Source organism: Solanum dulcamara, chromosome 3 (genome assembly GCF_947179165.1).
Source record: "Solanum dulcamara chromosome 3, daSolDulc1.2, whole genome shotgun sequence".
Classification (NCBI taxonomy): Eukaryota; Viridiplantae; Streptophyta; class Magnoliopsida; order Solanales; family Solanaceae; genus Solanum; species Solanum dulcamara.
The window spans coordinates 5,374,689-5,433,362 of NC_077239.1; the positions used below are offsets into that span (position 1 = coordinate 5,374,689).

Genomic DNA, 58,674 nt, shown 5'->3' on the forward strand with positions numbered 1-58,674 from the left:
AATTGATCCTAACTCATATATACAATTAAAAGTCATTCAGTTCGAGTCTATACGCATATGAAGAATGGTTTGAGTCTTGGCGAAGAAAAAATTTGGGGTGTTACATTATCTCTCCCTTGGGATCATTCATCCTTGAATAAAGATCAACTAGAGCTATACTCGAGGCATGAATACCAATACAGACTCAATAAAATTAACCAATCAACCAAATCAAGAAATCTAGACAATCAACTATTTAGAGTCAAGAATAGGCAAATCAGTTCAAGTCAAGAGTAAGGACATTACCTTCTACATTCTCATTATTAGGAACGAATAAAATATCAAAACTCTATCAATCGAATCATTCAAACATCTAGATCATCAACCATCGAACTCAAGAAAGAAGACATCAACTCAAATTAAGAATATGAAGTTACTTTCAACATCATAGTTGATGGCACGAATAGGAGTGGATATTTGGTCTTCATATCATCCTTATATGAAAGACTATCATTGATTTGAGCACTTTCAATGGGAACTAACAACAAAGGATCTCCCAAGCACTTCTTTGATCATCGAGACATGAAGCACCGGATGAAAGATGGCTAACTCAGAAAATAACTCCAATTCATGAGTGACATTCCCAATCCTCTTCACAATTTCGTAAGGCCAATATATTGGTGCCCAAGCTTTCCCTTCTTTCCAAGCCTCATAACACCCTTCACGTACATCCAATCATTCCCCCAAAATTTATCAATAGCCTACTATCATCACTCTCATAGTGACAACCACACACTCAAGCCTATCACTCTAACCACTTCAACCACATCTAAGAACTTTTAGGCCTACTTTAATACTTCTACCTCTATTATTGCATGAGCTCTTATCTAGAGACATACTTACATACTCTTACCTATCTATTGTACATCACAGGGTCTCATTTTGCTCCTGTTCCACACCTCTATCCTTAACTAGACAAGTACAACACAACTATCACAATGAGGAAACACTCACTCTCCCCCATCTGCTCTCACTCAACTCAGTCTATTATCATTAACATAGCTATCAGAACTGGAAAGGAAGAAGCATTAAAAATGTTTAGAGAAAAAAGTCATAAGCACGATTCATTCAGAAAGTCTGATCTGAGAATACCCATAACTAATATGATATCTCTAGCCTTTTAGGGCTTTTAATGAGTTTATGGAACTATACATATTGTGAAACTCAAGTCATGTCTCGTTTAACATAGGATCAAAAACTCTTAGATTCATGAGATAAAATCAGGATTGCTGAATGAATTCATCAATTCTCATCCTCGAAATCATCATGGATATGCATCAACATGGGGGATCCATGGTTCTAGGCCATGGGAATGGTTTTTATGCACACGAAAAGAATAGAGTATCACCTCGACTGAAGTGTTAGGAATATGGGAGATGGAAAAATATCGATGTCTCATCCTGATCAACTCATCATTATCGAAAGATCAAGACTTACTTAGGTCCATTACCTTATCATCTCCTTTTTAGCTCAAAGGTCACCTCCTTATGTCTGCAAACTGATTCTCTACACTTAGTTATAAGCACATTACTCTACACAACAGAGTATCACTATTCACAAGAACACTTAAACTCTCCAATTATAGTATACCCGAAGATACCAAACCGCAATTAGGGCCTCATTCTAAGATACTTCCCTTAACTTCCTTCTATCTTTTATGCATTTTTATATACTTGCTGCTCTTATTGGTGTACACATCCACTTTCTCTTACTCTTATGATCTAACCTTTTCTTCTTTAGCCTGCTAACACTCATCTTGTAGGTTCACATATTCCTAACTTAGTTGAAGAAAACTCGAACTATAAAAAAGAGACTCACCATTATCTATATACAACTCCCTTCAACCCAATTCTTATGGATACTAAATAAAAGAAAACCGACATCCAGCCTTTTCACATCAGCAACTAAAGGATACTAACTAGTGACCAAAAGCAACTCATAAAATTAGAGCCTTATACAACTCTATACTATCTCATATACACATCTTAAGCCTCTTCTTACCAAATGAATTAGCCTCAATTCACTATTTACATTTGAGGGTCACATACCTCTCCATTCATAACACACACTCCTCGCAAGTTAATATATTAATCTCTCGCATACGTCATGTCAAACCTACTAAATCAAATCTTAAAACTAGCACTATCATAATAATTCATTACACCTCATTACTCACCTTATAGATACTTCACTCTAGTTACAGGCCTCAATCAACCACCATTTTTACTATTTGAGTTCTACTCCTCTAACTCTTTCTTTCTAACTCTAAGATCATTCTAAGAATCATAGCTCACCATGCCTCAAATCACATTTCATCGGATGGTGACACTAATCATTTAGAGACATAAGTTCCCTCTCGAAGATAACATTCGAATCAAGATTTAGAGATGAGATTATGGGATACATCTTGTTATGGCTCAACGCACGATCTATATAAATAAGAGTGTATTCTTTCAAATCAATAGACTTAAGCACACTAATTGGCTCCTTACAAGCCTTGTGTAGTCTATTTACTTTCTCAAGACATTATCTTAACTCATCAACAAGAATCTGAGGTTTACTATTCCAACCACCTTGAGTATAAGGGTTAATTAGATGGATTTGAGCAATGCATGAATTAGAAGGGAACTTTCATAGAGTTAAACTCTATCGCACAAATTCGGAATATGAAAGAAGTGAAATAATTCCTAATGTCCTATAGCCTCCTGATTATAAGTGTGGTGCACAACACACCCATAAGCAAGACTCTACTAGACACGGATTTATAGACTCCCTAGGACTTTTGAACTATGTGCTCCGATACCAAGTTTGTCATGCCCGGGAGGGTACCCTAGACGTAACCAGCACTCAGAAACCATTATTGGCTCTCAAGCAAACCACTTGGCCTGATCATACATCCATCAATTTATTCAATCAGCGAAAGACTTAAAATAAAGAGATAATTAGGGGGCAAGTCTAGTCAACAATGTAGCTCAAGGAAGAAAGGTCATGGGTCAACAAATCAAACTTCAATCTATGTCATTAAATAGTATGACAAAAACAATTCAAGAAAATAAAATACTTAATCGATCCATCACTATCTAGTCTATGAAGTCTCTATCACTACTATCTAATTAGTGTCAATGACAGGTTCGTTGCTACCTCAAATCAGAATGAAAAGACTAAACTCAATGCAAGAATAACATAAGTGGTATCCTTCGATTGTAGGGGAGGACTCACCAATAAGCTGAGTGTAAACGAATCCTCAATGGTGTGCCTATTGATGATATCTTAAACCTGTCTCTACATCATGAAATGATGCAGGTCCAAATGGATGTTAGTAAGTGGAATGTACGAGTATGTAATATGGCAGAATAAAACACGCATCAAGGTAGAATAATATTAGTTCAGATATCTCAAATCGGAAGGTGAGAGACTCAATCAAGGTGTCATAAATCTAAAGTAAGAATACGGTTTAGACAGAGACCAATCATATATAATCCAAACCAATCACGTATAATCTTATTCAATCATATACAATCTGATTCAATCCAATCATATACAATTTGATCCAATCCAATCATATATAATTCGATCCAATCTAATCACATATAATTTGATCCAATCCAATCCGATTCAATTCAATCACATACTATCCAATCTAATCATATACAATTTGATCCAATCCAATTATTTACAATCTCATCCAATCCAATCATATACAATCAACTCAACAATAAAGTCAAAAGACTCAACTCAATAGATATGTAAATTAGAATTTAGCAATATTTTATAATTTGACTCAATCATCTACAATCTCAACCAAACCAATCATATCATGCAAAAATCACTTAATTTGGGAGTTTTTCTAACTGAAAATGATCACCTATGAGCCAGTGATGCACAATAAACGGACGTTGTTTCACGTTCGTTCATACCTTGCCAGGGTAGGAGCTAATAAAAAATCATGGATCCATAACCAATCAAGTCCTATCACGTCAGGATAGTAATTTGGGAAACATCTAACTTTAACAGATCAATCCTCTCCTACGTTTGGCGTGTAGTTATTGAGTTTGAGTTATTACTTACTCTTACCTAATTCGGTGCTCAATACTCCTCCTAAGACTCAATATGTTCATATCTATCAGGTAAAATATTCAAATCATCTCATCTGGTCTCATTGGACCCTTTTCAAAACTCAATCTCATCTGGTCTCATTGGACCCTTTTCCAAAACTCAATCTATCTCAATCATCACTTCTTTCAATCAAACAATCCTTTCAAGACTCATTTATAACTCATCAGGACTCCGAGTCAACAATCATTAATGTTTTCATTTAATGCATGCTTTCAACTCAATCAATGCAATAGATATTAAATGCATTTAAAACATAATTTTAACTCATCAACTCATTCGCAAAATAGATATTTTAATGTAAAAATGTTCAACTTATTTATACTCAATATACTCATGCTTAAATTAAGAAACTTCTCAAACTCAAATCATACCTTTCCAAAACTCCAACTCAAACAATCATTTATACTCAAAATGATCATAAGACTCCAATCAAATCGAATTATGCAAATCGTATCATGTAGTCACGTTAGACTCCAATCCATTACATCTCAAAACATCATCATCAACATTACCTCTTCATCAATCATTTCATCTTTTAAAAATGAACATCATTTACATCATCATCAAATATGTTGCTCCAAAATCCTTATTTAATTCTATGTTCATTTTCATCAAACTCATTAAAATATATACTATCTCACTTTGAGAGAAATACTTTATTTATACATGAAAACCATCAATCTCAACCTCAAGGCAATTTATGACAAAAATGAAATCTTATATTGAGTTCATGTGAATGAATACATGAATGTATACCTCAAATACTCAACTCAAAGACATCCTCAATACATATGAATTCATATACAAAAACTCAATAAAAATTTTAAATAACTCAAGAACTCAATTCATGGAACCTCAAAACTCAACTCAAACAATCATTTATACTCAAAATGCTCATAAGACTCCAATCAAATTGAATTATGCAAATCATATCATGTAGTCACATTAGACTCCAATTCATTACATCTCAAAACATCATCATCAACATTACCTCTTCATCAACCATTTCACCTTCTAAAAAAACATCATTTACATCATCATCAAATATCTTACTCCAAAATCCTTATTTAATTCTATATTTAATTTCATCAAACTCATTAAAATATGCATTATCTCACTTTGAGAGCAATACTTTATTTATACATGAAAACCATCTATCTCTACCTCAAGGCAAATTATGACAAAAATAAACTCTTATCTTAGGTTCATATGAATGAATACATGAATATATACCTCAAATACTCAACTCAAAGACATTATCAATACACATGGATTTATATACAAAAACTCAATAGAAATTTTAGATAACTAAAGGACTTAACTCATGGAACCTCAAACTTCAACTCAACTCGAATCAATGAAGACGTAGAGCACGAGGACGGACTTAGTCCAACGTTGTGAATAGCCTTACATACCTGGAATGAAGATTATCTCGCCAAAAATCAAAGACATGGATTGAAGATCTTGAATCTTAACTCTTCTTCTCCTTTCTAGTCTCTTCTCTCAAATCTTTTAAGCTGAAGGAGAGGAAAACCTTTTTGGATATTATGAGGGAATTGATTGTTTTGTCCCAAAATGGCTAGGGTTATACTTGGGAAAGGTGGATAAAAGTATGGAATGCCATTCATCATGAAAAATATGGAAAAAATGGGTTTAGAACCTTCCAGGCGCTATAGTGGCGCCCAGCTCCAGAGCCAAAACTACTGCAGCTAATTTTGGGCGGTATAGTAGCGCTTGACGCCAGGCCTAGAATCGTTGTAGTGATAGTCTCTAGTAAAAAGGTCATATCATTTTAATCCGAACTCGAAATTAGGCAAACTCGGTAGAGTTGGAAAAAGAATTCAAAGACCTTTAATTTGATACTTAATGGGCCACACAAATCTTAATATTCTAAAAGTTAAGGTCGTTTGAAGTTGACACTTATAAGATCTTATATGAGAACTTAATCGGTAAAGGATCTTTCAACTCGACTTAGTACTAGAGGTTTCTTATGACTATAATTCACTTATAATACACTTCAAATACATAGAAATTGATCTTAACTCATATATACAATTAGAAGTCATTCAGTTTGAGTCTATACGTATATGAACAATGGTTCAAGTCATGGCAAAAATTATTAATGTTTTCATTTAAGACATGCTTTCAACTCAATCATGCAGTCCCATCACTCTTCTTCAAAATAATTATTTATGTCGAGAAAATATTCATGTTTCAAAGTAGAAAAATGCTTAAAGACATCAACTTGACTCGTGTTTAATGCATCCTCTTTCAAGACATTCAAAATCATGCTTTCAAACTCAATCAATACAGTAGATATTAAATGTATTTAAAACACAATTTTAACTCATCAACTCATTCGCAAAATAGATGTTTTAATATAAAAATGCTCAACTCGTTTGTACTCATGCTTAAAATAAAAATAAAGAAACTTCTCTAACTCAAATCATACTTTTCCAAAACTCCAACTCAAACAATCATTTATACTCAAAATGCTCATAAGACTCCAATCAAATTGAATTATGCAAATCATATCATGATGTAGTCACATTAGACTCCAATCCATTACATTTCAAAACATCATCATCAATATTACCTCTTCATCAACCATTTTACTTTTTAAAAATGAACATCATTTACATCATCATCAAATATCTTGCTCCAAAATCCTGATTTAATTCTATGATCAATTTCATCAAATTCATTAAAATATGCATCATCTCACTTTTAGAGGAATACTTTATTTATACATGAAAACCATCAATCTCAACCTTAAGGCAAATTATGACAAAAATGAAATCTCATCTTGGGTTCATGTGAATGAATACATGAATTTATACCTCAAATACTCAACTCAAAGACATCATCAATACACATGAATTCATATACAAATATTCAATAGAAATTTTAGATAACTCAAGAACTCAATTCATGGAACCTTAAAACTCAACTCAACTCGAATCAATAAAGATGTAGAGCACGAGGATGGAGTTGGTCCAACGTTGTGAATAACCTTACATACCCGAATTTTAGGAATTATTGGATAAAAGTGTTGGTTTTGGAACCTTGTAGCTTGAAGTTGAGAAACCAATCTATGGATTTGTGAAGGAGATCTTGAACTTGGAGTCTTTAGATCTTTCAATGTTGGAGAAATCCCTTTCTTGAAGTTCTTGATCTTTGGGAGAAGGAGAATTTTGGATTTTGAGAGTATCTCTAAGTATAAGAATGTTATTATGTTGAAAGATTGAGAAAAATCACCTTTTAATAAATTTCATTGGCAGTTTCGGCGAGCTGGAGGTCTCCTCGCCGAACCATTCGGCGAGTCACCAAAGGGTGTTTTAGCTCGCCTAAAATAACTGTTTTTGGAGGATTTCGGATCCATTCGGCGAGCTAAATCGTCTTGTTGCTGAACCATTCTGCAAGTCGTCAATTGGCTGGTGAGCTCGCCGAATTGTCCTATCTGAACATGTTTTAGTAAAATGACCATAAATTTCTGCTCCAAACTCCGAATGAGACAAAGTTGGTGGAGTTGGAAAGAGTACACAGAGATATTTAATTTGATAGTTCATGAGACACATAACTCTTAATATTCTGAGAGATATGGTCATTTGAAGTTGACCCTCATACTGTCTCATACGAAAACTTAGCCGATAGAAATTCTTTGGACTTGACTTGGTGTTAGAGATCCCTTATGACCATGATTCCCCTCTAATACACTTAAAATACTTAGGAATTGATCCTAGCTCATATATACAATTTGAAGTATTCCAATTCAAGCCTATACGCATACGAAGAATGGTTCGAATCTTGGCGAAAATAATTTGGAGCGTTACAAAAATGATCTTCTTCAGCTTCAAATTAGTGGTGTCTCTTTTGGAACCACCAAAGTGTCCAACACCATCTTGTAATTGTTCAGTCCATTATCTTTGCATAGCTGGGAGCCAAATTTTGAATCTAATTCATTTTTAGAAATTAATTTAACCATATTGCTTCCCAAACTCAAAATATTAAGATGGTAAAGTGGACTTTAGTCCAAATGAAAATAATAACTAAAAAAGAAAAGTGCATAATATAAAGAGTATTCTAATATGTTCCTAATATGGCATTGACAATTAGAATTATGATTTATCTAAATAGTAACGTCTAAGTCAGTCACTGTTATATATATATAGAGAGAGACAGTGTTTCAACTCTCAAATAAAACACAATAGGAACCATTTCAAGAGTCAAACATGACTAATTTCAATACCAAAACCCTTTTTATCTCAATCATCTTTCTAATAAACCTTATTCTTGCAAGAAGTTTTGGTTTTACCTCTAGATATGAGGTTCACATCAATAGTACCCTACCTAATAATTCTGAACCTTTGACCGTTCATTGTCAATCTGGTGATGATGATTTAGGATATAAAGTCCTTAATACAAATGATGAGTTTTCTTTTAGCTTTCGTAGGAAAATCTTTTTTGGGTCTACATTTTATTTTTGTCATTTTTGGTGGAATTCGAAAGATATCATTTTCGATATATTCAATAATCATATAGCTGAAAAAGATTGTGGAAAGGTAAATCCTGATTTAAATGAATGTTATTGGAGAGTTCAAGAAGATGGCTTCTATTTTGGTGCCCACCGTTATCCTCCACCTGATTATTGGAAGAAAGAGTCTTGGTAAATATGTTCTATTGCAATATTAATTAAAGGCGTTGCGAGTTATATTTTAATATTGTTATAACTCTGTCATGTTTCTTAGATTATAAATCATAACAAAATATAGGATTGTTTCTTTGATCGACTAGAGCACTGATATCATGATAGAATTTTGATAATTCTTGTTTATTGAATAATATTCTAGCAACTAAAGAGGTAGTAAGACTGGCTGCAATTTCAGAAATAGGTTGACTTTCTTTTATTTTTATTATGAAAAGTTAAAGTCGGAGAAATAGATAATACATTCATATAACTCGTGGTTACTCAACTCTAGCAAATTATGCCTAGAATCATGCAACATAATATCTATAAGTTAATCATACAGTACAAAAATTATTACAACGTGGAATTTGACTACGTCCATAAGTTAACACAGACTTCTCGGTAAAACAGGCAAGTCTAGATGAAGACAGAATATACCTATCCTTTCAACTTCCCTGTTTTAAGTTTTTTTTTTTTTTGAGAGATTGACTACAATCAATGTGTTATGACGAAAAATAATTAGGTGTCATGCGGAAAGCAACATAAACCTTAAAAGATCATGAATAAGTTGATAACCGAGAAATATATCAAAAGAGATACAAACATTTAACATGGTTCGATCAACCGACCTATATCCACAATAGGAGATGAGCAATCCACTATAAATATAAGAGTACAAAATATAGAGAGGAATAACCTCACACAATTCACTCGGAATATAAAGAGGTTCACACAAGTGTTAACATAACACTTATGTCTCACCGTTTATCCCCCTACCCTAAACTCTCAAACCTTCTAGGACTACATTGTGAATGCTACCATGCTAGAAGGAATGAACCTCTATTTATAAAGTCATAAACGTTTTCCTATTAGAAAAAGAACTAGCCAAATATGAAAACTTTGTGTTTTCCTTTTAGGAAAAGAAAAACTCAATTATACTAGGAAAGTCAGGGCAAACACCCAACAAATCTCCCCCTTGGCCTGAATTTTTGACAAAATAAATTTGCTCCACCTTCTTCACATAATCTTCAACAGGTTGAATCTCCTCTACAAAATCTATGTCTCATGCAGAGAAACTCTCTTACAAAATTTCTCAATCAAAATATTCTTCATTACTGTCAAACACGTTGCGGCTATAATTGAACCCGCCAAGATGAACATCCATTTTTAACTTGGTTCATCCACTGGATCATTGAACCATTGCACCTGGTTCTGATACCACTTGTTGGGACCGAAATAATCAGGAGTTATGTGGAAGCTAACAAAGAAAACCTCGAAAGACCAAGATGTTAGAAACACTCAGCACAAATTTCACCCCGATCCAACGGTTAACGAATCGAAAAACGCAATTTTAAGGTTACTGGTCAGAGAGGAAAAACTATTGCGGAAAATACCCTTTTCTTCTCTCTTCTCTCTTGTTGAAAGCTCTCTCAAAAACTTCTCTTATGTGCCTAATGTCTCTCAAAGACACAACCAATGAGCAATTGCATAATTCTCTCAAATCATTCTATTTATAGAGTGGTACTTTTTCCTATTTGGAGTTGGTTTTGGTTGTAGGAAATAGTACCACTCTATAAATAGAATGATTTGAGAGAATTATGCAATTGCTCATTGGTAGTGTCTTCGAGAGACCTTGGACATATAAGAGAGGTTTTTGAGAGAGCTTTCAACAAGAGAGAAGAGAGAAGTAAAGGGTGTTTTAGGCAACAGTTTTTCCACTCCACCAGCAACCTTCAAATTGTGTTTCCCAATTCATTAGCCATTGGATCGGGCTGAAATTTGTACTGAGTGTTCCTAACATCTTGATCTTTCGAGGTTTGCTTTTCTGGCTTCTGCATAATACCTGATTATTTATGTCCTAACACAATCTTGTGATCAATGTATTTTAGAGGTAAGGTTCGGAATTCCAAAAGTCTACCAAGTCTACCAAGCATTTCTTTTGATATTTAATTTGCTAGCTGAGTTTATGGAACTCAGTCTTATTTTATTTTTTATTCATGCTTCTGCAAGTCTTTAACTGTTTATCTTGTAAGTTTGATAAGTTGGTCCGAAGGAAATGGTTTTCTCTCTAGAGGGTTATTTTTGGTGCCAGTCACGGCGGTTCGGGATCGTGACAGTCGAACCCCCTTCAACTAGTTCGTGTATCTACTTCTTCGGATTTTGAACCCTCTTAATCAAAATCTTGACTCCCCCACTAATTGTGCATGTCATTCCTTGAATATACTTAGTATAATTATGTAGTTGTAAATTTAAACTTAATGGAATTAATTAACAGAATTAACATAGAGCCTAATTTTACCAACCTTTGAACTTGCTACATTGATCAGATGAGAAAATTTCCAAGTCATGGATTGAAATTGGTCCTTCAATGAGTTTTTGTAACCATGATTACCCAATTAAGGAAAGAGTTTGGAGGTGCAAATTCATTACGGTTCTCCTTTATCCTTTTAAGTAAATTCCAGAACTCCCCACCCCCCACCCCCTTTTTTTTTACGAAAAATGTACTTCTGCCCAAAGATGATTTTCAAACACAATAACAAACACAGTACAATTTTATAAGTGTGATCTGAAAAGAGTGAAGTATATGCAGGCTTAACACTAGGGCTGTACAGGGCAAACCGATAAACCGCACCAAACCGACAAACCGAACCAAACCGGAAAAAAAACCCGACTAGTGGTTTGGTTTGATTTGGTTTGGTGTTCGGAAAAAAAACCCGACCATTATAGGGTTGGTTTGGTTTGAACTAAAAAAAGTCAAACCGAACCCAAACCAACCCGAGTATAGATATATTATTTTTAAATTATATTATACATAAAAATATTTATTAAAATATAATTTATAAATATTATTTTTAAGTTTCTTTCATAATTTCTGATTTTCTGTCTAGATTTGGATTTGAGCCCAACTAATTAATATGTAAAATAGGCCTAAACAAATGAAGATGAAGCCCAACATCTTTTCAAAAGAGGTCCAAAAGACCAAAACAATCAGATAAAGAGGAGAGCATATGCTCCTCTTTCACAACCCTAGTTTCCTTTCCATTTTTCATTCGCCGACCCCCTCTGTTGCTTTCCTCTCGAAAATTATGAGTCCGGATAGTGAAATTGTGTAGTCAATTGAGATTGCTCTTCGATAATTGGGAACATAAAGGAGGTTGGTTTGCTCATGAATCGATAATTGGAGGGTGGTTTAGAGTACATCTTTGAGTTCTAGCCTCGAGAGCTTGTCGCGCCTTTTAGTGCTCGTTACTGTCATTGAATTTTTCATAATTGTAAATGCTTATCATCGATGTGAAGTTCAGAGGATTGGTGGGATGAAGAAGGCTCTATGCAGCCGTCTATGTACAGAGCTCGTCACTCACAGTCTAATCGTAGTGGTTTTTTTCTTGGTGATGCTAAAGTTGTTATCCCCTTTTTTTGTGAGTGCTCTCATATAGCTTCGCAGAGTCAACGTTAAGGTATGTAATGGACATCCCTTTACTCTTTTTGGCATGAATTCATTTTTATGTTGTTGTCTTCCAAAAGAATCTTAAAAGAAACATCCTAACAAAAATACTACATTCATGGTATATATTTGAAGGTCTAGTGATATCATTTGATAATGTCTTGGTTGAGTTGAGTCTCTTAATTCAAGTTGTGGAGGTATGTGTCGGAAGTAGCATCAATAATGTAAAATACTATTGTGTCATTCCTACTCTCTCCTTATAATCACTTAGGTTCACAGTCCTACTTGTAGTACTATTTCGTTTACGGTCACTTGCTTCTTATATAAACATATAGAGTCTTGATTCATTCTGATGAAAAAGTATCGAAAGAACTGTCCATAATGTAACTAGGAAGCTAATGACCTTATGTCCTTCTGATAAAGTAAAGAGTTGTTAACAGTTGAGTTCCAAATAGCAATTTTCTCTCTCTTTAGGCTTAAGACAGCTGATTGTTTCAAGGTCGCTCGCCTAACGTCTCCAATTATCCGTTTGAGCTGAAACTTCTTAGGCCTTGTCAAAATAATATATACTGCAATCCTGCAAAGTTTGGATGCCTTGGTGTAGGTCCTCAGGTTGCAAAACACCCTGCATCTCTGACCCTGTTGTAGTTTGGTCATAGTCTGCTGTAGTTTGGTCATAGTCTGTTGTAAGTTTGGATGCCTTGGTGATGCCTTGTTTGAAATCTGGCATGATGAAACCTGCAGCATTCCTTATATACTAAGTTGTTATTGTGCTGTTACTCTATTTGCTGTGCTGCCTTATTATCTGTTGTAATATCTTAGAAATAGTTCCATTCATCTATGTTAGTTCTTAGTTGTATCTTAAACATCTATTACAAATTATAACCTTTTTTTTGTTATATACAGAAATTGTCTTTCTCGATGGAAGGTACAACTTCTGGAACTAAATCAGTAGTGATTGACAACCACCATCCTATTGTGCCAACAAAATCTCAACAGCAAGAAGGTAAGAACATTCCTCATCTACGCACTCCTAAAAAGCAAAAAAGAATCACTCCTGAAGAACCTTCTAAATCTGGGAATAGTGGTAGAGAGACTTCCGAGATTTGGGATCACTTCCGAGATTTGGGATCACTTAACTTTTTATTTTGCAGATAAGAAAATAGAACCAGATATGCAGATTGCTTCCAATATTATGTTTATTGAGTTTAATTGGGAGATGAAGCAACTTCAGTTGTAATAGTTTAGATGATTTAGAGTATACTCAAACTCTAAGGTGATTTTTTGTTTTTGTGACATCTAACATATCATTTTGTCTAAAGCTGTAGTTGCTTAATTTTATGGAAGAAACTATATTAATTTTTATTTATGTGTGATTAAGTTAATTGGCAGAAGTGGTGAACATTTGGGTTCATTATGGCTATTTGACATTTTAGTTATATTATAAAGTTAAAATTTTGTTTTGCCTCCGTCTATAAAAAACCCGAAAAACCCGAAAAACCCGAAAAACCCGAAAAATCCGAGAAAAATTAATATTGAAAAACCCGACTTGTATTGGTTTGGTTTGGTTTATAGATTTAATAATCCGACACAAATGGTTTGGTTTGGTTTGTAACAAATCCGAACCAACCCGGTATATGTACACCCCTACTTAACACTATAGATACTAAGACAAGTAAAACATATCAAAATCAGAAAAAAAAAAAAATACAACAGTATAGTAAAAAAATCATATAGAAAATAATGGAGAATTGGAGGTGATTTTGGGACATAATGTTTCTTTTTAAAAGAAAAAAAAGAAGCAAATAAAAAGCATGCACCAATTTTTTTTAAAAAAAGGATATTGTAGTTGTTAAACCTAAACTTAAATAGAAGAACATAATTTTTTTTAATTTTTTTGGGGGGGCGGGGGCGGGGGGGCTCATGGTTTAAAGTACCAAAACTAACATGCGTATTTGGCTCAGATTCATAATGAAGAAATAAGAGAAGAAATCTCGTTAAATATAGATAATAAAAGTTGGAAGAAGAATTAATTGAAAATAGTCGTCCATTCAACCACTTAAACTAGAGATAGCTGATAGATATGATATATGTATAATCTATGTATAATATGGATATAATTTATATATATATCGACTAAAAACGTATATAGTGAATTCGGTCAGCTATTTGTAACTCGATGCTAGAAGAATTATTACATTTTAAAAAAATGAAGAAAAAAATACCATATAAGAAAAATAAATAGAAGTACCTCTATTTTGATCAATTTATTAAAACCAATCACTATGGTTCCGGCCCTAATCGAAGCTCAAGGTCCAATTTTGAATCATCAACACTCAATTGCATGCCCTTATTACTTCCTTCTTGTGTTTCTACACAATTAGTTTCTTCTTTTGATGGAGAATCCACAAACAAAGGTAATTGTAAAAGATCACCTCCTATAATCAATTCATGATTTTCATCTCTTTCTTTGGAAATAGGATGATGTTGTTCCCCTTCAAGTGTAACACATGGCCTTTTCGAGGGGCTACTTGTGTCATCGCTAGATATATCTTGTTGTAATATTAATTCATCAGTATTGAATGGTACCTGAATATGATCAGGAGGAGTAGAAGGACTGACAGACTTCTTGATTATATCTGAAGTCTCGATCGATACTTCTCTAAGCTTGGCTCTATCTTTTCTATGAATGTTCATATGTCCACCTAGAGCTTGTGCATTAGAGAAACCTCTTTTACAAAAACTACATCTATAACACTTAACTTGGCTTATTATGCCTCCATCTGAGCCCCATGTTATTTGGTATTTTTCGGAGTTGGAAGAATTAGGAATATCATTCTCCATAGCATTGAATAGCCAAATATTAAGAAGAAAAGAAGGGAAATTAATAGAGGGATTTTGGAGAGAGAGGAAGAGAGAGATGTTTTAATTGACAAGAACTAGCTAGAGAGCTAGCTAGAGAGCTAGCAAGCATGCTTGATTTCGTATTAAACATGATAAATAAAATATTGTAACCATACTTCTATATTGTATAATACGCAATCAAGTTTATCTTATTCAAGATGACTATATTGTCCTTTTCAAAAATTTAGTATCCTTATCTTTGAAAAAGTTGGATGTCAAATTTGTTATTATTATACCTAGGGAGAGAGGAGGGAAAATGGAGAAGGAAAATAGTCGAACCTTACCAATAAAATAAAAATTTAAATAATTCAATAATTAACTAGGGTAAGTATTACCACACTATTCCCCTATTTGATTTTAATAAGATTTAAAAGCAATGATGAAATTAAAAATTTTATTAAGGGTATCCAAAATTTACTATACATATATGAAAAATAATTTTTAACTGATATATTTTATATATTTTTTTATATACATAATATAATTTTTCGACAAAGGGTATCCGATTAGCCACCCTGAGCTATGTGTGGCTACGCCCCTGTTTAAAAGTATCCTCCTCTTATATGTCTTTGTATTATTATTTGTGGAAATGAGATTAACTTTTATACACTAATCACCCGTGATGAAATAGCTAAAAGGAAAAAAAGGTGTTAATGTTTATATTTTTTCTGTTTTAATTATGTGATTTTTTTGATGTATGAGGGTCAAACTGATTAATGTTTGATGCAAATTGATCAAATATAGAATTTTTAATATTTTAAAAATAAAATTTACATATTTAAAAACTATATAAAAACTACTATAGTATAATCACAATAGTTAACTATTCAAAATATTTGGAAAAAAAAATATGTTCTTTAATTATACAAATAGTAATTAAGATAAACAAATAAAAATAAAGAAAGTATACGTTACTCTTTTGTTAATTTTTTTAATTTTGGAACTCTATAAGTTTGGAGGAAGCTACCGTTAACTTGTCATAACATCCACTAACTTTATTTTATTCTTAAAAAATGAAAAGCATTGATAATAGGTACGGTTAACAAAGGTTTTGTTACTTGAAAAACGTTTTATAATAAGCTTAATTAAGTAAAGAATTTGGTTAGAGAGGAAGTTGTTACATTACTAAAGAGAAAAGTATTGAAAATATTTTGAACTTGACTCAAATTATTAGTTTTGTTCCAAAATTATTGACAGATTTAAAAATACTTCTCTATTTGACTAACTAAACTTATATACACCCCGACCTGTCACATAACATAGCAAGTAGTCTCAAACTCTTGGAGGAGCATGAAGCTTTTAATAAAAAGCCGAGAGAAGTATTGAAAATGCCCCTAAACTTGGCGAGAATTTAAGAGTATATTTCATTCAGGTTGCAAGATCAGAGGTGTATTAGAGTTCGATTAGCCAAATAAAGATGTATTTTTAAGACTGTCAATAATTCAAAAATAAAACTAATAATTTGCGCTAAATTTGAATATATTTTCAATAATTCTCTCTATTACTAAACGAGATCTAATAAAAGTATAAAACAACACCAAGCGTGAAATGCTAGATTTGATTAAACTAATTAAATTTGAATTTGTAGATAATTATTTACATTATTCCTGCACGCTTGGAGACAAAGTCAACACTATATTTTAAGTATAAAAATATTGAACTTTTTATTACTTGTTCTTCTATTTTATTTTTCAGAAAAAAGCAACAGTGCAACAAGAAATAAACAAATTAACAATCTCCACCTTAACATAATTTAAATGCTAACTTTTGTTTTTTTGGCTATTTGTGCTGCTGTCCGTTTATTAAATTAATTACGAGTTTTCTTATACGGTCATACCTCTTTAAAATAATAATTTTTTAATGAAATCAAATTTTTATGTTGTATTATATTATCTTTTTTTATAATAAAATTTTGGTTATAACTATCAAAAAAATATTTGATATGATAATATTATTATAAAACAGTTTGACCGTAATACTTTTTTTGTCAATTTAAGAGCCTTCTTATTATTTCTCCTTGTTTTGTCTCAATTCAAGTTTCTTAAAAATGGTTCACAATACTTTTTTGGTAATTAACTAATATAAGGATATTAAGTAAGTATTTGATCATAGATTTCAAAAATAAATTTACTTTATTTGAAATTTATAAAATTGAAATTAAAAATTTAATTATATTTTATACTTTTTACAACGATCGATGAGAAGAAAATATTTTATTTAAAATTAATGAAGATGTAGTTAGAAAACAAATTTGGAGCTTTTAAACCAAATTTGGAATCAATTCCAAATTAATTTGAAAATTTTATAATCAAACACTAATTTTAAAATAATATAAAAATTGATTTAAGAAAATAAATCATTCTCATGATCAAACGATTCTGGCAATAAAGAAGTTTTTTAAAAAAGAAAATGGATAAAAATTGGGAGAGTTTATTTGTTTGTTTGTTTTGAGATAGACCAAAATACAACAAGCTTGTGCTTTTTCTTCGATATTGACGGTTATCTTAAAAAAATAAGAGTTTATTTAATTTTTATAAACTATGCAATTTTTATATTATCTTCTAATGATATTTAATTCCCCGTTCTAATGTCATGTCTTAATTTATGTGACATATTTCAGATTTTAAAATTTGAATGAGTCTTTTCTTATCATAATTTTTTTAATATGTTTTTTAAATAATTTGAATTATCATTTATTATAACTTGTAGTATTTTTACGTAATTTTTAAATAAGTGAATTTTATTTCAAAAAATTAAAAAATTTCATGTTCAAATTCACTATTTTGAAAAATTGAAACTTAAAATCGTACCGCATAAAGAAGTACTAATATACATAATTATTTAGTAACCTAAAATAATAAAGGCATGGATACAAACTTTTTATAACTGTTTAAATTGCATTGACGATATAATTTTTTTTTATCACACTATCAGTGAATAATCATCCCTTTGGGGACATCCAATTAAATTGAAACGATACAAGAATGAGACGCATAGAAAAATTGTCCAATATTTTGTTTTTTTTTTAAAAAGAATAACTGCTATAAGTCAAATTCAAAAATAATAATTATTAATTGAAATATTAAAATTTAAAAGTAGCCAACCTTCCTCCATTTGCCATGTTCTAGTGTGGCATGATATCAATTATCAACATTAGGATAATATTTGAAATAAAGAGTCGTGCCACAATAAAAGTCACTCAATACTATAATTTACTTAATTTAGAGTTGATTTAACCTTGTTCGTGTGGTTTGATATTGCTAATGCAATTAGTACGGGTGTTTATGATTCAGTTTAGATTGTCTTTACGTAAAAGACGATCAAATTAATTAAGTTAATTTATAAATATAAAAATTAAATCAAATTAATTAACTTAATTTTTTATTGATCAGCAATTTTTGTCAATATTTTAATGAGTTCTTTTTTTTTTTCTCAACCACTTATTCAAAATGAAGCACGGATTCAACAAGAAATCAAAATAGTAATAGTTTTCATTAATAAATTTTGTTCGATATACTACTCATATTGTGAAGAATTTAAATTTTTATCAATTTTTATATTAAAAATCAAATGAACCTAAAGAATATCAGTTTAATTTTTTGGACAAAATACCTAATTACACAAACATTTCTACCATATTTATTAATTTTCCATATAATTTGAAATAATCACATATTGTCTCATTAATTAAAAATTTCATACCAGAATTTCAGTCAGATACACTAAGATATGAGGGGAGGCGAGCGAGAACAGGAGGTGGCGAGCGATACTTGTCTATGTATCTTAGATACATGTCAATCACACTATATCTAAATACCAGATACGTGAGCGAGCTAGGAGAGTGACGAGCGAGATAGGAGGGAAGCGAGTGAGATTTGTCTATGTATCTTAGATATATGTGAATCCACTTTGATACAGTGTATCTAGAACAAATTACACATAATTTTGATCTCATGTATCCGAGATACATGTATCTACAGTTATATATTTGGACGTGTTAGATATATGCATCCAAAGTCCAAAATCTGATACGATTCATAATTTTGCAAACTAACATTTATCTAAGTAATTAGCTCTTCAACTAGTGAAACTTTTGTAAGTTACCCTTATAGTTTATTCGATTTTCACTTTGATTTAATTCATAGATTTTTTTGTAAACACCCCTAAATCTACTTAGTACTACGGTAGGAGACCTTTCAAGAGTATTGGACAAAATGTCATATCCTTCTTCGAGCACACTGATTTCTCACATTCTAATATAATCCTTCACTTCTATTTTAGATATTATGTATAATGAGGTACAATATAATATATTCACCTCCTAAGTGTATTTATATTTGTATTTTGAAGTAAATGAACCTCCAAGTGTATTTATTTATTTCTCATGAAAAAATAAATAAGTAAAAAAACTAACTCTTTAGTCTTTATCATAATAAGTATATCATAGCAGTTAGCACCATAGAGTAAACTTATATTATGGTTAATAGCATATACACATTTGATCGGCATCTCTTTATATATGAATCAAATGTAGAAGACAAAAAGAAATCCCCAACCAAAATGTATTAAAAATAAATAAATTGGTAAAGATGAAAATTGTTGAAACTTGAAAAGAAGATATTCCTTTAATTTCCTTTTCTTTTCACGGATAGTGCTGTGATAATACTATATTCACTACCGGCGTCACGCAGAGAGAATCAACTATCTGAAGATTACCATTGATTTATATCAGTAAATTCAGAATTTAAGATTTTTGAATTTTGAACAATTTTAAATTTTAAAAAATGCTGCTTTTTTTTTGACAAAGGATATCATAAATGACTGATTCATTCCTTAAATGGATACTATTCAATTTTCTATGATGTCCACATAATATATTATATACTAACAAAATATCATACCTGATTGGTATATATCATATTGATAGAGTATCATAGGAAATTGGTTCATTTCTTTAAAAAACACTACTAAATTCTCCGTGATACCCACATAATATATCATATACCTGATAGGGTATTATAGAGGAGTGACAACTCATCTTGTTGTAAGAAAGTCAAAAAGGAAGGTGCACATGCATCGTCCAAGAAGAAAACACGTATTCTACGCGTTTCAAAAGTTGTTGCCTCCTTTAGCAACTTTTGACAAGAAAACGCGTATTTTACACGAAAATGTGTATTTTATGTGTTTCCAGTTTCCTATAAATAGAAGGCCTCTTGCCCTCATTTAGATCATCCCACAAAAAAATACTATCCAAAAGAGTAAGAACACAAAGAGAGTTATACACCAAGATAAATATTGTAGTCTTGAGTGTCCTCTATAGTAAGTTATTCTTTTTACAAGAGAGAAATGTTTATTGTTGTTTTCTCCTTGTATTTGAGAGCAGTGTACTCCCATATTATCATAGTAAAATCCTTCTACCCCGTGGTTTTTTCCCTCTATCTGTTTGAGGGATTTCCACGTAAAATTCTCATGTCTAATTTATTTTCATTATTTATTATTATATCAAACTTTAGTTGTGGTTCTTCCTCCCACTAACTATGGTATCAGAGTCCTCGGTTATTCTGTCTGTTTTATGCAAAGGTACTATCTATGAATAGTAAATTTTGTGAACAGTAAAATTCGATGACGGTACAGTTTGTCACGATTGTTCGCAAAAATATTCAGAAATAATCTAGAAGGGTGTGAAGCAAAAAACAATGTCAAGTACAACAAAGTTTGACGTTGAGAAATTCAATAGGACTAATTTCTCATTGTGAAAATTGAAAATAAGAGCGATGTTGAGAAAAGACAATTGCTTAGTTGCAATTGAAAGCAGGCCCACAGACTTTATTGATGACAGCAAGTGAAACGACATAGACAGCAACGCAGTTGATGATCTACACTTGACACTAGCTGATCAAGTGTTGTCTAGGATGACTGAAAAACGGACGGCAAAGGAAATATGGGATACTCTTACGGAATTGTACGAGGACAAGTCTTTACATAATAAAATCTTCTTAAAAAGAAGATTGTACACTCTTCAAATGGTAGAGTCCATGTCGGTTACCGAACACATCAATACTTTGAATACTCTATTTTCACAACTTACAATAATGGGCTGCTAAAATAGAGGGGACTGAACATGCGGAGCTTCTATTTCAAAGTCTGTCTGACTCGTATGATCAACTCATCATCAACCTGACGAATAATGCAAATAGTCTAGTTTTCGATGAAGTTGCAGCCGCTGTCTTAAAAGAAAAAAATCGACGAAGAAGATTCTTGCTGAGCAAAAGCTTTTTCTAGGGCTCAAAAAGGTTTCACTACCCTTTTGTGAGCATTATGTTATCAGTAAGCAACATAGACTGAAGTTTAACAGTTTATCTGCTAAAAGCAAGGAAATATTATATCTATTATATCTGGTCCACTCTGATGTCTGGCAAGCACCGGTAGAGTCCATAGGAGGAGCAAAATATTTTGAATCATTTATCGACAATTACTCTAGGAGAAGTTGGGCGTATCCAATCAAGAGAAAGCCAGATATTTTTCCAATTTTCAAAGAGTTCAAAGCGCGAATGGAACTTGAATCTGAGAAAAAGATCAAGTGTTTAAGGACAGATAATGGAGGAGTATACACTAATGATGAATTTGATAACTTCTGTAAACAATAAGGTATTAAAAGGTAGTTCACAGTGGCATATACTCCACAACAAAATAGAGTAGTAGAGCGGATGAACAGAACCCTGTTGGAACGGACAAGAGCTATGTTGGCAACTGCAGCATTGGAAAAACTAGTCTAGGCAGAAATAGTCAAAACCGTCTGTTATGTGATCAGTCGGTCACCATCAACCGCAATTAATCTGAAAACGTCCATGGAGATGTGGACAGAAAAACCAGCTGATTGTTCTTGCTTACATATATTCGAAAGTCCTACTTATGATATGTACAACACCTAAGAAAAATTGAAGTTGGATCCGAAATTCAGGAAATGCATTTTCTTAGGATATGCTGATGGAGTCAAGGGGTATCGCTTGTGGGATCCCACTGCCCGCAAGATAGTAATCAGCAGGGATGTTGTATTTATTGAAAACAAGATACAAGCAAAATAAGGTAGCACTTCGGAAAAAAATCAGAGACTACTACAGTTGAAATTGAAGAAATAGAAGAAGTTTCAGTTTCTTCTGAAACAGCACTAGAACACGAAGAACAAGAGCAAGCTGAGATCAAAACTCCACAAGTTCAACGGTCAACTAGGGAGAGAAGAGAACCAGCTTAGCACTCATATTATTCTATGAAGGGCAATGTTGCATACTGTCTATTAACAAAGGATGGAGAGCCTTCAACTTTTCACGAGGCTATGAAAGGCCAAGAATCATCTTTGTGGAAAGATACAATGCGAGAAGAAATTGAATCCCTTCTATAAATAAAACATGGAATCTTATTCAATTACCACAAGGAAGGAAGGTCATTGGAAACAAATGGGTCTACAAGATCAAACGCAATAGTAATATCAAGTGGATAAGTATCGTGCAAGATTGGTGGTAAAATGATTCATTCAGAAAAAAAGGTATAGACTTCAATGAGATATTTTCTCTGGTGGTTCGACTCACAATAATTTGAGTGATCTTGGCAATGTGTGCTATATTTTACTTGTACTTGGAGAAGCTAGATGTCAAAATTGCATTTCTTCATAGAGAGCTTGAAGAAGAAATTTACATGCTCTAACCAAAAGGTTTTGAAAAACAAGAAAAAAAGAACTTGTTTTGCAGGTTGAAAAAATCTCTTTACGGTCTCAAACAGGTACCGAGGTATTGATATAAGAGATTTGATTCTCTCATTATAAGCCTTTGATATAACAGACATAGTTCAAATCCTTGTGTTTATTAGAGGAGATTTAGTAATGACGATTTTATTATTTTGCTGTTGTATGTTGGTGACATGTGGATAGAAGGCCCCAACAAAGATTGTCTCACAAATTTAAAGGCACAGTTGGCTAGGGAGTTTGAAATGAAGGACTTGGGACCAATAAAATAAATTCTAGGAATACAAATTTACCAAAATAGAAATAATAGAAAGATTTAGCTTTCTCAAGAGAACTACTTGAAGAAAATCTTGCGACGCTTCAAGATACAAGACTGTAAGTCAATTTCTACCCCACTTCCTATTAATTTTAAGTTATACTCAAGTATAAGTCCTATCAATGAAGTAGAAAGGATGAAGAGGTCTCGAGTACCGTATGCATCAGCAGTGGGAAGCTTAATGTTCACCATGGTATGTACAAGACCTGACATTGCACAAGAAGTGGGAGTGGTTAGTCGATACGTGGCTAATCTTGGTAGAGAGAATTGGAATACTCTTAAGATGATCCTGAGATATATCAAGGGTACCTCAGATGTTGCAATGTGTTATAGAGGATCAGAATTTACTGTTACAGGTTATGTTGATTCAGATTATGTATGTGATCTTGATAAAAGCAAGTCCGCCACAGGTTATGTGTTTACTCTTGCTGGAGGAGCTGTAAGTTGGGTTTCAAAACTGCAGTCTATCGTGGCTACATCTACGATGGAAGCAAAATATGTAGCAGCTACACAATCTAACAAAGAGGCAATAAGGATACAGATGTTATTGGAGGAGCTTAGGCACAAACAAGAGAAGGTTGCACTATTTTGTGACAGTCAGAGCGCTTTACATGTTGCAAAGAATCCGACATTTCATTCAAGGAAAAAGCACATACGAGTTCAGTATAACTTTGTTCGTGAGAAGGTGGAAGAAGGTAGTGTGGATATTCAGAAAATTTACACTAATGATAACTTAGCAGATATGTTTACGAAATTGATCAACAGTAATAAATTTATATGATGTCGATCTTCTATTGACCTAGCAGAAACGTAATATTACAATAATTGGGTAGAAAGGATGGTGTGAAGACTTAATGATTCTCTATTAAACCTTCAAATGGGAGAGTGCAAGAAAGTCAAAAAGGAAGGTGCACATGCTCCGTCCAAGAAGCAAATGCATATTTTACGCGTTTCAAAAGTTGTTTCCTCCTTTAGCAACTTCTGACAAGAAAACGCGTATTTTACACGAAAATAAGTATTTTACGCGTCTCCAATTTCCTATAAATAGAGAGCCTCTTGCCCTCATTTAGATCATCCCACAAAAAAATACAATCCAAAAGAGTAAGAACACAAAGAGAGTTATACACCAAGATAAATATTGTAGTTTTGAGTGTCCTCTATAGTGAGTTATTTCTTTTACAAGAGAGAAGTGTTTATTGTTTCTTTCCCATATTATCATAGTAAAATCTTTCTACCCCGTGGTTTTTCTTCTCTATCTGTTTGAGGGATTTCCACGTAAAATTCTCATGTCTAATTTATTTTTATTATTTATTATCATATCAAACTTTAGTTGTGATGCTTCCTATCGCTAACACTTGTTAGGGAAAAAATGCTCAGCCCTTTGTGATAAGACTAACCTATTATACATTATATATTGACAGAGTATCATAAATGACAGATTCATTCCAACACTACTTAGTCTTTATGATGCACACGTGGTATATTAATATATCACATATTGAAAGAATATCATAGGAACTGGTCCATTCCTTCAACAAATAAATTGCTTCGTCTTCTATGACATTCATGTGATAAATATCATATATATTGACAGAGCATCATACAAGACTGATTTCCTTCAAAAAGGACACAACTCAATCCTCTGTGATATTCATATGCTATATATCATTTACTAATAAGGTATTATAGATGATTGATTTCTTCCTTTAAGAAAAAAACAATTTAATCATCTAAGATACCATCATGGTATATATACTGACTAAGTATTATAGAGGATTGACCCACATGATGTATTATATACTAACAAGATATCATAGAGAACTGATTCATTCCTTCAAAAAGGAGCTCAGTCATTTATGATACCTACATGATATATATTATATATTGACAGGTATCATAGAGACTGATTCATTTTTTAAAATTAAGAAGATATTTTTCATTCATCTATGATACCAACCTGATATATATCATATAATGATAGAGTATCAATTTAAACTAAAAAAATTCGCAATAATAGTTTGTGTCGTAGCACCTACTAAAAATGATGTTAATATGATTTTCGTCGTCAAAAGAAAGGAAAAACTTCATTTTTGAATTCAACTGTTAAAATATTTGTACTCTCTAAGTATTGATAAAGTTATGCAATACTTGTGTTAGTCGAAAATAGTCGTCATTTCATATAATATTTGAGGTGTTCAAGCAAATTCGAACACTATCGTCTAGCGTTATTTTTTAAAGGGAAAATAAAATGGAGAGATTCATAATTATCATGAATATGATACATCTTTAGTGGATTGCCTGCCCTAAAATGGATTCGTCTCCAGGCCCAGTACTCCTTTTATTTTTATTTATTTATTTATTTATTTATTTATTTTTGAATAGGCATAAAGTTCAATAAAGTAAATGAAAACTTTTGAATCTTGTGATCTCAAACTAAAGATATATGTGGAATCTATCGAAATACCCTTTACTCATGTGGTATTAAATATGTCATGTGGAAAAATTGAAACTAAAAAGTTATCGAAAAGGAAAGATATATACGGAGTATTTTAAAAAATGGACTAAAAACAAAATTAAGATAAACAAATTGAAACGGAGGAAGTATTTACTTCTATTCTTTTATTTCCTTTTTAACTAATTAATCTTGATGTGTCACTAGTGCAGGGTCCAATCCCCACCTTATTTTTAAAAGAGGTTGCTAGCCATCTTTTTTGGTTAAATATTACTGCAATTTGCAAATTGCAGCTTCTTCTCTTGATTTGTCAAAGAAAGTGGCAAAGTGGGTGAGGAAGAGTTCCTATAAAAGGAGCTCTTCAGCTCCTCGTTTTACACATCCAATTCACAGACATAAAAAAAATAATTAGAAAGCTTTGAGGTATTCCATAGACTATAAGAAAATAGTTTGTGAAGAAAAATAGAGTGTGAGCGATATTGTTTTAGTAAGGTGGGAGATCAAAAGAATGTTATTCCTTTTGAGTGTGTGGTAGTCATTTTTTGAGTATTGTACTTGGTACTACCCAGTGTAAAATTCTTTACTATAGTGATATCAGTTGCTCCTTTTGGCCCGTGGTTTTTTCCTTATTTAAAAGGGTCTCCACGTCAAATTCTTGGTGTCATTACTTTATCATTTTATTTCTACTATTTTGACCATATATATTTTTTGTATTAGTCCATATTTTCCCAACAAACTGATATCAGAACAAAGTTTTATCTAAGTATGCTTTGTGGTTGCAGAATAGTCTGAACTTCCACATCAGAAAAGATTTACTTTGATTTGCTATAGTTATATGTTTTGGGGGAAAATGATGAAAGTCAACACTAGTAGAATGGTTACTTTGAATAATGTTAATTATGTCATTTGGAAGGGAAAAATGAAAGATTTGTTTCATGTCAAGAATTTTAATCAATCAGTTTTTACTACTGTAAAGCGTGATAATAAAACAGATAAAGAATGGAATCTATTGCACAGAAAGGTGTGTGGATTTATTAGACAATGGGTTGACGATAATGTGTTGAACTATATTTTTGGGGAGACGCATGCTCGTACCCTATGGGAGCACTTGAAAGCTTGTATGCTCGAAAGACTGAAACAATAAATGTTCTTAATAAAGCAAATTTTAAGTTTAAAATACCATGATGGCTCTCCATGACAGATCACCTGAATAATTTTCAAGGAATCATGAACCAGTTGTCTGTTATGGGCATTAAATTTGACGAAGAAATTCTAGGCTTGCTTCTACTTGGTTCCCTATCAGACTCTTGGGAAATGTTTAGAACTTCATTGTCAAATTCTACTCTAAATGGTGTGATCTCTATGGATTCCACCCAGAGTAGTGTCTTGAACGAAGAGATGAGAAAAAAATCTCAAGGTTCTTCTTCTTCATCGGATGTCCTGGTAACTGGTCCAGGGGGAGAAATAAAAATCATGGTTATCAGAATAGAGAACTTAGCAGGAGAAAATTCAGAGGTAGACTTAGGAATATTGAGTGCTATTATTATGGCATGAAAAGGCATACAAAGAAGTTCTGCCGGAAATTAAAGAGGGAGAACAAAGACAAAGAGGAAAATAAAGAAGATGGCAATGAAAATTGCGTAGCCACCATTTTCACCGAAGATCTTGTTATAGTCCTTGATGCAGATTTGATAAATATTGCTTGTGATGAGTCAAGCTGGGTTGTGGACACTGGTGCCGCATCTTATGTGACGTCAAGAAAGGATTTTTTCTCTTGTTATACCCCTAGTGACTTTGGAACCTTGAGTATGGGTAATGTGACTGTATCTAGGGTGCTTGGTGTTGGTATAATTTGTTTGGAAACTAGTATTAGAACTAAACTAGTTTTGGACAATGTAAAACATGCACCTGATGTTCGTCTGCACCTAATTTATGTTGGTGTTCTAGATGATGAAGAATATGTTAGTACCAATAGCAGTGGACAATGGAAACTTATTTAGGGTTCCTTGATTGTGGCTCATGGTAACAAATGTCCTGATCTATACTGGACTACGACGCCTACTTGTGCCAATATGATGAATGCAGTTGAGAGCGATAACTCCTCAACGTTGTGGCACAAGAGGCTTAGCCACATCAATGAAAAAGGACTTAATGTTTTGGTCAAGAAAAAATTGTTGTCTAATTTTTAAAGTGCTAAATTAGAAAAGTGTGAGCCCTTCTTGGCTGAAAAAAAAAATAGAGCTTCTTTTAAGTCTAACCCTCCTTCAAGAAAGACAGAGTTACTTGAGTTAGTGTACTCTGATTTATGTGGTCTAATGAAGATAAGGACTCTGGGTGGTGCACTTTATTTTATCACTTTCATTAATGACTGCTCAAAAAAGCTTTGGGTCTATGTCTTAAAGACTAAAGACCAAGTGTTGGGTGTCTTTAAGCAGTTTCAGGTTTCAGTTGAAAGAGAAACTAGAAAGAAACTAAAATGTATTTGTACTGATAATGGTGGTGAATATTGTGGACCATTTGACGAATACTGCAAGCATCAATATATTAGACACCAGAAGACTTCTTCTAAGACTCCTCAGCTTAATGGGTTAGCTGAGAGGATGAACAGGGCCTTGATGGAAAGAGTTAGATGTTTGATTTTCGAAGCAAAGTTTTCAAACTCCTTTTGGGGTGAGGCCTTATTGATCGCTGCACATGTTATTAAATTATTGCCTGTTGTTGCTTTGCAAAGTGATGTTTCAAATAAATTTTGGTATAGAAATGATATTTTCTATGACCATCTGAGAGTATTTGATTGCAAAGCTTTTGTACATGTGCCAAAAAATAAGAGGTCAAAGTTAGATGCCAAGACACAATAGTGCATCTTTGTTGGATATGACCTTGATGAATTTAGTTATAGGCTATATGATCCAATTGAAAAGAAGCTTGTAAGAAGCTGCAATATCTTCTTCATGGAAAATCAAACCATTGAAGATATTGACAAATTAGAAAAGCTAAAATCTTCAAGTTCTGATGGCATAGTCTATCTTGATCAAGTACCTGATACAAGTGTGCATCAATGGATTGAAACCATGCAAGATAAGATGAAATCTTAGCATTAGAATCACACTTATGAGTTGGTAAAATTGCCTAAGGGCATAAGAGCTTTGAAGAACAAGTGGGTGTTCAAAGTAAAAGTTGAAGAACATAGATTGAAGCCCATGTACAAAGCTAGATTGGTTGTTAAAGGATTTGGTCAAAGGAAGGGTATTGACTTTGATGAAATATTTTTTTTTGTCGTGAAAATGTCCTTCATTAGTACAGTTCTTGATTTGGCTGCTAGTCTTAATTTAGAGATTGAGCAAATGGATGTGAAGATGACTTTTTTTATGGTGACCTAGAAGAGGAGTTTATATGGAACAAACTGAGGGCTTCAAAGTAAATGGTAAAGAAGATTTTATGTGAAAACTCAGAAAGAGTCTCTACGGACTAAAACAAGCTCCTAGACAGCGATACAAGAAGTTTGAATATGTTATGAGGGAACAGGATACAAAGAGACTTCTTCATATCACTGTGTGTTTGTACAAAAATTTTCTGAAGATGATTTTATCATCCTTCTGCTATATGTGGATGATATGTTGATTGTGGGCAGGAATACTTCCAAGATTGAAGAGCTGAAGAAAGAGTTGTGTAAGTCTTTTGTTATGAAAGATTTGGGTCATGCCAAGCAATTTTTGGGCATGAGAATAACTCATCTCAGGGATGAAAGGAAGATTTATTTGTCACAAGAAAAGTACATTGAACGTGTACTAGAATGCTTCAACATGAAGAATGCTAAGTCTGTTAGCAACTCAAGCCGAAGAAATTTAGTCAATGGTCACCACTAACCGCTTTTGGTCCCAAATCTTTGGGGTTGCTTTTTCCAAACACCTCTTACTGGTCATATGAAGTTGAGCAAGAAGATGTGTCCTACAGCTCGGGAGTAAAAAGAGAGCATGGCCAAAGTTCCATATTCCTCCATCGTCGGAAGTCTAATTTATGCTATAGTATGCACTAAACCTGATATTGCTCATGCAGTTGGTGTTGTCAGCAGGTTTCTCGACAATCCAGGAAAACAACATTAGAAAGCTGCAAAGTGGATACTCAAGTATCTGAGAGGAAGCTCAGATAAATGTTTGTGTTTTGGAAGATCAAATCCAATCTTGAAAGGCTATACATATGCTGATATTGCAGGAGACCTTGATAATAGAAAATCCACTACTGAATATTTATTTACTTTTTCAGAAAGAGCTATATCATGGCAGTCAAAGTTGCAGAAGTGTGTTGAACTGTCTACAACTGAAGTTGAGTATATTGCGGCTACTGAAGCTGGCAAGGAGATGATATGGCTCAAGCAACTTCTTCAAGAGCTTGGCTGGCATCAAAAGGAGTATGCCGTCTATTGTGATAGTCAAAGTACAATAGACTTGAGTAAGAACTCCACGTACCATGCAAGGACAAAACACATAGACGTGAGATATCATTGGATTCGAGAAAAGATAGATGAATCTATGCAGGTTAAAAAAATTTCTACAAATGAGAATCCTGTAGATATGCTGACCAAAGTGGTAACAAGGGACAAGTTCGAGCTGTGCAAAGAACTTGTTGGCATGAGCTCTCTCTGATAAGACGAAAATACCTCTTTTTAGTGAATGAGACTGGAGGGGAAGATTTGTGGGGTTCAGTACCTTATTCAAAAGAGGTTGCTGGCCATCTTTTTTGGTCAAATATTACTACAATTTGCAATTTGCAAATTGCAGATTCTTCTCTTGATTTGTCAAATAAAGTGGCGAGGTGGGTAAGGAAGAGTTCCCATAAAAGGAGCTCTTCAGCTCCTCGTTTTACACATCCAATTGACAGACAGAAAAAAATAATTAGAAAGCTTTGAGGTATTCCATAGACTATAAGAAAATAGTGTGTGAAGAAAAATAGAGTGTGAGCGATATTTTTTTAGTAAGGTGGGAGATCAAAAGAGTGTTATTCCTTTTGAGTGTGTGGTAGTCATTTTTTGAGTATTGTACTTGGTACTACCCAGTGTAAAATTCTTTACTATAGTGATATCAGTTGCTCCTCTTGGCCCGTGGTTTTTTTCCTTATTTAAAAAGATTTCCACGTAAAATTCTTGGTGTCATTATTTTATCATTTTATTTCTACTATTTTGACCATATATTTTTTTTGTGTTAGTCCATGTTTTCCCAACTAGGGGGCATACGAGAGATTTGGTTTTGTAGCTATTGCAAATTTATTTTTAGTTTTGTGTCATTTTACACAAAAAAATTGAATAAATCGTTTTTTTATTTTCATTTTGTAAATAGATATATTCAAGGATTCTAGTTTTTCCCTAATTGCACATAGGAAGAAGACCTACGGACCTATAATTTCCTACTGCAACTCTTCTGGTACAGAAGGAGCATCTTACAATTAATTCTCAAATAAGCACTACATACCACCAAATTTTTCTATTTTATGTATATATTTAATTAGTTTCCTTTGAAATATTAAGTATTTAAAAATAGAAAGTACTATTTTTTATAATAAAAAAGAAAATATTTAGAAAGTATTTGAAAAATTATAATCAAAGAAAATATTTTTTAGACTATTTAAATAGTAGTTAATTAAGACAAACAAATTGAAATAGAGGAAATATATACATGCAGGTAGTATTCAAAGGCGGAACCAGCTTGGGGCTTAGCAAAAAATTACACTATTTATACAAGGTTAAAATAATTTTTTATGTGTATATAGTAGAAGTTCAACCCCTTCTGCTAGTCAGTATGTTTATTTTGAATACTTAATGAAAATCTTAACTCCTTAATTGATAATCTTGAATTATATTGAAGCTATGTTGGACAGATTCCCAATGTATTCTACTTTCTAAATAAACCTTTTCTTTAATGGATATATAGTCTATTCAGCCAACAAATAAAAGCTATATCAATCTCGTGAAGAAACTTGTTTCCATGCAAATATACTTGTATACCTGTCAAAATAAAATACTATAAACAACTTCAACATTCAGAATATTAATTATTATTTTTTACTCAAAACAGTTCATACTTAAATGTATATCTTGGAATTACCAAATTCTCTAAAATGAGAAAAATACAGGCACCTAGCTAGTTGAGAATAACTCTCCAATTCCCTTCACTAAATTCTATATATACTACTGTTACCCCATGTGCTCTCCTGCCCCCCCCCCCCCCCACACAACCCCATAATTAATTTCTTGAAACTTAATTCCCTCTGCATTTTCCAGGCATGTCCAACTCAATAACCCTAATCAAGACAAACCCTAGCCCAATCACCTTATTAATGACACCCTACACATATCCAAAGGATGCAATTAATATTTAATAAGAAAGTCCAAAAAAAATCAATATTTTCTTTACAAAATTTAAATATATATACTATTTAGAAAGAAGAAACTACTAAGATTTTAAAAATACTATACTAAATTTTGAAATCATAATTTCAAGAATACAATTATTAGTTCTATAAGATCGTCAAATTTAAATCCTGAATTGACATGTACGTCTTTAAAATTTTATAAGAAATTCCACTATCTTCTCACCATCTTGAAATATTCCCTTCTCAAAACCATTTTTCCTAAAGTGGAAAATTTGTCTGTAAATAATTAAAAATTTACTAAATAAATACAAATAATATATTTCTGATTCTATAAATCAAATAGATTATGGTGAAATTCTGAACTCGAACCGACAATATTAGAATTATGGATCCGCCCCTTCTCCGATCCAACACCAAAAGCATGTAGAACAAAGAACAAGGTAAGAATAGCTCACTAAATGTGTAAATTAAATGAGGAGGAGAAAAATTAAAGAAAAAGAAAAATAATAGTAAAAAAAATGATCTTATATAGAAAATTTGTGTATACATACATAGGGAATGTATGTGTAATAGAAAAACCTAGAGGCTTAAATACTACGTCTCTAAAATATGATATAGGGAGGCACACTATATTCCTTGAATTTGTTTAAATTCTCATCTCCTTCATTCATTCCATATCTTTAATTATACATGTAAAGTAGGTGAAGAAATTAACCTAGCTAGCTATAATAATTATACACTCAAAGGTACAAAACAAAAAGGGTCTTAATTAAATCTTAAGAGTCATGATGTGATAATATTCTTTTTGACAATTAAAAAAATAGTATACATACATGATACTTAAATGGATTGATTCCCTTGTAGTTGGTGACAATTTTGGAAGGATTTGGGGAAAAAGTGGAAGAAGAGAACACAAGTTTATGGCTTTATTATGTTGAAAGTACTTAACTGTAAAAAAAGTTGTGACACAGATCTGGATGTGATAATAATACAAGAAAAAAGGGAATCCATGTTGTATTGTATCTGACTTATATATATGTGTCCTTAAAAAAAAAAAAACTATGTGTATGTCTACTAGTTTTATTTTGTACTGACAGAATGTCAGTGAGGTATTATTGATGAATGGGAAAAAGAGTTTACTGCATTCCATGCAGTTTTTAGTCAGTTTCTTGATTCTTCACCCCTTATAGTATCAGCCAAATTCCCCCAACCCCACCCCACCCCTCCCCTAGTCAAAATAAGTACTTTTAACCCTTATTAAAAGAAAATTGATATTTGAACCCCTTTCACGCTTATATCACGTCGAGGTACTATAGAATTAAAAAAACAACAAAATTCAATCCAACCCAAAGAACACACTCTTAATTAGAAGAAGAATGAAAACCTTCTTTCTTTTGCCATCTTATAAATCTTGTATTTGCAGATGAAGAGATGTAAAGGGGCTTCTTATTTTTCAAGCAGAAAAAAAATTGTTCTACAAATTAGAAAAGTGAGATCTCTCTAATTTGTGATATCTTCTTAACCTCAAAGACCTGTTCAATTGTTGATTTTCATTATAATTAAGGAAGTAAATACACTTCTTGCATTCAAGAGACTCTTTAAGTAAAGAAAAAAAAAAGATCAATTGTAAGCATAATCTTAAAGGCAGCCCTATATATATACCCTTTAGCTTGTTTCTTAAGCTAAAAGTTAAACTTCTTGTTTTAACTTTCTATTAATCATCAATCAGTTTGTAACTATTGAAGTGTGTGATCATCTCTTTCAAAAACTTGAGTCATCAAAAAATATAATCATCAATCAATTTGTAACTGTTGAAGTGTGTGCGTGACCATGTTATCTTTAAACTTAAACCATCAGAAAAAATACATTTTCATTTACTTAATTATATCTTCACACGGTTGTATATCATGGTTTGAGAAATCGACAAATTCCTTCGTCTACACACCTAGAATTCATCGATCATGTTGTTTTAACTTTCTTGGAGATACCTATGCAAATAGCATAAAATCCATAAATCCAAAATTTATAAGTTACACATACAAAATATTTGACAAGAGACCTTCCTCATGCTTAGAGATATATTTGAAGCCTTCCATAATATCTTTAAGTCATTCTTACACTCTTCAAGTTTAGCTTAAAACTATCAGAAAACAAGTGAAAGAAAGAGGAGAGGAGAGGAAGAGTGAAGCATACAGAAAGAAATGAACTAGAGACCACAAGTTGTTGTTGTCATCATAAGAGTTGTATTGTTTTTTTTTGTTTTGTTTTTTTTTTGCAAATTCACTTCACCTTTGGATATTTCAAAGCTTCAACTCAAGATCCAATTCCTCTATAGCACTAGGGATCCTTTCAAGTGCTTCCGATTGGGGACGACACCTTTCGATTGATGAACTTGTTTTAGGGAAGAGATTTGCAAATGAAATATTATCTTCTTGATCAACTTTCCTCCTTTTGCAATTAGTTTCAACAATATGATCTTGTTTTGCTCTAAAGCTTGAGTCTATCATGCCTTCAAGATTCATCTCTTGATCTTTCTTGAAATCTATAGATTTTAACTTTTGCTCCTCATCATGTTTCACACTAGAGAGACAAGAATATTTGTTGGCCACCAAGTTTGACCATGATGAAGGAGGTGATGGAAACTTGTTCTTGTTTTCTTCTTGGACAATTGATGAAAAGGAGGAATGATGATGAGTTGCTAAGGTCTTTTGAGAAGAAACCCTAATTGGAGCCCCAGAGTCAGAGTCGGAATTAGTGTTGTACATAAAGGTACAAATTTGAGAAGGGTGTTGAACATGGTTATTATGATTTCGAGGAGGAAGAGGAGGAACAAATACTTGATGATCATGACCATTTAGATTATTAGATGGAGGAGATTGTTTCATTCTTGCTCTATCCCTTCTATGAACATTCATATGGCCACCAAGAGCTTGAGCTGACCTGAATTCTCTTCTACAAAAGCTACAAGTATAAGATCTTGGTGGCCATATGCACCCTCCAAGAGCTCCAGCAGCATCTTCAGCAAAAGCTTGCTCCTCCCACGAATCACCATATGAAGAAGGATTATTTGATAATGTCATGTCATGTTTGCGCTTCGCGCTCATCCAATATCTTGGTTGTTCCATTTCACCTCCCAAATATTTTTGAAAACGGAGAATCAAGGGGTAAACAGAGTTGTGATTATCTTATTCACCAAGAATTTGACTAAAAGAAAAAGCTACAAGAGAATAATATTATAGGGAATAGATGAAGAAGACATCAAATGAAGGATATTGAGCCAAAAAGTTGTTTAAGTTAGGGAAGAGGAAGGTGGAGTGGTGGGTACTCTAGAGACCCTCTCATGCAGCTACTCTTTTGTTTTTAGTCGGCCTTCAAATATAGAAACAGTAGAGGAAGACCTATATTAATAGTTAGTACTGTGCATTAATCTTTTTTAAAAAGGTTTATAAATTGTTCGGTATTCAAAATCTACTGACTTGATTAATTCAGATTTAGTCTTCAATATGATCCATCTGAACAGGATTCACTTTCTACCGGTAGTTTCTCCATTCTTAGAGCACGAATCTGAACTTGTCCACTTATAAGCAATTGAATCATATCTATCATACCACAATCCTTAATAATAATATGCATTGGCAGGAGCAGAGCTAATTAGAGTTCGAATTTACAGATTTAAAAGAAATTAAATGTTTCGATCAAAACTATATATTTATGTTAAAATATTTACTTAGTCATATAAATAATTTATTGAGAAGTCAATAAACCGTTTTTCCTAAAATACATTACTCATAAAGTCTCAGTTTTAAATACATCTCCTATTAGTGGAAATCTCCCTAGTGGGTCCCCATATATGACAATTGTATGGTGTGAACGTAAACTGAGATAATCTGATTTTCATTGATTTAACTGTCAATATATGTATATATATTTATTTGTTTTGACAATTATCAACCCTCAAAAGAAAACTACAAATATATAGTAGCTGAAGATATGCCATATTGATATAAACCCTATATATGCTTTATGAGCTAGTTTTTCACATTTATATAATCTTAGTTAATCAATCCATTCATCCTTAATCTGGAAGAGAGCAGTAATTATCTCTCATTAGATCTTTCCATCACTATTTATAAATACAGGTGGTGTATTTGCGTTATATGTGTGCCAAAGAAAAAAGAAAGAAAAACAAGTAAGCAAGCAAGTAAGGAGTGTGTGCTCACGTAAAGTGTGTTGTTGAAGCAAGCAACAAGTGAAAAATAAGAAGAGTTGCTAGATTACAAGTGCAAGAAAAATTGTGAGTAAGAATTGGAAGATCGAAGCAGATCTTTACTTTGCAATAATAAAATTTAAATGGTAAACAACAGATTATACCCATCAAAAAATTCAACACTCCCGGTAAAACAAAATTCAGTGTTCTTTTTGTTTTATTTTTTTTTTCAAAGGGGCAAGCATATATTACATATATAATATTTACACAACTAATTGGTACCATTATTGTTTGATTAATATTGGACAATTTAGGGGTGATAATTGGGCAGGTTAGGTCAAGTTTGGGTGAATCATAATGGGTTAAGACAATAATTGGGTCAAGATCCAACTCAACCCAATTTTATTTGGGTCAAAACGGATTGGGTTAAAATGAGTTATGTAATGGGTTATATAACGGGTCAAGGTCCCAACCCAACCTAATTTTTATTAAACTATTTTAGTACCTAATAAAATTATTTTTTTCTTTATTATTGCTATATATAAATATAACATATCAAATTGAAAAAAAAAAGTTTTTAAAAATATTTTAACAAGATTTTTCATGAGTCAATTCGGATAACATATCAACTCACTTTTTAATGGGTTGAAACAGTTTAAGCTAATGAATTGGCAGGTCAATAACCAATCCAAACTTAAACGGATTGGACGAATTAGGCGGGTTGAGTTTGATTTTGCCAACCCAGACAAACTCACATCTAAATAAAAATGAAAAAAAATATCACATAACGTGTTTAACCTCTTTGCAAAATAAAATTTAGAAAGAAAACAAAGGTTTCGTAAAATAAATTCTCTGTGTTATTAGAAGACCAAATTACTCAGAATTATATTGTTCCCTATTCCCAGCAAATAAATGACGTAATTTAGGCATAACTAAGGAATCTTTTTTCAAGCCTTAAACATTGGAAACATGTTGGTCACAAGATCAAGAAAAACAGGATCATACGTTAACGATAATTTTCAATCAGTCTAATATCTAAAAAACATTCGATTTTTTGACTTTGACCAAAGATGAAATGGATAATGATATTTCAAAGAAATATTGAAATTGAATATATGTGTGTGTAGGATGGCAATGCACATGAACTTTTTTAATCCTCACTAAAAAAAAAGGTGTAATTTACATAAATCTCATAGTGCTAAGAACTAATTACATTATTTTTCTTATTCTTTTTTAAATTACAAAATCCCTTAAAAGTTATGGATTTCGGATATATCACTAGACTTCAGGATACATCAGTAGACATCCGGATACATAGGAGAAGGATGTATCCGAGAAGGAAGGGATATATCAGAAAGGTGATAGAACATTCGGATATATAGAGGAGGGATGTATCCAAGAGCGGAGGGATGTAAACGAGAGGGGGATAGGGATGTATCAGCGAGAGCGGAGTGATGTATCTGAGAGGAGATTTTTGAATATTCTTTAAATAGTAGAAAATTTTAGATATTATGACAAAATAAAATGTGCATTTAGATAATTTTTTCAAATAAAAATGATAAAAAGAGACCTCATGATGTCATATTTTTATTTTTATTTTTGAAACGAGACCTTAAAAACGATTTTAACAGTAGGTCTCTAAAACATAAGTCATTCTTTGTCGGGGACCTCATGAGGTCATCAAAGAAAGACCTCACAAGGTTGTGGAGTTATTTTTTGAAATTTTTAAAAAGAGACCTTATATTACTTTTCATTATTATTATTATTATTATTACTATTATTATTTATTATTATTATTACAAAAGAAGACCTCATAGGATCACTAGTTTATTATGGGGAATTATGTTTGTTGTCTCTGGTTAAAAGTTGTTTAGGTGATTGCCACATGATGATTGAAAGAATAAAATTTGAGCAGGAGATTTCATTTTCAATCATGAGAGGGAATTAATTGTTAATAGTTTTTTTAGTGGCAAAATATTTTAGGTAGGTTAGATTTTGGATTGGGTCCTTATTTATTTCGTACACAAAGATATACATCTTCAAACATCAACATTATTCCAACATTTATAATAACCATTCTAATTAATTGATAGAGCTAAAGTGTTAAATAATACCATACTTGTAAGTTATAACGTTATATATAAAAATTACTCCATCATGAAAGGTAATACGTCGTAGAAATATAAATGTTGGGTAATGACAACATTCATTTACGACGAGACCTAAGTGATGTGTTAGGGATAGCTAGGGTCATAACAATACATCAAAAATGATCTTTAGTGTTAATTAATTAACGACAATGGTTTAATTACATTTAAATATTTTTTAAAAGATAATTACTAGTGACAATTACATTTTAGCATTTTTTGTAAGTGCCGCTAAAACCTATAGCAATATTGAATCTAATGACAATTGATTAATGTTATAACGCTTTTAGCACTCTTTATTAATATGAATATTATTGCCGCTAATAGTTGTTTTGTTGTAGTGTAGTCATGGTCGAACATATGACTTTTGTTTAATAGACTTGTTTAACAAATAAAATTTGCGTATTTGCTATAATGTTTAACAATAATGGTACGTAGGTATGTTTTATCCTAATAAGTGCAAGTATCAGAGTCAATGTCATTGGTTCGATTCATTAGAACAACATGTTGCATGTGCATATATTAGGGGTTGGGGTTAGGTTGTTGGATAACACTAACATCTTGTAAATTGATCCATAGGCATCGCGATAAGTCCTCTATCCTACTATAAGTTTGCAATAATTTTTATCAAGTTCGAACGATTGTCGATCACCAGATCTGCAATATTGAATCCTGGCTCACAAATACAAATCCTCAATTCAAAATATTATCATTGAGTACTCCAAACACTCAAATATAGTGAATTAAGAACTTGCAGAGTTTCCCAACAACTAGAGTTTAGGAAGCTCAGATCCAATCAAGATTTGAAAAACAATGAGCACTCCAAATTAGATCAGGTTCTCCTCAACAAATAAGTGTTAGTTGGAGGTAACACAATTCTACACTTTTAATTACAAAATTAATAAATCTCCTTTTTTATAATCAAGTAGCTTTCAACTCCTTTATAAAAAATGCGAAATATATATAAAAAGAATATATTCTCCATTGAAAATAAAATTATGTTCCCTGTTCCCCTTTCAAAAAAAAATGGAAATGCCTAGGTGATGAGTTAGGATGATCCGAAATTGATTTCATGATTAAATATGGTGCTTTCTTGATGAGTTTGATTAAAACAAAAAATTACATTTCTTCTATAAACTATAACTTTTGATAAGATAATAAACATTTAATTCTAACATAAAATAGGTTTAGTCATGATAAAAGAAATGCAAAATTTATTTTAAATAAAAATATAAAAATGAAAGTGAAACAAGTAATAAGACCAAAACAACTATAGCCGCCCTCATCCACCCCTATTTGTCTCCTTGTTTTTGTGCCACTCTAGAATTTGTCATGTATGTATATGCCTAACAAAGCTTATCCAGCAGGAAATGTGCATCTTTTGGAATCCAATATGTCTTATATGGTAATAAGTTATAAGATTATAAATAATCTTACTAAGTATGTCACTTCTGCTAAACTACATATACTCAACACTTGAACAACATCTTTTTGAGTCAGAAATCCATGTGATTTTAATATTTAGCCAGCAAGTAAAAGATTGATTAATAGTGCCAATAACAAAAATACAAAATAGGACAGTCAAATTACAAGTGCCTTATATTGGCTTGCCTAGAAAGCATCTTTCTATGTAAGAGTCTGTTTGAAGGTCCCTAGAGTGATTTGATTCTATTCAATGCATGTTTTATTATCATGATTATTACTCAATCAATTATTAAAAAATAATTAAGAACCAATAACTTAACCTATAAGGTATTTGGCCTAATTTCTCCAATGAACATGTTTCAAGTTTGTCATCTTTGGTTTTAACGTTTGTTAGATAACATATCTAGCTAGAGATAAACAAGTTTTCTTTGTTTCTTCTCTCTATCCCCCCCACCCCCACCCCCGCACTCCACCCCCTCCCCAAACTAGGGACTTAAGTACTAGTATGAGTCAATTGAGTCCCACATCACATCAGCGGAATTCAGAGTGGAAGCTAGAATTTTTAGAATCTAAAAAAAAGGTAAAAAAAGAAATACTAAGTGTGAATTGATTCCCAACTTCATGAGGTAAATAATCAAGCATTCAACCAAGTGTCCTGTTTAGTTTCTTTTTTGTAGCATGAATGTCTTTTTGTAGCATAAGCGCCAACAAGTAATACTAGATCAATTCTAGAAAATATGTATACAAAATATCTAGTTTTGTGGAGAGATTATGAGTTCACGTGCACCATAAATTTCAAAATTAATCTGCTTCTGGTGGAATGAGGGAAAACTAGTCTCTTTATATGGTCTTGAATGTCAATTTTCACCTCATTAGCTAGCTTTAGAGTTGAGTTGGATTGTATCATGTTATTAGAGTCAAATCCATCATAATTCATTATTCACTTGATATTGGACCCCGTTTTATACTGTCCACGCTCTAGATGTCCGAGTATAACGGAGGAGGGGATGTTGAGTTCCACATCGGTGGGACAATTGGTCTTTCTATGTTTTTGGTCAATTCTCACCTAATGATCTAGCTTTTGGGGTTGAGTTAAATTCAAAGTTGATTCTTTATCAAGTACTATATATGTGTATTATTTTATTAAAATAAAAAATGTACTATGTGTGTATTATTTATAGTTTATACTACTTTCTAAATTCCAACCATATTTGCTAAGCATATCTGACAAGCACAACCAACTAAGAGGAGGTCCGTCTGAAATGATTAGAAATTAAACAAATAGAAGACCATTACTGTAGTAATAATGTGTTTACCCCCCACTCCCCACCCCCCAAAAAAGGTAATTAACTAACAAGCACATATTGTACAAATTATCTAAGAATATGGACTACAAATATGTACATACAATATAAACTTTTTTCTGTAAATGTAAAGGAAGCCATTCACACAATTCACCACTATTTAATTTATAGTACCAACTACCATACATAATTATTTCGTTCCATGGCATATCCGTTAATGTTTGATAACTATAATTTAAATATTTTTAGTCTAGTTTTATTTGAACATAATTTTAATTAATTTTTCCATGATGCAGTGTAATCTATAGTTCCAAGCCATTAAAAGCTCAAAATATATATGTGCATCTAAATAGTTTTCAAACATCTAAATGTATGTCACATAGATGATAGAACTGATCAATGGAAGATATTATTATGATTTAACCAACAAGACAAATTAAGAAGTAATTATAGAAGGCTTGATGATTTAGAGACTAAGCTCATAATGTATTTATGTTTGACAAATAAGCAAATATATATATATATCCCAAGAAAATTTATATGTAATATATAGAAAAACAATATGTTGTTGCCTCGTTGGGTAGGGTGGAGAGTGGGGAGTCAAAGGTGGTGCGGGTTGGGGAAAGAGAGTCAAGACTCAAGAGACAATGAGCTTCGGAAATACCATTTATGGAACTTGTTTTCCCTACTTACATTAGTGTCTTGTCTCAGATTTTTAAGAAATTTATTTTCCTAACAAAAATATTTTTCAAAATATTTTGACCACCCAAACATGAAAAAATTGGAAAAGATTTTATCTATTATTGTGGATCTTAACTCCATCTAAGATTACAATTATCACACTTGATTAACGCATATTTAGACAAAATTAGCAATATTCAACAGAGTTTAGAAATAATGAAGACTCAATAATACAAAAGATAAGACATAAGAGAGGACGAACACCTTATATATATAAGACATAAGAGAGGACGAACACCTTTTATATATATATATTATATGACTATGAGGAGCTAATAAAACTTGTTTTGTAATGTTAAATTCTTGTAGTATAATATTGTTACCTTTATCAGATTATACTCAACTTGAATGTCTTCATTCTCATCAACTTGTGTGCCTAATAAAAAAATATTACTATAATATATAGTAACAAAAGTTATGGTCCTATTTCTACTTCTTGTTTCTTAGTCTACAAACAAGAAATAGTAGTAGTATAATAGAGATATGATTAACATTAAAAAATGAAAGTTAATTAAGGGGTATTTTTTTTTCAAAATAAGGGGACAAAGATTAGAGAGACATAGATGTATTGTGTGAATGAGGTGACACTCTTTGATTGGGATGTGGTTGGCATTAAACAACTTGTAACTAAAATTGCATTAAATTATCATATGTCTTTTCACTTAAGGAGTATTGAAATTCGAACTTGATCTCAAAGTGATTTGATGGTTTGTTTGTTATTTGTTACTTACGGTATTTTAATTTATTTGTCATATTTTGATTTGATATGAAATTTAAAAAAATAAAAAAAAAGATTTTAATTTTTATGATTTTAAAGTAAAAAGTATTTTAAATCTACTAAAATACCTATTAATTTTGTGATGTTAAATATGTTATGTAAAAATTAAAATTAAAAAAAATGCTAAGAAGAAAAAATATATATTTTTTTAAACGGAACGAATATTAAATTACATAACCTTGATTTATAGCGCGTAATTCAAGTCAAATTAAGTATCTATATTTAATTTGTGTATTTTCACCGACAGTTATCGGTAAGTAGTTATCATTATAAAATTTAATATTCTTATTAGTTTGATTTATGAATAAGAACAACTTTAGGTAAGCTAGGTGCTAAACCCGTCAAGTGGGGGGGGGGGGGGGGGGCGGTGAGGCTGGGCTGGGAAAAATCCAGCTGTTGGGGTTTGCTCGTTTTGACTTGAGCTAAGAATTAATCTAAACTTTTATTTGGTATTTTTCACTATTTCCTAATTTATTTTGTGATTTTAATTTGCGTTTAGGTGTTGGAAATTGAGGTTTGTATTTAAAGTTGTGAATCGTAATTTGGGGACTTAATGGTTGATTTAAAATCGATTCTCAATGAAATTTCATATTTAAGACTTTCGTGTTATGAAAAAACTGATTTTGAGATAAAATTACTATTTTGACCTTAAGACTTAAGATTGATATTTTTGGGCTCGGAATGAAAATATAGCAATATGGGTATCACTAGACTCATACACTCATGTAGAGTATGTTTTTGATAGATTGAGAGTATTTCGAAGCGATTCAAAAAGGAAAAAATACATTTGTGAAGGTTCATGACACATTTGCTCGTCATTAGAGGTAAGTTAATGGCTTACCTTCTAGACTTCTCTTGAAAGATAATTATTTTATATTAAATATGATGGGTTTAGGGCGTGATGGGGGTCCCGTGCTCAAGACTGTGACAAGTACTTGTACGGGCTTCAGTGTATTGTGAAGGATATATTATTGTTGATACATTGAAAGAATGACATATTACTGTAAAACCTAGGTTGGGACTTAGCTGATAGACAATAAATGATTTGAATTGTTTGTGTGTTATTTGCATCACACCTTGCATGTCTACATATCATTATGATGATTGTGTTGCCTAAAGGGCATTGTTGAGATAATATATGGTATATTATGCTTGTTGTGATTATTCATTCATATTGATTTGAGATGGATCGCGCAATATTGTACGATGAGGTAATGTTTAGGCCTAAATTTATACGAGTGATGATATTATAGTCCAATAAATTGAGATATCTGAGGGGAGATGGTTTTGTGTAGATGATGATGACATAGTCCCAATAGTGGACTGAGTCACCTAAGGGAAAATGATTTAGGATTAGTATATGAAACTCGCGAGTCTTTCATGAGTAATCACTCCCAAATATCCACTATTGAAAGTACGTGTAAATACCGATTGATTATTGAATTGTGCATTTACATTACATCGCATAATATTTTACCTATTTGCATTCATATAAATTGTCTATTTTAAAGATAGTTTATTACTTGACTTCTCTTGGTTATATCAATTGAATTGTGTATGTGCTAAGGAGATCTTGTTATGGTAAATTTCATTCTTGATATGATATATATAATCATTAGTACTTCAGCATTATCGACTTTGATGCTTGTTGAATAAATATGATTTTTGTACTCATATTACACTTGTTGCATTCTTTTTGATGAAGAGTGTATCTCGATCATGAGTGGGCCATAGTAAGTGTGGAGTTCAAGATCTTTATTTCTGGAGATTCTTAATTGGTGAGCAGACTGGCTGATCAGCAACATCAGACTCCATTATTTTCTTATACTTTCGATCATTTCCTCTTTCAGACAGTGTATCAGTTATTGAATAATTGTAGTATATTCATAGTCGTTCTTTTACGCACAACATTGATACAGATTGTATTTTGTTAGTTTCTACCGTTGAATTCTATTAAAGATTTTCTATGATTTTGAACTTGTTAATATCTTACTTCCGCATTATTTACTTGCTTTGGAATTAGATGGGTGGTGGCTTATTTACTTTCTTGAAACAATTATTCCATGAAAAATATTACAATGGAACACATGATCTATAGTATATTCAGTATTCTTACAACCTTAACCTAAGATGTCAGGATTTAATTTCACAGAGTTATATGTCAACCCTAACAAACATCACAAATCTCAATGTGTGATTTTTCAAATTTAAGGTTGACCAGCAATTATATAGTACTTAATAAATGTTTAAGTATATACATAGGATCAATAATATATAAGGAAGTGACTTTTGACTTAGGTAAGTTTTATGTTTGTATTAATTGACTGGGTTTCAACAATTAATTTGCAAAGGTTAAATCCAAGTGCAAAAGTTCAAAAGCTACATTACAAATCAGACCATTATTTCCTTCATGTATCTCCCCCCATGTAGGAAACGTGGCAATTCATGGTCATAATAAATATTAAATATTTTTTTTTTATTTATTAACATTATGTTAGAATCAAATATCGTCGCATAAATTAAAACAAATTAAATTATAGATAACTACAAGAGTAAACGATTACACAGATCAGTAATAACAATTCACTAAAATTTCATCTTTATAAGATCATGCATATTAATTGTACTAGGGGTGTATAATTGAGACTTAGTATACCGAATTATTATAAAAATCACTGAATTACCATATTTTAGCCGTTGAAAAAGTAAAAAAAAAATTCATGGTCAAACATGTCCTTAGTAAAAGTAGTAAACTTTACTATTGACCAACATGAAGCTTTGTTTGGTTGGATTAGATTCATGAAAGACAAGAGTAACAACAAAACAGTGCTTTTTATTTGAATAAATTCCTTTTGTCTCTTATCATACGTTCTGTAGTAGTAACACATTTTTGATAAATGTTTAGTCATTGACTAGCTTGGTCTAATCAAAAATTCAATTATTTGATGCCACTAAACAATTTTTTAATGGAGTGTTTGGTTAAACATCTCTTTCTATGCTGGAGAAATTGATGATTAAACATATTATATTTTGAAAGTGATAGATGACCTCTTCCCTTGCAGAGATTGATTGGATTTCAATTTGAATTTGAATAGGTATTGGAATTTGATTAAGGGAATGAGAGTAACTAATTAATTAAAGAATAATCTTTTAGTTTAAATATACATAGATTTGACAAGTAAAAGAGTCAAGTTATAACACAATGATATAGTTCGATCCTTCAACCACAATATTCCTTTATTTCATTTTTCCTATCTCTGTCGTACGATAACAATAACAATAATAATAATTGTGTCTCAATTCGAAAGAAGTTCAGATCGATTATATAAATCTTATTGATCATGTTACTCTATATAAATTTATTTCAAACTAATATTGTATAAAATAAAAAGTTCTGAAATTTTTACATTGGAGATATGCTAATCAAAATATTTGATTTCAGTTTTAATTGTGTTAAAACTTATATTGAAACTATCAAGAATAAATCTTGTACAAACAACATCTAGAAGTAGAGTCCAAATTCAAATGTGCCTATTGTTTGACCTTTTGGGTTCTGGATTAACTGGAATTATTATTATGAGTAAGTCATTAAAAGACAACTTTATAAAAACGCTATCAAACTCTATGACCATAACAACCATAACATGCATACTTGTAGGGTAGAATGTACACAGATCTTACTTCTATCTCAAATATAAAGAAGTTATTTTTGATATTCCCTCGACTCAAGAAAAAGTAGTTCAAGAAAAGGTAATAAAGCACAAGAAATATCAAATAGTAACAAAACAACATATAGTAAAATGGTAGTAATTACGATAAATAAAATGATAGTCGAAGTATAAAAAACAACAAATAGTAACAGAATTCAAAGAAAAAGCAATTACCGGAGCAATACTACAACTACTACCTACTACCTTTATACCCTTATATGTGTCCTCCACGACCTCCTATCTAAAGTTATGTCCTCGATAAGCAGAAACTACGACATGTCATGTCCAATCACCTCTCCAATGATTCTTTGGTCTACCTCTATCATTACAACAAAAGAGACATTTAGTGGCGATATATTTTCTTTTAAAACATTTAGCGGCAACTAATGTCATTGCATCTAGTGTCACTAAAGCTTTAGCGACATTTATATACAGTGTTGATTATAAATACTCATATTTACTATTGCCGCTAAATATAATATAGCGGCTATTGCATTGTTGCTGTAAAATCCTTTATTTGTTGTAGTGTACCTCTCTTGAAACCATCCATAGCCAGCCTCTTGTTAGGATCAAAAATAATTAGGTGTCATGCGGAAGCTAGCAAAGCAAACCTCGAATGACCATGAGTAAGAAAATAAATGAGAAATATACCAAAAGAGACAAACATTTAACGGGGTTCAGTCAACCGACCTACATCCATAAGAGGAGATGAGCAATCCACTATATATAAATATGAGAGTACAAAATATCGAGAGAAATAACCTCACACAATTCACTTGGAATAAAAAGAGGTTCACACAAGTGTTAACGTAACACTTATGTCTCACCGTTTCTCCCCCTATATAGAACTCTCAAAGCCCCCTAGGACTACATTGTGAATGCTTTTATGTTAGAAGGAATGAGCTCATATTTATAAAGTCATAAACTTTTTCCTACAAGAAAAGGACTAGCCAAATATGAAAACTTTGTGTTTTCCTTTTAGGAAAAAGAAAACTCAATTATACTAGGAAAGTCAGGGCAAACACCGAACACCTCTCACACGTCCACACTAGGCATCCATAGATCTTCTCTTCACATGTCCGAACCATTTAAGTCTCACTTTCTACATCTTTTCCTCCTCTAAATCCACTCTCACCTTGTCCTGAATATTCTCATTTTTAATCTTATCTCTCCTATTATGCACACACATCCATCGCAACATCCTAATATTTACAACTTTCAACTTTTGAATGTAAGAGTTTTATGAAGGAAAATTTTATGGTCGGGAGTCTTGGACTCAGAATTGTGAAATGATTCTCTTTGTTTCATAGTAATTGTCATATTTCACTTTTCGAGAGTCGCACCATATAAACTTTGACTAAAAATTTTAAAATATCTCTTTTTATCCAATTAATTTACATAAAAAAAAATTACAATTTATACTATTTATTGTATTGATATGATATATCTAAAATTAAAATATAAAATATTACTTTTGATCTAATCTAATTTAGCTTTAAAAGCGAGTAAATCGACTATGAAGAACTTTGTAAGTTGATATAACAATTATATGTTGTTGAAAAAAGAACTATGTGCCGAATCTTCAGATACTAATAAAAGAACTTTGTAAGCTTATTAAGGTAGCTCTAGAAGAAAACGCAAAATAATGTCATCAAATATTGGTTAACGGTTTAAAGAATATCAAAGATTTATGTTTTATTTTGCGTGGGGGAATACAATGTTAGAATATTAAAGGGAAACTTACATAAATCCACTAGTTTAGGAGCTAATTACTTTGATTCATTTTAGTTTATAATATTACGTATTTTATAATATTTTTGTGCGTCCAGATACATTTTGATACGTTCAGATACATGTATCTTCCGATACATGGGGTCAAATTTAGGTATAATTTATTCTAGATACATTGTATTCCGATGAATTCGCATGTATTTGGGATACATAACAAATCTCACTGGTCTCTCTGATTTCCCATCTCGCTTGCCACTCTCGCATGTATCTGGTATGTCAGATACATACAAATACATGTATCTGATGTGTATTTAATGTGAGCGATTGCCTCCCTCCCCAATATCACTCGTCTCTCTCTATATTTTAGTGTATCTGATTGCAAAAATACATGTATCTAAATGTATCTTCCTTAATATATGATAAAAAAAATTTAATTAGTAGTAAGATATATAATATTTTAAAAGTATAGGTAATACTAACAAATATGATAGTGAAGTACATGTAATTATGTATTTTTTTTAATGAAATTTTGGTCCTTTTTTATTGATATAAATCAAAAGTAATACATGTAATTACCTAGTTTTTCCTAAAAATGAAACATCCATATAAAGGTGATAATTGTTCGTCCGTGGGCTAAACAAAAAAACCGAGTGATGTGACTCGATCATTAGGCATTAGCCCATTCACTATCTGGCCTTTTATCTCTCGGCAAGTTACATAAATTTCACTATTTTAGAGCTTAATTACGTGCTTTTTCTTGAGTTTTCGAGATTAGCATTTGTTGTATATTTCTCAGATACATATATTTGGCGTGTTCGGATACATATATCTCAAATATATAGGATCAAAATTAGGTGTAATTTATTTCAAATATATTGTATTCAAGTAAATTCGCTTGTATCTAGGATATACTGACTTTCACTCGCCTTCCTCCTATCTCGGTCGCATCACTCCCTGTCTTTCTTGCCTCTCTCCCTATGTAGCAAAAATACATATTTTTAGGTGTATCTAACTTGAAATATAGTGTGAAATTATTAATTACTGAGATAATATATAATTATTTCAAACTATAGCCGAGAATTAGTAAGTATGATAATATGATAAAAATATCTGTGTAATTGTATATTTTTTCCTTTATTTCTCTGGGGTTGTTTTCTATAGTTATTCCCACGGAAAGGATGATGAAAATAGGAGCTTAAAATTTATGTGGCATGTCATTCCAAAATAAAATAATTATTGGTCTTGGTCCAGCTTTTAAATTATTACCCAATTTACCGCAATATAATCAGTAAAAGACTTCTTCGATTTGGCTACATTTCAAGATCACAAATTTGTTCGTGAAATAGAACTTATCCCTATTGGCGCATACATTCTTTAAGGGCGCCAAGAATAACTTATTTAAGATATTATGATGCAAAAACATAAATTTAGGCCTAAAGAAAAATTTATTTTCTTTGAAGGGGTAAAAACAAAATAGGCCAAAAAGTGCAAATAACCCTCTTAAAATGGAGAAACTTTTGGAGGGGAACCCTTTATTCCTTTTAATAGGCATAATACCATAACGGGAATACAGATTAATTGAACCAGGAAACTTCAATGTTTTTTGTTAAAGAAAACGTTTGCATAGTCGTAGGGCTGTACAGGGTAAATCGATAAGCTGCATCAAACCGATAAATCGAATCAAACCAAAAAAAAATCCGACTAGTGGTTTGGTTTGACTTGATTTGGTGTTTGAAAAAAAAAACCGACCATTATAAGGTTGGTTTGATTTTAACTAAAAAAAATCAAACCGAACCCAAACCGACCCGATTATAGATATACTACTTTTAAATTATGTTATACATAAAAATATTTATTAAAATATAATTTAAAAATATTTTTAAAATTTTTTTTAATAATTTTTGTTTTCTTTCTTACATTTAGATTTGGACTTGAGAAGCCCATCTAAATAATATACGAAAAAAACTCATCTTATAAAGTTATATTATAAAGTTAAAACTTCAAACAGTGTTCTGCCTCCATCTTATATATTGATATTTTGTATTAGAACTCTTTTTGAGAAGCACTGCTCTCTGCTTTTTATTAGATACTATGAAAAACCCGAGAAACTCGAAAAAACCCGAAAAATCCAAAAAAATCCGAAAACCTGAGAAAAATTAATATCGAAAAAATCGACTTTTATTGGTTTGATTTGGTTTATAGATTTAATAACCCGACACAAATAGTTTGATTTGATTTGTAAAAAATCCAAACCAACCTGATCCATGCACGCCCCTACATAGTCGAACTTACAAGAATGTTGATTTTCCCATCCTTCCACTTTATAACCTTTATCTTTCCATTGTCCAAGACATTCATCAAGCTCCATTTGGTTACGATAAACATTTGCTCCAAAACTTGCTACTTCTTCTACAATGGCATGCCAACAAGAAAAAGAAAATTATATATATATATATATATATATATATATATATATATATATATATATATAAGCGTTTTCCTCTGTTGTTCGTGTTCTATTGATCAAAAATATCCATCAACGCTATGTCAGCCGGTAGAAAGAATGTTGCGACAAAATTATTGAGCAGGGGTAAAATATGATAAGTAGATACATAATTTCGAGTGTGATCAGACAATCAAAAATCAAAAAATGACACAACGGCTTGTGTGATTGTAAGTTCTTGTTAATATGCCTCCAAATTAAACTATGTATTTGTCTTAAGAAATTTATTGAATATGTAAAATTATTCATTGATAATTTAAAACTCTGAAACTTAAATAGGTTAGAATTTCGAAATCATAAAATTCAAATCTTAATTCCGCAGTCGATTGAAAATTAGATCACATACTCTTTGCCTCACACGATTCTACTCTTTGTTTGAGTATTTTTATGGGAAAATTTCAGAAATGTCAAACATATTAAGCTTAATAATTTTCTATAAGTATAGTTTCCATAATTACTCTTCATAGATATATTTATGATTGCTATGGTCATTAACGTTTGTATATCTCATTGCATTATACAAAGTGGCTTTTCCGTTTGTATATCTCGTTTCATTGTACAAATTGGGCTTTTAAAGAGAATGTATATATCCGCTTCCAAAATTGTATATTTGCTTCCAGATTTGCTTTAGAAATTTGTATATTTGTTATATATTCGCTTTCAAATTTGTATATGACTCCTCATATTCAGTGGTGGAATCAAGAATTTTATGAAGGGGGTTCAAAAAAAATTAAACATGCTAATCAGAAAAAAATGCTTATTAGGATTCGAACCCGCGAGTTGAGACAAGCTAAGGCGAAATATTGAACCCCATTTGCCACTGAGCTAGTCCTTTGGCTTATGCTCAGGGGGTTCGATGTTATATATATACACATAAATTAAAAAATTTATCTTATATATACAGTATAATTTTTTAGTAAATTTTACCTAAATCCCATAGTGAAAAAGCCCAATTACAATGTATCCATCATTTTTCTTAAATTACCCGATTTCCCTTTTTTTCAAATTTCTGATACATTACTCACCTTCCCGATACATCAATTTTTGGGTGTAAAATAATTAATGCTTGTGAGTTATTTATGGATAGTAACGTAATTTAAGTTATGATTGATTGTTTCAATCAATTAGAGTGCTAAATAAGGTAAAAAATCCTTTTAAGAACAAAACAGTTATGAAGATCAAGGAAAATTCTAAAAACAGAGTATTAGTGCGAAAAAAAATTCAATCCAAATTTTAATTTTCATCAAGCGATTCAAGATAAATATCGCGATACTACTGATTACATGTTCTTTACAAGATTAATCATTCAAAATTTCCCAAAACATCTGAAAACAAGAAGGACAGAAAAAAATGTATTTTTTTTCTAAATAATCTGCGAGTCGTGCAAGGATCACAAATGGTATAATTTAAATTGCCTAACAATGTCAATGCTCTATGAGAAGTTATGGTATCAATATCATCAGACCATTTTTGTGGTTGTAGGTAATGTCTTCAGAAGTGACGGGGAAGGTCGCCGCACAATGTGATTGAGCAAAATCATGAATGTTAAAATAGTCAATGCTCCAGCCTGATGAGCAGTTCCTAGAGAAACTGAGACAGCTTTTTACAGTTTTAGAGGTTGTATTTGATACATATTTCAATTAATCAGAATAATATTTGAATATCAATAATTGATACATGGATGGTTGGTAATTATTTTCATTGTAAGTTACTTGGTAGTGATGTAAATTCAAGTTCGATAAATGAGGATAGCTGATACATAATCATTCGACATATTCGACATATAAAGGGTTGATACATTGAAGATTGTTTTATTTTTTTCAACTGAATTGTGGCTGATACATAACATATATTGATATAGGTTGTATATGTATCAGAATAATTAAATATTGATACATGATAATCTGATATATAATCAAGATGTATCAAAAGAACTAAATCTTGATACATGAGATTCTGATATATAATCAAGATGTATCAGAAGAACTAAATCTTGATACATGAGATTCTGATATATAAACAATATGTATCAGAATAACTAAAGCTTGATTTATGAGATGCTGATACATAAACATGATGTATCGGAATTATTACATTTTGATACATGAGAATTTAATACATAAACAAGATGTATCAGACACACTAAAGATTGATACGTGAGGTGTTGATACATAGACAAGATGTATCAGAAACATTAAATATTGATACATGATAATCTGATATATAATCAAGATGAATCAGATTCATTAAAGCTGATAAATGAGATTCTGATACATAAACAAGATGTATCAGAATCACTAAATCTTGATACATGAGATGCTGATACATATACAATATCAGAAGCATTCAAGTTTGATAAATTAGAATATGATACATTAACAGTATGTATCAGAAGCAGTCAAGTTTTATACATTAGAATATGATACATTAATAGTATGTATCAGAATCAAAAGACAGTCAAGTTTGATACATGATAATATGATATATAAACTTCCATCTTATATCAGAGTTTCATACATGAGAAAAACTTAAAAGTCTGGTAATTGTACATTCTTCTAATACAAAATTTTTAAAAAAAACTACTCAACGTCCATCGGTTCTCCTTGACTAGGAGATATGAAATCTCTCTTAGGTTTTTTAGGATCATCGTTATCGCTAACATAACCATCATTGGTCTTCCGACAACCATAATTCCACAATAGTGTGGCATATCTTGAACAGAAAAATTCGACATGTAGTCCAGTATTTGGAATAGAAATTCCATCCTAAATTACTTTATACCTTCTTCACCTATTGATGATTCAAAATCATCAAGAAAATTAGCCCTATATGCCGTGCCAAATCTCAATGGGTGGGACGGGATCTTCTTGATGACGTATTTAATTCCCTGCATTGACATGAAAAATGGTTAAATACAACTTGAACTTTATACATAAATACGATGTATCATATGCATTAAAATATTTGAGACATGAGATTCTGATACATACAGAAGATGTATCAGAAGCAGTAAAGCTTTATAAATTATAATCTGATACATAAATGTAGATGTATCAGAATCATTAAAACTTGATATAATAGAAACTGACACTTAAACACGATGTATCAGAAGTAGTAAATCTTCAAAAAAAATAGCATTTAAAAAAAACACTATGTATCAGAAAAGTTAGTGCTTGATACATGATAAGCTGATACATAATATGTATCAGAATCAAAAAACCTTCATAAAAACTTCATTAAAAAAAACCTTAATTGAACACATACCTTTAGGAGATTAGGGCGTGTTGTAACCCATTCAATCTTGTTGTCTAGTTCTTTGGGTGCATATTTAACTGGAGCTTTCGACTTCAATTTCTCACGTAGCTTATCCATCACTGCTCGATCGTTACGATGTTTGGATCTAATCTCGTCGTAACCTTCCCAAGATAAATCAGAACCAGGTGAAACAAGAATTTCTTGATTTTTATTCGACTGTTTGAGACCATGAACGGATTTCATATGTATCATTGAAAATATGAGTTACAAAAATAGAAAGATTTACAGAAGAAAGCAAATGATATCAATTTTAGAAGATTTTTCAAAGATTTACAGAAGAAATCAAACGATACAAATTTTAGGAGAAATCAGATTGAATGAGGATAAAGTGAGATTCCATATAAGGAAAAATTAAAATAAACCTTAGTTAGAACCTTGAAATTGAGTATCAGATGTACTCATAAATTCAAAATCTCAAAAACTGATGAAGAGGAGCGAATTAGGGTGAGGATTTAGGGAGGAAGAGTGATGTATCAGTGAGGGAGAGAGAGAGAGAGTTAAAGGAAAAAGAGGAATTTTGGAAATTTTTTGGTATAATAGGGAATACAAGTAAATATGGTATTAGAATATGTGTAAAAGGGTAATTTTTCTAATTTTTTAACGAAGGGGGTTCGGATGAACCCCCTCACTTGCACGTGGGTCCGCCCCTGCTCATATTTGTATAATAGCAAATTTTATTAAACTATAGCCAATTCATATAATAAATTAAAACTATACCCTTATCGCATAATTATAATAGTAATATTTGTCAATCCGCATAATTTTTTCTATTTCTATCCTATTTCATGTTTTTAGACTTTTCATATGTTATTTTAGTTATCACCTACACCGTGCTGAAGAATCGAATTCTTTGATCACAAAACAAAAGGTAAATTCCGGAATATAAATGACAAAAAGATTTTTTTCCATGAATAATTCATTGCTCAATTATGGAGTAAAATGCCACAAACTATCGTTGTGAAATTTAGCTCTTCAAATTTTACTAAACTCAGGCAGTTTTAAGGTTATAATCCAATAGCCAAAGGGGCAACTAACTCCATGGAAATCCATTTTGCTCCAAAATCCATCGAAAGTTGATTAAGGTATTCAATCATATTTGGACTTGATTTTCTTATTTGTTTCAACCTTTACACGTTTTCTCCTAATTCCAAAGCTCTTTCTTTTTGAGAAAATATGATATATTTCCATGGTGAATCTCCAACAACCAGAAAGAAAGAAAGAAAAAGGAACCAATTATCAATCTTTACATATCCAGGTATATAAATAGGGAATTTATAGAAATTCCACTAGTTTAAGAGTTAATTATTTAGATACAGACTAGTTTGCAATATTATGAATCTTATCAGATTTTGGTGCGTCCAAATACATGTATCTCAGGATACATGTAGTCAAAATTAAGTGTAATTTAACCTAGATACACTATATCCAAGTGGATTCGCATGTATCTGAAATACAGAAACAAATCTCGCTCACCTCCCCCCCATCTCTCTTGCCACTCTCCTTCCCAGATACATACAAATCACACCAGATACATGTATTTGGTTTTGTGATACGCATGTATTTGAGATATATGACCATCTCGCTCGCCTCTCTTCCTATTTCTAGTGTATCTAGGAGCAAAAATACATATATTTAGGTGTATCTTCCTCAATATATGATATAAAATTCTTAATTATTAGAGGTAAGATTCATAATTATTTGAAAATATAGGTAGAATTAGAATATATGGTATGGTTGTATGTCTAATATGATAGTTTCTCCATATAAATATTATATAAGTGTATATATAATATATAATGGTGTATAAATGTGTGTATACCCTCCATATACTGTATCATATAACACACACACACACACACATATATATGCTACCTTATGAATATTATCTAGTATATAAAATGAAACTAATGGATGGTGAAATACAAGACATACGGTAGTGTGACAGGAATTTATGAGTCTTCAAGGGAGTATATACACTATATAATAATGTATAAGAGGTGTATATACATTATTATAAATTATATATATGCTACCTTATGAATATTATCTAGTATATAAATTGCATATATATAATGTATAATGATGTATAAAGATGTATATACACCTCTTATACATTATTATATAGTGTATATACTCCCTTGAAGACTCATAAATTCCTCTCACACTACCGTATGTCTTGTATTTCACCATCCATTAGTTTCATTTTCACTGTATCTTCCCTCTACATCAATTTTTTTTAAAAAATATACTAATATCCTCATAAATTTCAGGACCACTAATCTAGGAGTTAATTACTTAGATATATTCTAGTTTGCAATATTATGAATCTTGCCAGATTTTGGTGCGTCCAGATATGTCTAGATGCATGTATCTCGGTATACATAGGATCAAAATTAGATGTAATTTGTTCTAAATACACTATATCCAAGTGGATATGCATGTATATGGAATATATAGACAAATCTCTCTCTCCTCCCTCGCCTTCCTCCTATCTCGCTCGCCGCTCTCCTATGTATCTGGTATCCCAGATACATGTGAATCACAGCGGATACATACAAATACATGTATCTAGTGTGATTCGCATTTATCGGGGATACATGACTATCTCACTCGCCGCCCTCTTTATCTCGCTCACCTCTCTTCCTATTTTAGTGTATCTGGTAGTAAAATACATGTATCTTAGGTATATCTTTTCAATGATAAAAAACTCTTAATTAGTGATAAAATATGTAATTATTTGAAAATATAGATAGAATTAGTATATATGATCAGGGGCGGATCTACATGGGAGTGAGGGGGTTCACCCGAACCCCCTCAGTCGAAAAATTACGTTGTATATATAAGGTTAAATTTAAATATTATGGATATATACCCTTTAATGAACCCCCTTAGTACAATTGAAAAGAATGACTCAGTGGTCAAGAGGGTTCAATTAATAACTAAGGTCGTGAGTTCGATTCTCGCTCAAGTCTTTTTTTAAAAGTTTTTAAAAGTTTCTCACTCCCTTTTCTATATAATGTGCATTTTGGGTTTTGGATATGTTGTTGGGCTTGAGCCTTTCTCACTCTCAAATGAGCAATTGTGGCTGGGTAGATAAAAAGTAGTTAGCCCATTTGTGTATATTTGTTATTTACTTAATTGTTTTTTTATATTTCTTAAGTTTAAATATTGTATATAAAATATTTTATATATATTTTTTATGTAATTGGAATGAAAAATATTCCTATTCTCTCTTTTTCATGCTCACATATAAGCCCTAACTAGATTTCTATAATTTCTATCTGATTTTCAATATTAACACATTTTTCCACCAAAAGAAAAGAAATAACACACTATGCATATCTCGTTTTGTTAAATTTTATATATTATTTATCGAGTTACATAGTGAGTTCTTTTCAACTATATTTTTATCATTCTACATATTAATATATTGATGTTGTTCAACATCTTTTGTTATTATTACTATTATTATTGAGTACTAAAAATATATTATTTTAAAAAAAGTATAAATATTGAATTATTAATATCATAATATTTTTTATTTTCTTTATCAATTTCAAAAAAATATATTATGATATTAATAATTTAATACACACTTTTTTAAGAAACTTATCTTTTGTGGGGCATTAATTTAAAAGAAAAAATAGAAAGTTTAAAATAAAGTAGGACAGTGCAAAATGAAAGTTAAAAAAAATGATATTTTTTAAAAAAGGCTCGACGGTGTAGAGAAAAATGAAAAGAAATGTTAAAAGGACAAATAAGACGAGTTAAAATTTAGCAAACGTCTGCTTTAATTTTTCTTTGCTTATTTCCTTTCTTTATATGTTGAACCCCCTAAATTAAAATCCTGCATCCGTCACTGTATATGATATGAATATATGTCTAATTAGGTAGCTTTTCCTATTAAAAAAGATGTTGGGATAGCGATACAGAATAGATAGAAAAAACCTTGTATCTTTTTTTGATATGAAATTAAAGGTGTAAAAGATATATAAAAGAAACATATGAGAGGAATATTTGAAACGAGAATGTAGCTTGTGAAAATAATTGGAACATGCAATACATCAAAAATGATCTTTAGCAACGATTAATTAACGATAATAATTTAGTTTTCACTAAATATATATTTTTAGAGGCAATTAGCATTCTTTGTAAATGTCTCTAAAATCTATAGCGACATTGGATCTAATGGCAATTAACTATGTCGGTAAAGACTTTAGTACTTTTTGTTAATGTGCATATATATTACCGCTAAAAAGATATTTTGTTATAGTGATGTCTTTATGTCTGGATCGTGTTGTATTTGTACATATTTCTAAAAGGTTTAATTTTGTTGCTCATAACATAGCTAAATTTTCAATTTCTTTGTCGCATGATTTTTCTTTTAAGTTGGATTGTAAACGATGCTATACAATTCTTTTGGAAAAAATTAAATATAAGCAGATTTTATTTTTATTTCTCTAAGGTACAACGAATATTTTCAATAAACTAATATTTTAAAATAACATCGATAATAAACTTTTTAGACCCATAAGTTAAAAAGATATTTATGAGTCTTTTCTGTTAATTTTTATGAAGTGGTACGTAATTTTTATGAAGTAGTACGTCATCCTTGTTTTTTCGAGCCCCTTTCTTGGTATTGCCCACTGAGTAGAGTGCCAAATTTGAGTTATAATTTGACAAGTTAAATTGTATTCTCACCCAATTTTTTTTTAGTTATTCATGTATATTAAAAATATGTGTTTTAAAA

The 58,674-nt window shown here is 31.5% G+C and overlaps 2 protein-coding genes across 2 annotated transcripts; both read right to left on the reverse strand.

Moving 5' to 3' along the window:
- Nucleotides 1-14,472: 14,472 nt before the first annotated feature.
- LOC129881486 (transcriptional regulator TAC1-like) lies at nucleotides 14,473-15,170 on the reverse strand. Its single transcript, XM_055955680.1, has one exon. It carries the CDS (start codon nucleotides 15,129-15,131, stop codon nucleotides 14,571-14,573), a length of 561 nt encoding a protein of 186 aa, XP_055811655.1. The 5' UTR covers nucleotides 15,132-15,170; the 3' UTR covers nucleotides 14,473-14,570.
- Nucleotides 15,171-34,109: 18,939 nt separating this feature from the next.
- LOC129881487 (zinc finger protein 10-like) lies at nucleotides 34,110-35,430 on the reverse strand. Its single transcript, XM_055955681.1, has one exon. The coding sequence runs from the start codon at nucleotides 35,186-35,188 to the stop codon at nucleotides 34,364-34,366; it is 825 nt and encodes a 274-aa protein (XP_055811656.1). The 5' UTR covers nucleotides 35,189-35,430; the 3' UTR covers nucleotides 34,110-34,363.
- Between the last annotated feature and the right edge of the window lie 23,244 nt (nucleotides 35,431-58,674).

Excerpts from the sequence above, each read along its gene's own strand:
- LOC129881486 (XM_055955680.1), bottom strand. The coding sequence starts at position 15,131 with ATGGAGAATGATATTCCTAATTCTTCCAACTCCGAAAAATACCAAATA.
- LOC129881487 (XM_055955681.1), bottom strand. The coding sequence starts at position 35,188 with ATGGAACAACCAAGATATTGGATGAGCGCGAAGCGCAAACATGACATG.